The 72,089-nt window shown below is 43.1% G+C and overlaps 4 protein-coding genes across 4 annotated transcripts; 2 read left to right on the forward strand and 2 right to left on the reverse strand.

The window, feature by feature from the left end:
* Positions 1 to 15,621: 15,621 nt before the first annotated feature.
* On the reverse strand, positions 15,622 to 16,566 carry LOC143925216 (taste receptor type 2 member 9-like). Its single transcript, XM_077449812.1, has one exon. The coding sequence runs from the start codon at positions 16,564 to 16,566 to the stop codon at positions 15,622 to 15,624; it is 945 nt and encodes a 314-aa protein (XP_077305938.1).
* Positions 16,567 to 19,253: 2,687 nt separating this feature from the next.
* LOC143925218 (taste receptor type 2 member 143-like) lies at positions 19,254 to 20,231 on the reverse strand. Its single transcript, XM_077449813.1, has one exon. The coding sequence runs from the start codon at positions 20,229 to 20,231 to the stop codon at positions 19,254 to 19,256; it is 978 nt and encodes a 325-aa protein (XP_077305939.1).
* Positions 20,232 to 52,223: 31,992 nt separating this feature from the next.
* LOC143925219 (taste receptor type 2 member 7-like) lies at positions 52,224 to 53,030 on the forward strand. Its single transcript, XM_077449814.1, has one exon. It carries the CDS (start codon positions 52,224 to 52,226, stop codon positions 53,028 to 53,030), a length of 807 nt encoding a protein of 268 aa, XP_077305940.1.
* A 17,855-nt stretch (positions 53,031 to 70,885) lies between these two features.
* Positions 70,886 to 71,986, forward strand: LOC143925220 (taste receptor type 2 member 7-like). The gene has a single exon (XM_077449815.1). The coding sequence runs from the start codon at positions 70,886 to 70,888 to the stop codon at positions 71,984 to 71,986; it is 1,101 nt and encodes a 366-aa protein (XP_077305941.1).
* The last annotated feature ends 103 nt before the right edge of the window (positions 71,987 to 72,089 follow it).

Here is a 72,089-nt window from a genome sequence, read left to right on the forward strand (position 1 = left end):
CAGAGTTCAATTCATGTTGATTTTATTTCTTTCTTATTTTTTGAAAGTTAAAGAATCACATTCATGTTGACTTCCCTTCTTTCGTATTATTGGAAGTTACAGAATTATATTAATGTTGATTTTAAATCTTTCTTATTTTTGTAAGTTACAGAATTACATTCATGACGACTTTCTTTCTTATTATTTGAAGTTATAGAATTATATTTACATTGTTTTTCTTTCTTTCTTAGTATTGGTAGTTACAGAATAACATTCATGTTGATTGTATGTCTTTCTTATTATTAGAAGTTACAGTAATACCGTATATACTCGAGTATAAGCCGAGATTTTCAGCCTCTTTTTTGAGGCTGAAAGTGCCCCCCTCGGCTTATACTCGAGTCATCGCCGTCTGCCTGCCCGATCAGCGTGTCGAGCAGACAGACGGCGGACATTCTACTATTCAAAAGCCGCGCCTTCGTCTGTGATAGGCGGAACACTCAATTTCCCAGCAGTCAGTGGTCCGCCTATCACGGACATCCGCTCATCCTCATACTACGGACGAGGATGAGAGGATGTCCGTGATAGGTGGAACACTGATTGCTGGGAAATTGAGTGTTCCGCCTATCACAGAAGGAGGCGCGGCTTTTGAACAGAGGAATGGCCGCCGAGGCGCCGACGAAGAGCGGCGATCCTGGCATGGCTGAAGGACGGAGGCTCGGGACGGGACAGAGGCACGGGACGACGGAGGCACGGGACGGAGGCTTGGGACGGAGGCTCGGGACACAGGTAGGCTGGACACACAAGGCTGCACGGACACACACACAGGGATAGATGGACACACACACAGGGATGGATGGATGGACACACACACAGGGATGGATGGATGGACACACACACACAGGGATGGATGGATGGACACACACACACAGGGATGGATGGATGGACACACACACAGGGATGGATGGATGGACACACACACAGGGATGGATGGATGGACACACACACAGGGATGGATGGATGGACACACACACAGGGATGGATGGATGGACACACACACAGGGATGGATGGACACACACACAGGGATGGATGGATGGACACACACACAGGGATGGATGGATGGACACACACAGGGATGGACAGACACACACACAGGGATGGACGGACACACACACAGGGATGGACGGACACACAGGGATGGATGGATGGACACACACACAGGGATGGATGGACGGACACACACACAGGGATGGACGGACACACACACAGGGATGGACGGACACACACACACACAGGGATGGACGGACACACAGGGATGGACAGGCATGTCTCACCCTCGGCTTATACACGAGTCAATAAGTTCCCCAGTTTTTTTGGGGTAAATTGGGGGCCTCGGCTTATATTCGGGTCGGCCTATACTCGAGTATATACGGTACATTCATGTTGATGTTAATTCTTTCCTATTATTTGAAACGACAGAATTAAACTCATGTCGATTATCTTTTCTTATTTTTGGATGAACCCAATAAAATCACAAAAAGAATTTCCCTGTCCCTCCAAAGATAAAATGCATTAAAATGAGAATGTTTTATTAGCACAATATTCTACTTCACTGGAAGTGTAAAATCTGATGCTGAAATTCAAATAATCACATTTCTTAATGAAGAATATTTATTCATTTCCACTCTTGTTTTATTTTCTGACTCTCCAGATTATTTTCCTGCAGACGGTGTGTTTGTGGATGTTGTCCGGTTGCCTGGTTTGTGAAATTGTATCTATACAAATCCTCGGAGCGTGCATGAAGTGATGATATGGAAATGTGCGGGCGTTGTGTTACATTGTGTGACAGCGAGAATCTCAGCTGATTTTACAAACAAATTATTTTCCACGGTACAGAAAAAAAAAGTAGAAAACAGAACCAGGAATCTTTACACCTTAATTGAATATACAATTAAATATCATTTAGAAAATAAAATGTATATTATGTAGATAAAGTAAGTATAAGACAATTGTACATTATATCCAACAGAGTTATTATTATTATTATAGTAAATGTGTAAATTTGTTTCATTATTTTATTTGAAATAAAATTTGATTTTAAAAATGTTGTTAACTTAACTTTTTCTGTGACTCTCCGGGAGTCAAGATACAATTAAATATAATTTAGAATTTTGATTCTTTACATAGAATGGAATTGATGGACTTGTGTCTTTTTTCAGCCTCACCTACTATGTAACTATGTAGAAAATAAAATGTAGATTATGTAAGTAAAGTAGATGTAAGATAAAAATTGCACCCCCCCCCTCCCCCCATACTGGATATCTGAGACTGTGATGTGTACATTTCATGCACTACAATTTTTTTACACATTATATTCAACAGCTTTATCATTTATTATTAATATTTATTTATCATTTATTTTTCATAATAATATTTGAAATAAATGTTGATTTCCAAAATGTTAACTTAACCTTTTTCCATGACTCTCTGGGATTGTAAAAGAAAATATCAGAGGTTACAGAATTAAATTAATGTTGACTTTACTTCTTCCTTATTATTAGAAGTTACAGTAATCCCTTTAAGTTGACATTGGGGGGTTATTTATGAAAGGCAAATCCACGTTGCACTGAAAATGCACTTGGAAGTGCAGTCGCTCTAAATCTAAGGGGAAGATCTGAAATAAGGGGAAGCTCTGCTGATTTTATCATCCAACCATGTGCAAGCTAAAATGCTGTTTTTTATTTTCCTTGCATGCCCCCCCTCGGATCTACAGCGACTTTAGGTCCAAGTGCACTTGCAGTATAAAGTGGATTTTTCCTTTAGTAAATAACCCCCATTATTTCTTTCTTACTATTGGAAGTTGCAGAATTAATTTATTGTTGATTGTATTTCCTTCTTATTATTGTAAGGTACATAATTCAATTCATGTTGACTTTCTTTCTTTCTTATTATTTGAAGTTACAGAATTATATTCATGTTATTTTTCTTTATTTCTTATTATTGGAAGTTACAGTAACACATTCAAGTTGATGTTACTTCTTTATTATTAGTGAAGTTACAAAATGTATTTCATGTTGATTTTATTCTTATTATTGGAAGGTACAGAATTCAATTCATGTTGATTCTATTTATTTATTATTTTTGGAAGTTACAGAATTAAATTCATGTTGACTTCACTTCTTTATTATTGAAAGTTACAGAATTATATTTATCTCGATTTTATTTATTTCTTATTATTGGTAGTTACAGAATTATATTCATGTTAACTGCACTTCTTTTTTATTATTGTAAGTTAAAGAATTATAATCATGTTGACTTTATTTCTTTCTTATTATTTGAAGTTACAGAATTATATTCACTTTGCTTTTCTTTCTTTCTTATTATTGGACATTATATTTATGTTTTTTTTTTCTTTCTTACTATAGGAAGTTACAGAATTAAATTCATGTTGATTTTATGTCTTTCTTATTATTGGAAGTTACAGAATTCATTTCATGTTGATTTTCTTCTTATTATTGGAAGGTACAGAATTAAATTCATGTTGATTTTCTTTCTTTCTTATTATTGGAAGTTACAGAATTAAATTCATGTTGAGTTTATTTCTTATTTTTGGAAGTTACATAATTCAATTCATGTTGACTTTATTTCTTTCTGATTATTTGAAGTTACAGAATTAAATTCATGTTTAATTTTTTTCTTTCTTATTTTTGGAAGTTAAAGAAATAAATTCATGTTGACTTCCCTTCTTTCTTATTATTGGACATTACAGAATTATATTTATGTTGATTTTCTTTCTTTCTTATTATTGGACATTACAGAATTATATTTATGTTGATTTTTTTCTTTCTTACTATAGGAAGTTACAGAATTAAATTCATGTTGATTTTATGTCTTTCTTATTATTGGAAGTAACAGAATTACATTTATGTTGATTCAATTCTTATTATTGAAAGGTACAGAATTCAGTTCATGTTGATTTATTTATTTATTTCTTATTATTTGAAATTATATCATTTATTTCATGTTGATATTATTCTTATTATTGGAAGTTACAGAATGTTGATTTGTTTTGTTTTTTATTATTGGAAGTTACAGAATTCAATTCATGTTGATCTTATTTATTTAATATTGGATGAGCCTGACAAAAATTCATAAAGAGGATTTCCCTGTCCCCAAAACAACAAAACTCAATTAAATGGGAATGTTTCATTATCACCTCAAGAGAAGTCTTAAATCTCATTCAGAAATGTAAATAATAGAACACATTTCCTAATAAAGAATACTTGATCAGTTCCATTTCTTTATTTATATATAAATGACTCCCAAGATTATTTTCCTGCAGACCTATGTATATGGATGTCCTGTTGCCTACTTCGTGAAATTAGGCAACAGGACTCTTAGGCAACAGGTCTCTGAGCTTACGATGGAAATGACACGTGATGATATGTAAATGTCCGGGGGTTACATTGTGTGATTCTCAATTAATTTTACTGAACATTGATGATTGCTCACCTGCCACTTGCATGTTGCTCTGCCAAACTTCTTTATTTGTTAAAAAAATCGGAATACAGTTTTCTTTTCTTGCAGCTATAATTATTCATGGCTCAGTCTGCAGTGGAGATTTATTGGTAATTAAAAATGAGTACAACATTTAAAATCCCCCAAATTTACTTAAAACGTTTGTGAAAGATTAATTTAAGTTGATCTGTTTTTCTTTTTTTTTTAGGATGCAACAGTTTTTTTATTTTTTATTTTTTTAGATGACCCCTGATTTATTAAATTTTTTTCTTTATCGTGTTATTGTTTGACTTTTTGTTACATCCACAAAAAATTGTTTATTCATTTATTAATATTTTTATTATTTTTTTTGCAAATGTTTTATTTATTGAACACCAGGAACAGGCAGATCCAAAACATCACATTATCAGCATACTGTATAAATCCCATCATAAAACAGATAAAGCATATTGATCCTCCAACCACAGGGTGCAATATTGAAAAAGGAAAAGAAAACAGAAAAAAAAAAAATATATATATATATATATATATATATATATATATATATATATATATATATATATATATATATATATATATATATATATATATATATATATATATATATATGTCAAGGAATCATTGTGGAGCATTTCTTTTATGTTGATGGACTAAGAAGGAAGCTTTATTATGAAAGGGATGGAGCCGCCTACTCCCAGTTAATTTTTATTTTAGTAGCGAAAAAGAAATGAAGGAGGAAAAAGAGGAGCTGGAAAAAAAGAAGTAAAGAGAGAGAAAAAGGGAAAAAAAAAGGGGGGGGGAGTGGAGAAAAATGGGTGGGGTACAAAGGTGGTGCAAAGGTTCCATCGAGCTCAGAATTTCAGAAAGTCATCTTAACAAACGAATTAAGAGCTTATTTTTTATTTTATTTTTACATATGAATAAAATACACTAAAAATGCGGAAAATAAGTATTTCTTACTGTCTTTCTATGTTACTTTTTTTAAATCTTTTTTCTACTGTGAAAAAACAATAAGTAATAAGACAATCCTCAAATAGATACAGTAAGGAAAAAAAGATATGATTGCCATTATTTTTATTAAGGATTAAGTATTATGTATTTTTTTTTTTTATCATGTGAGCTTTTCATGAAATTGCATGTAATGACGTAGTCTTGTTTATAAATAAAGCCATGTCATATAATTAACACAAGAGATTGTCATATAATACGATTGTTCTGCATTAAATTGTATTGTAATTGCACTTTCTATCCTCGTGTTGTAAAGTGCTGCGTAAACTGTCGGCACTATATAAATCCTGTGTAATAATAATATAATAATAATAATTAACAAATTAATTTTAAAAATGGGCATACTCCATTGGACCACTTGGTCTTTTTTTCTGCCATCCCTTTTCTATGTTTCTATATAGCGATGGAGACTTAAAACTTAGAACAGCACAGTTTTAAGGACAACATTTTTGTTACAAATTTTTCCAAATTGTTAAAGTTAGCATTTTTTTATTTTATTTTTTTACAAAATGTTAATGAACGCATCATTCAACAAATTTTTTCAGTGAAATCAAGTTCACCAAAATCGCCATTCATCCCAGTGGTGTGAATAAATGTTGATCCACCACCAACCCAATCATGGACTATAGAATTATAATAAAATAAAAAATAAAAATTCTAAATTAATTGTAAAGTGCCACACCCCTGTATTGTAAATTTCTAGTAAAGTATTGTGAAAGATGGGATTTTTGAGGTACAACTAATAAAAATTGAATTAAGAATAAAAACGTACTAATATACCATACACTATTCCATAAAATAAAAGAATATGGTATGGTATATAAGTATGTTTTTATACTTAATTGAATAAAAAAAGTATATTTTTTAAACGTTGTGCCTCAAAAATCCTCAAAAATTCACAATATGTTAAAGTGCCACACCCCTGTATTGTAAATTTCTAGCAAAGTATGTGAAAGATGGTATTTTTGAGGTACAACTATTAAAAATTGAATTAAAAATAAAAAAATAAAAATATACCATACAATAGTCCATAAAAGAATGTGGTATGGTATATAAGTATGTTTTTTTTTCCGTAAAAGAGTTTTATTGAAAAATAGTATGCAAATATACAAGTAACAAAACAGATGAACTGACAATGCATGTACATTGTAAACAATGACAAGTTTAGTTAACATTGTATCTTGGTAATACAGTAATAGAACTTGTTTCCACCTAATGTTGTTAAACCTATCAACATAATGCATTTGATATATGCGTCTGTCTTAAAGTGTGATGTATAGAATCCGCATTACAACAATCAGGTTAGCAGACTTTGGGCGGATAAGAATGGTGTCATTTGTCTCAGTAGGTGGAGTATATATAGCGGTTGATATTCATCTGGGATCGGGTGATCAAAAGCAGAAAGAGGTCAGTCGTCAGTGTTAGAAAAAAGAAAATGAAAACAGGGAAGGAGAAAAGAAAAAGGGAGAGGAGGGGGGAGGGTGATCCAAGGGATTGTGACTAGGGAGGATGTTGGGAATGGGCAGGGGTAATTTCAAAGAGAGGGGGGGGACGGTTGACCAAGAGTGTCGCCCCCACATCCCCCACCATCCTTCCAGTTAGAGAGGAGCTCTCAGTGTGGGGGACCCCGTCCAGCGTGGGTCCCTCTTAGCTCTTTGTGGGAGGTGGGGCAAGGACAGTATGCAGGTTGGGGTGAGCCCTCTAAAGGGGGAGCGTTGGTGAGGATATGTTGAGGTCGTTATTGGGACCGTTCGAACGATTTGAGTTCATGATGGAGGCATATCTATCCGAAGTACAAAAGTGATTCCAACAAGCCCATGTCTGTGAGTATTTGGAAGGGGAATCTCGGGCAATGTGTATCAATTCCTCCAGCTCGGCTATTCTCCTCACTCTTACTAGCCATTCAGATGTCGTTGGAGAGTGGGGGGTGCCCCAATGAGTGGAAATACATAGTTTGGCGGCATTAATCATATGGACCCCAACAGATTTCCTGTAGGATTGGATTGATGTAGAAGAGTGGTGCAGAATCATCCGAGCTGGGGAGAATTCAATAGAATATGTGGTTACTTGAGCGGTTATATCGCGTACCTGTGACCAGAAATTCTGAAGCCGTGGGCAGGACCACCATATGTGTAGGAGTGTGCCCCTGTCTGTCGAGCATCGCCAGCATTTGTCTGTTGTGTCCGGATTGAATTTGTGGAGAAGGTCAGGGGTGCGGTACCATCTTGAGAGCGTTTTGTAGTTGTTTTCTTGGATTGTGGCGTTAAGTGAGCCTTTGTGTGCTAACGTAAAAAATTTTTCCCAGTCTGCTTCCGATAGATCTAGTTGTAAATCTTTTTCCCATGACCTGCAAGAGTTCCAGTCTTTAGGCGAAACTGATGTGAAGAGCATAGAATGTGTGGTGGAGATCATGTGTTGCTGCGTCGAGGTCTGGGAGCATAGGCTTTCAAATGGGGTCAAGGTTCGCGCTAGGCGCGAATCTTGATTAATAGTGGTGAGAAAGTGACGGATTTGCAGGTAGGACCAATAGGGGAATGGGGGGCTGTCTGGAAGACGTGGGATTGCGTTTTGTTCTAGGAGTTTGCCTCCACTGAAAAAGTGTCTAGCTAAGACTAACTCGTGCGGCCATATAGAGGCTAAAAAATTCCTCGTCATTCCTGGAGAGAAGGCAGGGTTAAGGCGTACAGGAGTAAGGGGGCCCGGAATGGATGAGATCTGGGGATCCTTACATACCTCTCTAAAACATCCTAAAGTTGCTCCTATAAGTGGATGTTCTTTCAGGGTTTTAGGAACATGAGAAAAGGGCACAGACTTGAGAGGCAAATCTGAAAACGACTCTTCTAACGATACCCAATCCTTACAGCTTTCGTGTAGTGACCAATCAGCTATCCTGCCCAGATGACACGCTCGGGAGTAATTCAGGATGTCTGGGAGGCCGATTCCTCCTTTGGTTTTGGGCTTGGATAGTTGTGAAAAACTTATTCTTGGTTTTTTTTGTTTCCATAAAAACTTTAAGGAAAGCCTTTTTACCGTCAGAAAGAAAAGTTTTGGGATTTTAATGGGTAGCGCTTGTAAGAGATATAAAATACGAGGCAGGATGTTCATCTTAAGGATGGCCGCTCTGCCAAACCAAGAAAAATTAGGTTTTTCCCATCTATGCAAGTCTGCGGATATAGATTGGGTCAGCGGGACAAAGTTTTTAAGATATAAGTCAGCTAAGCGTGGGGTCAGTTGAGTGCCAAGATAGGTGATAGAGTCTTTTTTCCATATGAAGGGGAAATTCTCGCTACTTTGGGTTACTATCTCTTCGGGCAGGGAGATATTGAGGGCATGAGATTTAGAGAAGTTACCGTATATACTCGAGTATAGGCCGACCCGAGTATAAGCCGAGGCCCCCAATTTACCCCCAAAAAACTGGGAAACCTATTGACTCGTGTATAAGCCGAGGGTGAGATATGCCTGTCCATCCCTGTGTGTGTGTCCATCCATCCATCCATCCCTGTGTGTGTGTGTGTCCATCCATCCCTGTGTGTGTGTGTGTGTCCATCCATCCATCCATCCATCCCTGTGTGTGTGTGTGTCCATCCATCCATCCATCCCTGTGTGTGTGTCCATCCATCCATCCATCCCTGTGTGTGTGTGTGTCCATCCATGTGTGTGTGTGTGTGTGTGTGTGTGTGTGTGTGTGTGTGTGTGTGTGTGGCCTTGTGTGTCCAGCCTACCTGTGTCCCGAGCCTCCGTCCGGTCCCGTCCCGTCCCGAGCCTCCGTCCGGTCCCGTCCCGAGCCTCCGTCCGGTCCCGTCCCGTCCCGAGACTCCGTCCGGTCCCGTCCCGTCCCGAGCCGAGCCTCCGTCCGGTCCCGTCCCAGGATCACCGCTCTTCGTCGGCGCCCATTCCCCTGTTCAAATGCCGCGCCTCCCTGTCTGTGATAGGCGGAACACAATTTCCCAGCAGCCTGTGTTCCGCCTATCACGGACATCGTCTCATCCTCGTCCGTAGTACGAGGATGAGACGATGTCCGTGATAGGCGGAACACAGGCTGCTGGGAAATTCAGTGTTCCGCCTATCACAGGCGAAGGCGGAGCCGGAGGCGCGGCTTTTGAATTATAGAATGGCCGCTGTCTGTCTGCTCGACACACTGATCGAGCAGGCAGACAGCGATGACTCGAGTATAAGCCGAGGGGGGCACTTTCAGCCTCAAAAAAGAGGCTGAAAATCTCGGCTTATACTCGAGTATATACGGTAATCTTTAAATTGGATACTTGGCGAAATAACTCAAAGTCTTTAAGCAAATTGGGGATCGTCGTTAAAGGTTCGGTTAGGAAGAGTAAAATATCGTCGGCAAAGGCCGCAAGTTTATATGTGCGGCCTGCAACTGGGATCCCTTTTATATTATCATTGGTGCGGAGGCATTGGAGGAAGGGTTCTAAGGTCAAAATGAAAAGGAGTGGGGAGAGGGGACATCCCTGTCTTGTTCCGTTGTGGATGGGAAAGGCGTCTGACAGGTGGCCGTTGACCCGGACTCTCGCCGTCGGCGCGGCATATAAGGCCATAATGAAGTTATACATACGATTCCGAAGGCCCAGGTGACGTAAGACCGCCCCTAGATAGTCCCAGGCCAACCTGTCAAACGCCTTTTCCGCATCCAGAGACAGAAAAAAGCCCTGCCGATGTTGGGTAGTCAATAAGTGGTGTAGGTTAATGGCTTTGATGGTGTTGTCCCTGGCCTCTCTGCCAGGGACGAATCCCACTTGATCATTTGAAATAATAGAGGGTATGAAGGGAAGTAAACGGTTTGCTAGCATTTTGGCGAATAATTTGAGATCTACGTTCAGTAGAGAAATCGGTCTATAATTGGCGGTTGATGTGGTATCCTTGTTTGCCTTCGGTATCACCGTGATATGCGCTTCTAGTAGTCTGTGGAAAGGTGTGGAAGTAGGGGAAAGGGAGTTAAATGCTTTAAGGAAGGGGGATACTAAAAGGTCCATAAAGGTTTTATAGTATGACGCTGAAAAACCGTCGGGACCAGGGCTCTTACCCGGCTTTAGTTGCTTTATTGCCTTCTTAAGTTCGTCTACCGATAAGGGGTTGTCTAATTCGCTTGCCTCCTCTCCAGGAATGGGTTTGAGGTTGTATTTAGTGAGAAAGTCCGAGATAAGCGATTGTCGTTTCGATTGGCCTAGGGGGGTTGTAGACTGTAATGGTAAGTTGTAAAGCTCTGAGAAGTACTTCTCAAACTGTTTGGCTATATCCACTGTGGCCGAGTATGAGTTACCTCTGGCATCTTTTATGGTATGTACGTTGGTACTAGCTTTCTGTGTTTGGATTGCTCTTGCTAGGAATTTCCCACATTTGTTGCCCTGTTCATAGAAAAGCTTTTGATATAGAGTAAATTTTCGGTGCGTTCGACGATTAAGGATATCTAGGAGTGATTTCCTAGTTTGTGTGAGTTCCAAGTAGGTGCTCTGGGCATGTGAGAGTTTGTGAATTCTCTCCAATTTCCCTATTTTGTCAATCAGTTCCGAGATCAGAGCTTGTTGCTCTTTTTTCTTGATGGCTTTAAGGTGTATGAATCTGCCTCTGAGGACACATTTATGCGCTTCCCAGATATTAATGGGTGTCGTCTCCGGGTTATCATTGTTCTGGAAGTATTCGTTCAGGCTCGCGCGGATGCTAGAAATATCGCTTTCTGTGGTGAGGAGCGAGGGGTCTAGTCTCCATATTTTAGTGGAAGGGTTGTGTTCTGGGAATGTTAAGGAGAGGGTGATAGGATGGTGATCCGAGATGAGCAATGGCTCTATTGTGGCTGATGTTAGGAGGGGGAGGTCTTTCTGTGAGAGGAACAGGTAATCAATTCTAGAATATCTGTTATGTGGTATAGAGAAGAAGGTATAGTCCCTCTCGGTTGGGTGTAAGGTCCTCCATGTGTCATGTACAAGAAGGTCCTGTAGTTGAGTTTTGATTTGCTTTAGCGCCCTATATGGTAGTGTCGTAGAACCTGTCGATGAGTGAAGGAGGGGTTGAAGGGGCACATTAAAATCGCCTCCCAGAATTAAGATTCCTGATTGGAAACTAGCTAGAGCAGATGCGATAGCTCGGATAAAACTAACCTGGGCCGAGTTCGGGCTGTATATGTTTGCCAGGGTGACTGTTCGGTTATGTAGGATTCCTTTTAGAAAGATGAAACGCCCTTCTGGGTCGATTCGGGTGTCAATCGTGTGCCAGTGAGTATTTTTTGAGAGCAGGATGGAGACTCCTTTCGTTTTAGCTAAACTGTTGGAAGCGTGAAAGGCCGTTGGGTATAAGCGATTTGAAAGTTTCGGAATGTGCTTCGTGCAAAAGTGGGTCTCTTGCAGGAAAATTACGTCAGCTTTTAGTTTGGCCATCCTGTCTAGAATTTGACTACGCTTTTCCGGGATATTGAGGCCCTTTACATTTTGTGAGACTACTTTAAGTTTACATTGGTTAGAACTATGCTGAGCTGTGTCCATGATGTGTGGGTTCATTCCCAACATTGGGAATATAATTCAGAGGTTCACCTCCCAAGGGAGTAGGTCTTGATATAGAGTGTCTGTATGAAAGTTAAAATTAAAATTAAAATTAAAAGAATGATTAAGATCTGGCCCTCTGATTATTCCTCAATCTGAAAGGATGTCAGGGTGGGGGCCGCGAGGGCGAGACTCAAGGACAAAGGTGGGGAGGGGGATGGTGAATACGGGGAATAGGGGTGTTACTCGAGGGTAGGGAAGGGAGGAGGGGAAAGGAGTGTCAAGTGTTATGAGGTTAGGTTGTGTAGGAGAAGGGTAACCGGGGGTATATATAGTCCAGCTATCTTACCCTATTAGAACTAGCTCTGTCCGGTGTTGGTCAACGGGGGTAGGTACTATCCCATTGTGTGGGGAAGTGAAAGGCGATCGGGTGTCAGTCAAGAATGCGTCCAGTCCCTAGGAGGTCAAAGAGAATCAATTAGGGTTATGAAGCAAGTTGCTAAACTTAAAGGGGAAAAAAAAGTAACATTAGGTCCAAATATACAAAAATTGTGAAGCCACATTTATAAGTCAGATAACAACCCGAACTAGGATATATAGAACCGTATGTATAAACATAAACATAAAAACAGGAGAACGTTGAAAGTAAGGCCTCTATGTTGGAGCAAGTGGAGCTTGCGGAATGAAAAACAACCTTTCCGCTTGGGGGGTATGGAGGTTATTCAACTTTAGTAAGCGGAAGTAACATTATGATCTTAGACGACCCGCAAGCAGAGTTGGTATGTTCCCCCTTGATACGGGGGGGATTACATTGCAGCTTATAGAGGGATAACATTATGTTAAACCTCATGCATCTAACCATCAACCCTGATCTTTGTCGGTGAACTTGGTAGCTGGTAGTGTCCCTGGGCATAATGTGAGAGAGTCTGGATTGTCTGATAATCCCCACCATTTCTTTTTTTCAATTTTTTTTTCCCCCCTTCTTCCTTCCCCCTTCCTTCCCTCCTTTTTTTTCTTTAAGGTTAGCTGGGGGGAAATCAAACACGCATTCCTCAGAGATTAGTCTCATCCCGTGTCAATGTTTATGGTTGGAATAGGGTGGCCTTTCTAGTCTAAAGATGGGAATATTCCCTGACTGACTGAATATAAGGTATGGGACGTGGTCCTGGCCACTAAGTAATGAATGCGGTCACGGCAACCCTGCTGGACTGTGGATTTGGGGAGTCACCCCATTGTGAGGTGGGAAGTAGGGCGATGGAATGCTCTGCATTAACTTACTGGGAAGATCTCTGCCATAAAAAAAAAAAAAGGTAGAGAGTTATGCATGCAACATATAAACATAAAAACATAGGCATATATATGAGACGTTTTTGTGTCCCCCTAGTATCTGAGTTAGATCCCCCCCTATTTCCCTTACCAAATCTTGCGCCGCAGGGTCGGAAAAGACCGTTTGGCATTGAGAACCTAGGGGGAGATGAGAGGGAGAAGAGCACTACAAATAACAGTATAAAAGGTATGATATTCATAATAGCTTATCTGTCGGGGTGAGGTAGGAACATCACAGTGCCAAGTTTGGTAAGGCGTGATTTAGAGCGCCTATGTCCAGGTGAGAGCCTTAGATCAGTGGTCTTAGAACCAGCCGGAGATCTTAAAGGAAAAGTCTATTTCTCTCGTCGGGCGGGTTGTAGAGATGAGCATGGGTGGCCATGTTCCGTCATATACATCCCATCCTGGGAATGCTGCAAAATGGGAACTTGTTTGCGAGAAAATCTCTAGTAGTTTGAAGAAAGAGGAAAATCAGGGTATGTCCAAAGGAAACCAAAGTTCTGGGCTAAGGCGATGGAAAGAGCGGGTGAGTGTTTCAGTCGGGATCTTTAGGGCCGATCCGGCCGTGCCCTTCTGTGGGCTGGTGATGCTGTGGGGCTCTGGCGGTCTCGATCCCTCTGATCTCTCTGAGTCGGTGGTCTGGGTGACATCGACCTACGTCTCCGAATGTTGAATTCATCCCTCACCGGTATGGCATCCATGGAGCTGGTTCTCTGAAGGTGAGGGGAACGGTAGGATTTGTACCACTCTGGAAGCTCTACAGGTGGGATTTGTAGTGTGCTGCAAAAACTCCTGAGGTCCTCCGGGACCCTCAGGTTGGCCGTGCGACCATCTGATGAGGCCGATAGGCAAAAGGGGAACCTCCAATGGTACTGAATTCCCTTCTGGCGTAGGACATCCAGGAGCGGGCGGAGATCCCTTCTGTGTTGGAGTGTTATAGGGGACAGATCCTGGAATATTTTGATCTCTGCCCCTTGGTAGTTCAAGTTGCGGCGGTCTCTGGCCCTTCTGAGTATATCCTCTTTCAGCCTGAAACTCACCAAGTAGCAGATTACATCTCTGGGGGGGTCAGATTCTCTGCCCCTGGGTTTGAGCGCCCTGTGAAGTCGTTCCCATTCAATGGGGGCTTCATATGGTCTCCCCAATAGATCATTAAAGATTTGGACAGTCACTTGTGCTAGGTGGGCCTGATCTACGGACTCAGGAATGCCTCTTACCCTCAGGTTATGGCGTCGTCCGCGATTGTCCAAATCCTCCAAGTGCCTGCTTAGATCCCTGAGTTGGCCGTGGTGAGCATTGGACATCTGTTGCATGTGGTGAATGGCGGTGTCATGGCGTGTTGTCTCTTCCTCCAGATCGCCTATTCTTACATGCATAGACTGTATATCCCTCCGGAGGTCGGATATGGCTGCTGTGAGGGATCCTTTGATGTCCTCTGCCAGTGCTCTGAGGTCTTGTACGTTCAGTGGACGTGTAGGAGCAGTGCTTTCTGAAAGCTGAGTATCCCTCCTGCTGTGTGGGCTAGGGCTGGGGGAGCGATGCTCCGTGTAGGCCTGAGGTGAGGCCGCGGCCTCGCGTGAGCGGGCCCTGAATATCTCCGGGATATTTCTTTCGGGCGGCGGGTCCGTCCCTCTCGGGGATCGGGACCTGGATTGCGGTGATTTCCCCTTCTGTTTCACCATGGTTGCGGGTGAGTGTTGCTCCGCTAGGCTTATTGCAGGACCTCCGATGGACGGAGCGGTGGAATCAGGCAGCCATCTCCCGTCCGTGCCAAGCCACGCCTCCTATAAGTATGTTTTTATACTTAATTGAATAAAAAATGTATATTTTTTAAAAATTGTGCCTCAAAAATCCTCAAAAATTCACAATATGTTACTAAAAAAACTAAAAAATAAAAAATTATATATATATATATATATATATATATATATATATATATATATATATATATATACACACACACACACATATATATATATATATATATATATATACATAGATAGATATAGAGATATAGCTATATATATATATAGAGAGAGATATAGCTATATATATATATATATATATATATATATATATATATATATATATATATGTATATATATATGTATATATATATGTATATATATATGTGTGTATATATATATATATATATATATATATATATATATATATATATATATATATATATATATATATATATATATATATATATATATATATATATATAGCTATATCTCTATATATATATAGCTATATCTCTATATCTATCTATGTATATATATATAACAAATTAAATAAGATCTAATTATTTTCCTCAGTCTTATTGTCACTTTCTTTTTCGCAACAGAACTTCCCTTGAATCTTCTTCCTCAGCTTAGGAACAGCCTGGATAATGATGATGGCCTCAGTCAATGGGAAGGACATGATTATAAGGGAACTAAGGACGGACATGACCTCTACAGAGGTGTTGGTGGTTGTGGCAGAGAATAAGAGTGCAAAAACATAAAATATTACAGAAAGTAGGAGGAAGAGGACCATTGTTTTTGCCGCGTGGATGAGGGACTGGAGGCTGGAGCGAGTATATCCAGAGACATTGTTCTTCATTTTGTTGATGTGTCTTATAAGAGAGGAAATTGTGATGCCGGTGGAGATCAATGCCAGCAAAAATGGTAGAAAGCAGCCTAGCAAAATTGTTATCACTCTGTAAGCTGCCTTGAGTTTGAACGTTTCTCCACCAATACAGGAGCTTCCTGTATGGTTTGATGAAGGCTTCACCTCATATACAACATTAGCCATCCAGATTGAGAGAACACCTAATAGGATTGGCCCAAGGATGGACATCACCAGAACATGTGGCAGGAAAGACGAGAGGAGTCTTTGTAATCTAGCAATCAGGTGGTGGCCAACGTTGACTATGCTTACACAATAATGAGCGCACAACCAGCCAGTCAGCCAGAAGCTACAGTAAGCCGTACTTTGGGTCAGCGCGGATAAACCTAAACTTAACTCCTTCATGAAGAACAAGCAGGGCAAAAATAAATAAATGATATTCTGGGCTGTGAGGACGCACTGAAAGAAGATGTTGACCAGCCCCATTACGGAGAAGATCAGATTGGTGGGATGAAAACTGGAACCATTGTTTTGGTTTCTGAAGCTGAAGGCCGTAATGAAAGAGTTGAAAGTTATTCCAATTACGGTTTGCAGGGCAATGGTGATGGTCAGTAGGGTTGTCCCAGCAGAAGTCATGGCGTTAATCCTTTCTAAAAAGACAATTGTGTGATCTGTGAAGGCTGACAAGTGAACCTCTGAGTATGATGCAAGTTGTTTGGGAGGCTCATCTACATATTTGCATGGCTGCTGCCTTGGTGGCCTTGGTTTCCAGGATACTAATCGATGTTAGATTTGCATCAAAGAAAAACATAAGCAAATGTCTACCATCCAATGTCTTTTTTTTTTAAAATAAAATGTAATACAATCATCATTTTTGTTTTGATTTATGCCTTGTAGATGTATATCTTTGTGAAATTGTTTAAACAGTGGACATCAAGTAGGTGGAGACATATTTATTTATTTTTTATTGTAATTTTTAAATTTGTACCAAATCTAGTCACCATTATATTGTGCCAATTGACAATTCAGTTAATTTACGATAGTACAGACCCTCGACAAAATTAGCATTCTTTGAAAAAAATTGGAGAAAACCCCATTATATGTTTGTGTTCCCATTCTAATGCCACGTACAAACGATCAGAATTCTCGTCGGAAAAACCTTGTATGGTTTTTCCGACAGAATTCCTCTCAAGCTTGTGTTGCCTACACATGGTCACACCAAATTCCAACCACCAAGAATGCATTGACGTACAATACTACGATAAGCTAAGAAAATGAAGTTCAATGCTTCCGAGCATGCCCCAAATTGTTTCCGAACATGCATAGGAAATTTGCGCATCGGAATTGCTACAGACGATCGGAATTTCCAATCGAAACTTTTTCCGTCTGAAAAATTGAGAACATGCTCTCAATCTTTTGCTGGCCGAAATTCGGCCAGCAAAATTGCCATGGAGCCTTCACATGGTCGCATGAAAAGCTCTCATCGGTCTTCTGCTGGCTGAATTTCCGATCGTGTGTATGTGGCATAACATTACAGCTATAAAAATGAAAAATAATAAAACAATAAATTTAAAAAAAACGTGCTAAAAAAAATTATGTTATGGTATTAGAGACATGTAACAAATGTACAGTAGATATTATCCTGATGTGGTTGCAAAAGTGCAAATATCCTTTAGCATAAAGTACACAATAACTGTACATCTCTGTAATTTAATGTTAACCTGTGTTTAATTTAATTATATTTAATTTGTGTAATTTATTGATTCATCCATAAATTAAAAAAAAAAATTGTTGCCCTTTTTCTATGAAGTTAATCAAAAAAATAATTGTGAAGATACTTTTCTTTACAACAAAATAATTTTATTTTTTATCATTTTTAAGTGTTTTTAAATTTCATTGTATTTTACTTATACAGATCATATTTTTTATATTTTCTTTTCATTACCTCTATCATTTTACATATCATCTTTATTTGTCTACAAGCTCCCATGCAAATAAGAAAAAATGATATATATAATATCTTATAGCTATTACAAGCCATATGACAAACAACCAGGATATCTTCATCGAAACGCAAGTCAACTTGACCGAAAGTACTGGTCAATATTGAAAATTAGGAAAAAGATAAGTGATAAGTTGCCACAATTTACTATAATTCTCTTTACCACATGCAACCTTTGTCTGGAAAGTGAGAGAAAAATTAGGCATTTTGATTAATAATCAAATGAAAATTCTAAAATATATGAAAACATTAAAAAATTGTAGAATAGTTGGCTCAACCTCAATTGAGTTATTATGGTATGACACAATCCTCATAGTTTCATAGTTAGTTAAGTTGAATAAAGACACCAGTCCATCCAGTTCAACCTGAGTGAGTGTCTACAATTGTCCCTATCCCTGTACATTGCACACTCACATGGGTCCCTACCCTCAAGGAGCCTACAATCCAAGGTCCCCATTCATATACTAGGGGCCAATTTTGGACAGAAGCCAATTAACCTACCTGCATGTCTTTGGATTGTGGGAGGAAACTGGAGTACCCGGAGGAAACCCACGCAGGCACAGGGAGAACATGCAAACTCCAGGCAGGTAGTGTCGTGGTTGGGATTTGAACCAGTGACAGTTACTGCTAGGTGAGAGTGCTAACCACTACACCACTGTGCTGCCCACACCACTGTGCCGCCCACACCACTGTGCTGCCCTCATGTGTTCTGATGTTACAATATGAATACTAATTTGAGCTAGAGAACCCGCTGGACTGATTTATGGTCACTAGTCATAAATACATGGTTCCGCAGGGGAGTGGTGGTGCTGATCTCTCTTTTGAGGTTTGGGCTGCTACCTTACTGGTACGATGGACCCATCTCTTTGGTAGACACAATAATTGAGTAAGAAGGAGTCGCTGGTGTCTGAAATATTGCAACTCCTTTTGCCTCTGCATAATGCAAGTTGGCATTTGCCATCACAAAAATTATGGTACTACCCATCTCCGGTAGCGTGTACCGACAGCCCTGGAAAAGGAGGAGGCAATACCCCTGAAATGTGTTGGCTCGGTCTTTACATTATTACACTTTCAATAAACTATTGTATTCTTTCCCCCAAGAGTTGCATTATTCCAGACACCGGGCACTCCTTCCTTCTTACTCATCTGTATGATATAACACTCAATGATTTATTACTCTACGCAACAAATGTTACACTTTTTTTGACTAGATATTACCCTGGAATGCTTACGATTCCCTTGTTGGCATCTCTGTTGGCTATGATATGCCAAAATAATTGTTGATAGCTCTTATTAATAAATAACCAACACCAATCCAGCTCTAAGAATCGTTTTGCTGAGATCTCACCCTGCAGAACCATTCTGAGATGATTTTACGGAGCTGGGGGTTAGCCTGGATAATGATGGTGGCCTCCATCGTAGGAAAAATTGTGACTATCAACAACTTTATGTAAATGGTGGGATCATCAAATGAATGTTCTACGTAGAGAAGGGTCTCGGATACATAAAACACCAGCGACAGTGTAAGAAAGAGGAGCATGGTCCTTATAGCACTGGTGTGTGCGTGGAGCTTAGGACGGGCAAATCCAGACTGGTTATGTTTCATTTTCCGGATGTGTCTTACGAGTGAGAAAACCGTGGTGATCATTGAGAGAAAAATAAAGAAAAAAGGCAAAAAAATGCCAAAAATACTTGTTATGACTAGCCAAAAAGGATTATAGGACAGCGCATATACTATGAAGGTGCTATTGCCTGAATATATCTGTTGAGGGTTGATTTGGAACTCGAAGGCCAATGGAAAAGTTAGAAGCAGTGACCCCAATCCTGAGAGGAAGAGCAGATAAGGCAGGCGGGATGAGAGGGTCCTCTTTATCCAAAGGAAGCGCCGGTGGTTGGAGTTGGTGATGGCGGTGCAGTAGAAGGCACAGAGACAGGCGGTGAGCCAAAAGCTGAAGCACATGTGGAATTGCTGTAGAAAGGCGAGTGTGGAGCAAAGTTTTTTAACGAAGAAACAACATGAGGGCCAATAAATGCTGACTAATATCTGAGACGCCGTAGAACAACGCATAGTGATGTTCACTATTGCCATGACCAGCTGGGTGAGCTCAGACAGGTTCCACTTCAAACCAGTTTTCACTCTTTTACCATTGATTGCAACAATAACTGAATTTAAAATAATTGCCATGGCCCCTTCTGTGAAGGTGAAGATCGACACAAGTGCTTCTAGTGATGACATTTCCCTGGCTGTGTCTTCCTCTCGCTCTACAGCAATTATCCCTCTACAAAATGTTTTATGCATGGTCTGACCAATGCAAATACTGTCTCCTGGCTACCGGTATACACAGGATTTACATAAGCAAAGTGAAAAAGATACTTTTCCATGGAGTTCAACCAATAAGAAAAAAAATAAATATACCATCAGATAATCTAGAGAGAGATAATCTAGAGAGAACAGCAAAGAAAACCCTTTCTATTGGACACCCCCCTGGATCAATGATCTGGGGTGGCATTACTCATAAATATCCATAAGCAATAAGAATTCCGATCTCCTGCTACCATGGATTGGTGACAAATCCTGCAAATAAAAAATTTGCAGTCGTGGCGAATGGAAGTTTACTTCTAGTTGACTCTTCGGGGAACCAGTACTCATGCAGCCAATGCTCATGTGGGTGCACCAGCTCACAGATGGATTCTGACCAGTAACCAGCGTGCCCTCATACATGTTTGTGAGCACCAGCACACACGTTAGCAGGCATTGTTGTGCGTCTGCCAACGTCCAGCCCCAAGAAGGGCACCGAGCTGACAATTTTTTTTATGTTATACGATATTACCTGAAAGCTGTCAAGAGACTAGCCGGAGGAGAATTGTCTGTAGGCCTGGCACACTGGGTATTTTCCAAAATGACCATGCTCTTTATGCAGATATGCATATGCATGTATTGGAAGAGAACAGGCACATGTAGGTGTGTGCGAACTAGAACACGCAATGTACAACAGATTCTGGTGCCCTCTGGCCTTTAAAAGAGTGACTAACATGCACATAGACATGAAAAAAAGCTCTTCAGCTTCCTGCTTCCTGTTACAATGTTTTGCTTATGCTTTTGGATTAACCATTGCCAACCTGGCTCGCACTTGAATACCTCTTGTCTCTCTCCCAGCTTTGACAGATATTTTCTTGTCTCCTGTCCTGTGTATGACCCCGGCTTGTCTGACCACATCTCTGATCTTCTGCCTGCTGACCACCATTTCTCTGACCTTTTCTACCGCCCTTGACTATGACCCCTGTTTTTCCCTATCTGCTGTGATCCGCCTAGGTGCCTACCTGACACACTCAGGCTGCTGTACCTGCCTGCAGTACTTACCCATTGTTCCAACATGTGGTACATATCTGCTGTGTCCAGCCTGCTGCACTTACCATTGCAACCTGCTTCCTGCTGTATTCAGTCTGCACCACCATCATCTCTTCTGGGTCCTATTGCTCTTCTCATCTGGTATCCACTTGAAGGGAGACATCTGCGGCACATCTGGCAATCCCTGCTTCTTTGGGCTTCATGTTTCCTGTTTCCACCTTTAGGGACACTGAGCACTATTTTGGTAAAATATAAAAGATGAGGTTGCAGTGAGTAAATAGAAACAGATTTGATCCAAAGTGGTCATCATGGTGTCTTGCCAGACCCTCGACATTATAATCTGTGTGCCCAGAGCTGGCCCTGGTCTGTAAGGACCCTAGAAATGTCCATGGCTGTGGATGAAGATAAGCAAGCATAGGCGTGCGCAAAGGGTGGGCCAGGTGTGCCTGGGCACACCCTAATCCTGGGGTTGGCAACTCGTCAATCGTGATCTACCCATCAAATGCGGACAGGTGACAGGTAAACCGCGATCCTTCCTTGCCAAGCCCCAGAACCTGGACAGGAGGGACGACCGGGTGGAATTTAGTGGAACCAATCTGTATTTTCTTCCTGCAGCAACTGAAAGTAGGCTTCTCCTCCTCTCCCTCTCGCCAACTTTTTAGCTGGGAGGAAAATACAATCCAATATATGCCACCTCTCCTATCTCTGTTCCTCTTTTCCTGCTGCCCTCTGTGCTCTCTTGTCCCCCCCCCCCATTTTTTCAGGATACAGAGCATGGAAAAGGTCATTAAATATGTCACGTGTGTATATGTGTTGGAGCTTTGAAGTGCACACCCTAATGCAAAAAGGCTGCGCACACCTATGCATTAATCAAGACAAGGAGTTGAAAATCAAATAAGCGATGCTGCATGTTGGTAAGCACTGAAGTAAAGCCACAGAAACATGAACTCAAAACAACAAAATAAATAGGAAGACACAGTTAGCAATGAAGAAGACTTTATTACAAAAATAAAAAAAGTAGGCAATATCTATTGTTGGATTAACTTTATATATATATATTTTGAGGCGCAAGATGTCTAAAACACCTTTTTTCTGTAGCTAAACAATTTTGGACTACATATACAGTGGTGTGAAAAAGTGTTTGCCCCCTTCCTCATTTCCTGTTCCTTTGCATGTTTGTCACACTTAAGTGTTTCGGAACATCAAACCAATTTAAACAATAGTCAAGGACAACACAAGTAAACACAAAATGCAATTTGTAAATGAAGGTGTTTATTATTAAAGGTGAAAAAAAATCCAAACCATCATGGCCCTGTGTGAAAAAGTGATTGCCCCCCTTGTTAAAACATACTATAACTGTGGTTGTCCACACCTGAGTTCAATTTCTCTAGCCACACCCAGGCCTGATTATTGCCACACCTGTTCACAATCAAGGCATCACTTAAATAGGAGCTACTTGACACAGTAAGGTCCACCAGAAGATCCTTAAAAGCTACACATCATGCCGAGACCCAAAGAAATTCAGGAACAATTGAGAAAGAAAGTAATTGAGATCTATCAGTCTGGAAAGGGTTATAAAGCCATTTCCAAAGCTTTGGGAATCCAGCGAACCACATGGAGAGCCATTATCCACAAATGGCGAAGACATGGAACAGTGGTGAACCTTCCCAGGAGTGGCCGGCCGCCCAAAATTACCCCAAGAGCGCAGCGACGACTCATCCAAGAGGTCACAAAAGACCCCACAACAACGTCCAAGGAACTGCAGGCCTCACTTGCCTCAGTTAAGGTCAGCGTTCATGCCTCCACCATCAGGAAAAGACTGGGCAAAAATGGCCTGCATGGCAGAGTTCCAAGGAGAAAACCACTGTTGAGCAAAAAGAACATCAAAGCTCGTCTCAATTTCTCCACAACACATCTTGATGATCCCCAAGACTTTTGGGACAACATTCTGTGGACCGATGAGACAAAAGTGGAACTCTTTGGAAGGTGTGTGTCCAAGTATATCTGGCGTAGAAGGAACACTGCATTTCATAAAAAGAACATTATACCAACAGTAAAATATGGTGGTGGTAGTGTGATGGTCTGGGGCTGTTTTGCTGCTTCAGGACCTGGAAGACTTGCCGTGATAAAAGGAACTATGAATTCTGCTGTCTACCAAGAGATCCTGAAGGAGAATGTCCGACCATCTGTTCGTGTACTCAAGCTGAAACCAACTTGGGTTCTGCAGCAGGACAATGATCCTAAACACACCAGCAAGTCCACCACCGAATGGCTGAAGAAAAACAAAATGAAGACTTTGGAGTGGCCTAGCCAAAGTCCTGACCTGAATCCTATTGAGATGTTGTGGTATGACCTTAAAAAGGCCGTTCATGCTCGAAAACCCTCTAATGTAACTGAATTAGGACAATTCTGCAAAGATGAGTGGGCCAAAATTCCTCCAGGACGCTGTAAAAGCCTCATTGCACGTTATCGCAAACGCTTGGTTGCAGTTGTTGCTGCTAAGGGTGGCCCAACCAGTTATTAGGTTTAGGGGGCAATCACTTTTTCACACAGGGCCATGATGGTTTGGATTTTTTTTCACCTTCAATAATAAACACCTTCATTTACAAATTGCATTTTGTGTTTACTTGTGTTGTCCTTGACTATTGTTTAAATTGGTTTGATGTTCCGAAACACTTAAGTGTGACAAACATGCAAAGGAACAGGAAATGAGGAAGGGGGCAAACACTTTTTCACACCACTGTAGACAACGTCCAATTACATAGCCAAGTAGGACATACCTTATGGATTTTGGCTCAGTCTGTCCGGACCCAGATCTGGACCTTTAGCCTCTGAGTGTCTGGCAGTATCTCTTCTTTCTGACCCACCTGAGGTGCTGGACAGTTCCCTAGACAATTCCTTGGATAATCTTGCCTTTGCACTACCTGTTTCCAAGATTATTGTGCTCTCTCCAGGCCAATACCTTGCTCTTGTCACTCCTGCTGCCATCCATTCCTTTGCTATCACTTGTTACCAACCTTTGGCTTGTTCCCTGACTATGCTTCTGCTTGATCCCCTACCTGCTATATTTGTGCCCCAGCTTGCTCTCCTCCTGGTGGGATGATCCCAAAGACCAGGCCCTGGTACTAACATGCAGCAAAACCCATATCAACCATCTGGAGTTCTGGTGAACACCGGTTAGTGTTTAGACCCTACACTTTGGGCGAGCGCATGTCACCCACTAGGGCAGTGATGGCGAACCTTGGCACCCCAGATGTTTTGGAACTACATTTCCCATGATCCTCATGCACTCTGCAGTGTAGATGAGTATCCTGGGAATTGTAGTTCCAAAACATCTGGAGTGCCAAGGTTCGCCATCACTGCACTAGGGTGATCTGCTTGGGGACTTATCCAGCTGGTCAGCGGGAGCTTCTCATAGTTTCATAGTTAGTAAGGTTGAATAAAGACACCAGTACATCCAGTTCAACCTGAGTGAGTGTCTACAATTGTCCCTATCCCTGTACATTGCACACCCACATGGGTCCCTACTCTCTAGGAGCCCACAATCCAAGGTCCCCATTCATATACTAGGGCCGATTTTGGACAGAAGCCAATTAACCTACCTGCATGTCTTTGGATGGTGGGAGGAAACCGGAGTACCCAGAGGAAACCCACACAGGCACAGGGAGAACATGCAAACTCCAGGCAGGTAGAGTCGTGGTTGGGATTTGAAGCGACCCTTCTTACTGCTAAGTGAGAGTGCTAACCACTACACCACTGTGCCTCTACTGCTATAACTACTGGTCTCTTAGCCTGATTCCTGACCATGACCAGTGGTGTAGCATGGGGGGGGCAGTCAGGGGAGGGGGGGGTTGTTCCCCCCAGGCACAACATTTACAGAATCTAAGAAATTAGTCCCGCACCACTGTTGCCAACTGTTCATTGGCTACTATGTGGCATCTCTGCTCGCTGTGATTCACTGATGACTATCTGCTGCTTGATCGGGAGATCCTGTCCAGCCCTGTGGCTAGCAAGGCCATCAGGTTATATCACCACCACTCTGCACTCCTGTGCTACTTGTCTGCTCTATCGGGGGCCCCGAGTCAGGGGTGTAAGAGAGGCCTTCCTCATCATATAAGGCACATGACAGTACTTTTAGAAAAGGGGGTCAGCAATTGCAGCCTATAAACTGTGGATAATTTATCCAGAAGAAAAAAAAAACTAAAAAAATTTCCAGTGAAATAAACTAAAGAAACACACACATTGTAATAAAGACAATTTTCTCCACTACATGCAATTTTCCCTCTCCATTCTCCACCTTGTACAAGAGCAGACCTTTCCCACTATCATCTTCCTCAGTTTAGGAACAGCCTGGATGATGATAATAGCTTCAATTAAAGGAAAAGGCATGATTAAGAAAAGGCTGATGATCATCATATTATCTAAAGAGATTACTGAGAGAAAGAAGAGCCCAATAATATAAGAGACGACAGAGAGAGTGAGAAACAGGATCATTGTTCTAGTTGTGTTGATGAGGACTTGAAGGTTAGGACCGTTATTTCCAGGGAAATTCTGTTTCATTTTCTTCATATGTCTTATAAGGGATGAGGCTGTGACTCCAGTGGAGACCATAGCGAGGTTGAAGGGCAGACAGCAGCCCAGGACCTTGGCCACCACTGTGCATACTTTGGAGATAAGATAGTCCGCAAAAACGGATGGGGCATCCTGGGTATTGTTTGTTGAAGGATGGTCCTGAGATAAAGTGTGAATTTCCCAGGTAGACAGGACACTCGTGACAAATGAGACGATTGTTGATAGTAGAAGAATCCGAGGCAGGAAAACTGAGAAAACTCTTTTAAGACCAACCAAAAGCTCATGAGTGAAGTTGGAGATGCTGAGACAATAGTGAGCACAGAGCCAGCCGGTGAGCCAATAGCTATTATAAATTGGGCTCAGAATCAGAAAGGTCAACGTGAAATGTAATTCCCTGATGAACAACAAAGTAGGCCAAAGTATATAAATGACATTTTCTGTAGTCAGGACCAACAGCAAGATGATGTTCACTAGCCCCTTGACAGAGTAGATCAGATTGGCTGGATGGAGACTGAGCCCGTTCTTCAGGTTTTTGAAGCTAAATACTAGAATGCAACTGTTCAAGGAAATTCCCATCCCGAGTTGTAGGACGCTGACAGCGATCAGGAGGATCTGCACTGCAGAAGACATTCTGTTGACTCGTTCACCTAGGCAGCGTTTATGGCTTTGTGTTCTGTGAGCACTGAGTTAGTAATTATTAGAGGATGACATATGCAAATCTTCTACTAGCTTTAGTTGCCTGTTTTCCTTATATCGCGGGGATATCAGATGGATGTTTTGACTCATTACATGGCAGAGATATTCAAACAAAGGGAATTTTTTTCAAACCCTTTTTTCACAGAAAAGTTGTTTGGGACATTCAGTGTTGCGCCAAGACCCAGGCAGTTGTGGCACAAGCCAGAGAGCCCAAGACAGGTTTCTCAGCCCTGTGATGTCCCTTTTTTGTGACATAGAGTTTATGATGTCAAAGTATTTTACAGATCTTAAGGCTTCTTTACACTTCTGGTAGGGGGGGGGGGGGGTCAGTAGGACTCCAAGTTTGAACCACATTATAACTTCCCCTCAACTGCTTCCCTTTTAGCTGCAGAGGCAGGGGCTGGGTGTGTTCACATGCCATGATCATGATGCTTTGCTTCTGCAAGAATTATACCCCCTGTCTTACTTGGTGGGCAGTACCACTGGCTGAGCATGACCCATTCAAGTTGTCTTCTGAAAACAGTTGGTGTGATTTATTTTAACCCTTTCATGACTAAGGCCGCGTACACACGGGCGGACTGTCTGACGGACTTGGTCCGCTGAATTGTGTTTCAGCGGACAGTCCGCTCGTGTGTGGGCTTCAGCGGACTTTTTCAGCGGACAGTCTGGCGGACTAAGTATGGCGCATGCTCAGAAAGGATTTACACGGCCGAAGGTTGCATTGCAGTGTATTGGACGTCGTATTTCTAGTCCCGTCGTACGTGCTGTACACGTCATCGCGCAAGCTTTCAGCGGACTGTCTGTTCATCGTGTGTGGTCAAGTCCGTTCATTCAAAAGTAGGACGGACTGTCTGACGGATTGTCTGACGGACTTAGTTGGACAGACAGTCCGCCCGTGTGTACACGGCCTAAGCCTATTTTTGGCATTTGGTGTTTACAAGTTAAAATCCATATTTTTTGCTAGAAAATTACTTGGAACCCCCAAACATTATATATATTTTTTTAGCAAAGACTCTAGAGAATAAAACGGAGATTGTTGCAATATTTTATGTCACACGGTATTTGAGCAGCGGTGTTTTAAACGCAACTTTTTGGGAAAAGGGACACTTTCATGAATTAAAAAAAAACAAAACAGTAAAATTAGCCCAATTTTTTTGCATAATGTGAAAGATAATGTTACGCCGAGTAAATAGATACCAAACATGTCACACTTTATAATTGCACGCACTCGTGGATTGACGACAAAGTAGGGTACCTAAAAATCTCAATAGGTGACGCTTAAATTTTTTTTACGGTTACCAGGTTAGTGTTACAGAGGAGGTCTAGTGCTAGAATTATTGCTCTCGCTCTGACGATCGTGGCGATACCTCACATGTGTGATTTGAACACCGTTTACATATGCGGGCACGACTTCCGTATGTGTTTTCGCCGGCTGAAAAAAACGGTACCGGGATGATGCCTGCAGGTGCGGGAGCACCGGTAACAGCGGCGGGAGGCGGTGGGAACATCCCCTCCAGCTCCTCCGGCATAACAGCCGAGCGGCTTTTAGCCGCATCGGTTGTTATATGGCTGGATAGCCAATCGCCCGCTGAAAAAAACGGTACTGGGATGATGCCTGCAGGTGCGGGCATCATCCCGGTATACCCCACGAAAGCCGAGTACGCACATCTGCGTACGCTCAGCGGGAAGGGGTTAAAGACAGAAAGATATCAGAAGGATCATTATTGAAATATATTTACTGTCACCCATGTTATCATTATCATTATTTTTTATAGCATTAACAATTTGCGCAGTGCTTTACAATATAAAGAGGGACAGTACAGTTACCATACAAAATGGTCCTGCTCATAAGAGCTTACAATCTAATAGGGTAGGGCAAGTGGTAAAAAAGGTAATAACTGTGAGGAATGAGCTGATGGATTTATTAAAAGTTCAGTTGACATATAATCACACACATAGGTTGAGCTTGATGGACTGGTGTCTTTTTTTAACCTCACCTACTATGTAACTCTATAAGTTGTTAGGTGGAGGTGTGATCGGCTTCCCTGAAGATATGAGTTTTCAAGGATCGCCTAAAGGCAACCAAAATACGAGATAGCCGGACAACTTGAGAGGGAGTGTTCTGGAGGATGGGAGAGGCTCTAGAGAAATCCTGGAGGCAAGCTTTGGAGGAGAAAACAAGGGGGCTTGAGAGTAGGAAGTCTATGGACTAGCGGAGATGATTGCTTGGGTGATATTTGGAGACAAATTTGGTGATTTAACTTAGGGTACTGTTGTGGATGGCTTTGTATGTTGTAGTTACTATTTTAAATGGGATTCTTTGGGCAATTGGCAACCAGTGGAGGGATTGGCAGAGAGGAGTGGAGGACACTGAGCAGAGGCCAGTGGAGGAACTGGCAGAGAGGGGTGGAGGACACTGAAGAAGGCCAATGTTTACAGCCAATGGAGGAATTGGCAGAGAGAGGTGGAGGGCAATAAATGGAAGCCAGTGGATGGATTGGCAGAGAGGGGTGGAGGACACTGAATGGATACCAGTGGAGGGATCGGTAGAGAAGGGTGGAGGACACTGAATGGATGCAAGTGGAGGAATTGGCAGAGAGGGGTGGAGAACACTAAATATAAGCCAGTGGTGGGATTGGCAAGGAGGGGTGAAGGACACTGAACGGAGGCAAGTGGAGGGATTTGCAGAGAGGGGAGGAGAACACTAAATAGAAGCCAGTGGATGGATTGGCAGGAGTGTGGAAGACACTGACTGGAGACCAGTGGAGGGATTGGCAGAGAGGGGTGGAGGACACTAAATAGAAGCCAGTGGATGGATTGTCAGGAAGGTGTGGAGGACACTGATTGGAGAGCAGTGCAGGAATTGGCAGAGAGGGGTGGATGACACTGATTGGAGACCAGTGGGGGAATTGGCAGAGAGTGGTGGAGGACACTGAACAGTTGGTAAGATGTATGAGTCTGGCAGCAGAATCCATGATAGACTGAAGAGGTTATAGCCTGTGGAGAGTTAGGCCTATGAGAAGGGAGTATCAATAGTCAAGGTGAGAGATAACAAAGGAATGAATGAGCAGCTTGGTGGTTTCATTAGTTTAAAAAGTTCAAATTTAAGAGATGTTATGGAGGTGAAGTCTACAATCTTTATCAATGACTGGATTTGAGGCTGAAGGAACAGGTCAAAGTCTAGGATTACACCTAGCACCCTGAGATGAGAGTAAGGCCTGATAGTTGTATTATTGATGTAGCACTCACTCCCGAAGGAGCTGCTGGTTTCATTTGGGCCTACACTCTAGTAACAACACCCAAAACTTGCCTCAGTCCCCTTGACACAGCTGTGGTGCAATACAATACAGTAAAATATAATATATCACAATATACCTGTATTGTCCTCTCAGGATCCACTGGCTCCACCTGCTGGAAGAAAACAATACTCCACACAACGAGGTACTTAACCAAAGTATATTTTACTATATATAATTGTAAATAGGTGATGACAGCAATTGTACTGTCATCCAACATAGATTGACATGACAATGAACTTTGATAGAACAGTTACAAACAATATATATATATATATATATATATATATATATATATATATATATATATATATATATATATATATATATATATATATATATATATATATATATATATATATATAATATGTATATATATATATATATATATATATATATATATATATATATATATATATATATATATATATATATATATAGGAGCTCATCCTACTCGTATAGCTATGCGTGAGATCTCACTTAAAGTACTCAGTCTTTATCTTTGGATCTTCATTAGCAAGGATAACTCCATATAAATGTGTAATCCAGGGTTAAAGCAGATAAAGTTGAATTAGGAATGATTCTAGTGTTGTTTCCACAGATATAATACAGTGCTTGAAGTGTGATAGTAAGTAGGCCTTATGCCTGTCTAGCGTCAGTTGCTATACTCCTCCACCGTGGGACTAAGTATCCCAGCGAGGCCTGTATATACGTCTGAATAGGTGCAATGGTTTAGAAAATGGTGGGTAACAACCCGCTCACCAACTGAATTGGAAACTTGGTATGGTGACTTTGGTCCGGTGGTTGCAGCTTGCTTCTGCATCAGCCAGCTCCGTCACTCCGTCCCGTTCCAACAAGTGGACCTTGTCTTCTGATGCTCAAACGAGTGTCTCTGGATCCTCTCAATCCAATCCCTGTGTCGCTGGCACTTCAGGTCACTCACACAACCAAGCAGGGTTGCGCTCCGCACAGGCAATAGGTTGCTTCCTCCGGGAGGCATCTGCACAAGTCCTCACAGGCAGGCCATGTGTTCCCAAGAGACCTAAAATGGCCGCTCAGGGCCCTTTTATCTCCTGCATGCAATGCAGGAGAGGGTGTCCATGGGTAGGTCACTCAGCAAGTCTCCAATGTAAATAACAGTCACTTCCTGTAAATAGTTCAATGCTTGAAAGCCAAATATAATTTAATTTCACTTTCAGTATTTGGCTGCTAGATGGCGCCCAACGATAAGCTATAGAACCGTCCATAGACTGTCATTATCATGCTGATACACATCAGAAGACAAGGATATAAGCGTTACATTGATCTTGATCAAAAAGTCAGGAAGGAGGACATGGGAGGAGGGGAGGGGGGGGATTTTTTAGGTCAGGTCAGTTTTAGAAAGATTTAGTTTGAGGAAGTGGTGTGACATCCATGCTGATATGTCAGTTAATATGTTAGTTGTCAGAACTCGGAACACCTACTAGTAAAACTGTGCTTTCCAGAGCAGAAGGCTGTAGTTCCCATGTTCACCGGCAGGTGTCTGCCAGCAGCAATCTTTCTTTAAATATATATATATTTTTGTCCCAGGTTCCTGAGTGTAGTTACGCAGATCTGGGGATTCCTGCTGCTGATTCCCGACAGTACACTGGAGCCCACTAAGGACCAGATCAGCTGCCCTTGGGAACTGGGATGTATTTGCTGTCCTCAATGTTAAGATGCATCTAGGGGAGGTTATTTGTTGTGTGAAATTGGCATTAGAGAGTAAAGATCTTTGCCACCAGATTTGGCAGGATTGCACGAGTGAAAGACTGCTGGAGGACATTCAGATAGTGCATACCTAAGATGATCAGGGCAGATTTTCATTTGGAGAAATCCAGCTTTTAGTTAAATATTGTTCTGAATTAGCTTCACCTGCTACATCTCATGGCCATGATGATTTCACTCCCCCCTTTAATATGCCTCAGGTGGAGACTTTGGTATGGTTGATGGAAAATGACACAGCTTCCCCTAATCACTTCTCAAGCTTGTTCAAAAAGGCTTCTATTTGATTGTGTAATGCCGCGTACACACGATCGGACTATCCAGCAGACTTAGCCCGGCGGACAAACCGCCGGACTTTGAAGCGGAAGTTCGCCGGACTTTCCGAACAAGCGGACCTGCCCACACACGACCGGATTTTTCCGGCGGACTAAGTGCGGCTGACAAACCGCCGGACTATGGCGGGACTTTTGAAATGAACGCACTTGCCCACACACGGAGGAAAGTCCATTCATTTTGAACGTGGCTCCAGGTAGACGGGACTAGTGAAGGAATTCAATTCAATGACACCTCGCTAGCCCCGTCACCTGGTATGGACTTAAAAGGGAAGCCCTACGCTGAAAAAACGGCGTGAGGTCCTCCCCAAAGCCCATATCAGATCCTTGTCTGAGCACGCAGAGCGGCCGGTCAGGAAAGGGGGTGGGGATGAGCGAGCGCGCAACCCTCCTGAGCTGTACCAGGCCACGTGCCCTCAACATGGGGGGGTGCTTTGGGGTGCCACCCCAAAGCACCTTGTCCCCATGTTGATGAGGACAAGGGCCTCTTCCCGACGACCCTAGCCGCTGGTTGTCGGGGTCTGCGGGTGGGGGGCTTATAGTAATCTGGGAGCCCCCTTTAATAAGGGGGGCCCCCAGATACCGGCCCCTCACCCTATGTGAATGAGTATGGGGTACAATGTACCCCTACCCATTCACCTGCTGAAAAAAATGTAAATAAGACACAACACAAGGTTTAAAAATAATTTATTGCACAGCTCCGGGGGTCTTCTTCCGTTTTGGGGGGTCTTCTCGCCGGACTCCGCTATATTCTGCTAGCTCTTTTACTAGCGGAGGAGCCCGGCTTTCTTCTTCATCGCTGCCGCCGACCGGGGGTCTTCTTCTGACTTCGGGGTCTTGTCCCCCTCTTCGGTTCTTCTTGCTGGGCCTCCACTTTCTTCCTATAGCTCTTTTACTAGCAGTGTCCCGGTCTTGTCGCTGTCACTGTCGCCGCCGCCTCTTCTTCGGACTTCTTCGGACTTCGGGGGTCTTGTCTCCCTCTTCGGTTCTTCTTGACGGGCTCTCTGCTCCTTCTTCCAGCTCTTTTACTAGCGGTGGCCCGGTCTTCTGTCCGCGCCGTCACCGTCGCCGCCTTCTCTTCTCTTCTTCTTGTCTTCTTCTTCCTTGAGATATTGACTCGACGCTGTCTCTGGCTGTAATGACAGGGACGCGTTGTGCAGCGACTTATATAGGGACAATGGGCGGGGTCACTGCGTGATGTCCCCGCCCCTTATCATGTCACAGTCCCACCATCTTTTGGGATTTGGGAATTGTGACTAACAAAAAAAACTCGCCATACTTTTTACTAAACACTTAGGACTGTTTACTTTCCTTAGTTAGTTTACTTTCCTCTACTGAGTTTTGTACTGTCCTGGTCTGATGGATTTATGGACTTTTCTTTTTATTTACTTAAAGCAGAACTCCGGGCAAAGACTTTTTTCTATTTTCTTGTTGCTGATCTCTTACCTTCATCAGCTATGCCATCCATCTTCTTCTGAGCTCTGTAGTTCCTCTGTAGTAGCCTGCTGACTTTACAGAAAAAACGTTACTGCCCTGTGGTTTCCTGTTTGTAAGACCGCTGGCTGCTATTCCTGCTGTACTCTCAGCCAGCGGCCTTGTCACTCCCCACTTGTAGTTCTATCTACGGCAAGCAGGGATGTACTTCCGTCGGCCACCTGCTCGCCAACCATCCACCCACCTGCCATACTACATGGGATTGTTAGGAGAGCTGCCCAATGACACAGAGCGGTGATCTCCCGGTGTGACAGATCATGTATGTGAAACTCCAGCTGTTGTAAAGACCCGCCTCCTTGACAGGCATTGGACCTGTGTGCTGTCTATCACAATGCTGGTCAAGGAGGCGGGACCTTACATCACCCAGAGTTTCACATACACGATCTGTCAAACCAGGAGATTGCTGCTCTGTATCATTGGGTGGCTCTCCTAACAATCCCTGCAGCAGAGATGGGCACAAATAGGTGGCACTTATGGGCACAGAGGCAGCACTTAGGGGTGCTTGTGGGCACGGAGGCAGCACTTATGGGCACTGATAAACTGCACTGGTGAGGTAGCACTAATGGCAATGATAAACTGTACTGATGAGCATTAAGGCGTCACTTATGGGCACAGAGCTGGCACTTATAGGCACAGAGGCAGCACTAATGGGCACAGAGGTGGCACTTATGGGCACTGATAAACTGCACTGGTGAGGTAGCACTGATGGGCAATGATAAACTGTACTGATGGGCACTGAGGTGGCACTTATGGGCACTGACAAGACAGCACTGATGGGTACTAATAAACTGCACTGATGGGCACTGATAAGACAGCACCAATAGGCACTGATAAGACAGCACCGATAAACTGCACTGATGGGCACTGAAGTGGCACTTATGGGCACTGATAAGCTGCACTGATGAGGTAGCACTGATAGGCAATGATAAACTGCACTGATGGGCACTGAGGCGGCACTGAGTTGGCACTGATAAAATAGCGCTGATGGGCATAAATAAACTGCACTAATGGGCACTGAGGCAGGACTTATGGGCACTGATAAGACAGCACTGATGGGCACTGATAAACTGCACTGATGGGCACTGAGGTGGCACTTATAAGCACTGATAAAACAGCACTGATGGGCACTGGGGTGGCACTTATGGGCACTGATAAGACAGCACTGATGGGCACTGGGGTGGAGCTGATGAGGCTGCATTTATGGGCTCTGATAAGCTGCACTGATGAGGCAGCACTGATGGGCAATGATAAACTGCAATGGGCACTGAGGCGGCACTTATGGACACTGATAAGACAGCACTGATGGGCACTGATAAACTGCACTGATGGGCACTGAGGTGGCACTTATAAGCACTGATAAGACAGCACTGATGGGCACTGGGGTGGCACTTATGGGCACTGATAAGACAGCACCGATGGGCATCCCAAGAATTGCCTGGTTGCTGGATTGTCAAGGACACTAACAAATCCACGCTTTTCCAGTACTGCCAAGGAGACAGAGAACGTTCCAGGTACTGAGGAAAGGTTCCTGTTCACATTTTCGGTTGCAAATTTATTCAAGGTCAGAGACTTTCCAAGTTCCGGATCCAAGTGCTGACTGCCATAATCTCTGGCTAGAGATATGTACAGCCCTGAAGCGCTCAGCTGTGAGTGGCTACTCTCTGGGTTGTATTGGAGACTTTCTAATGATTAGCAGTTCAAGGTGCCTGAGTTTCTTCACTCTTGCCCTCTGTTCCCATACGAGACGGTGTTTGTTGGATGTTACCCCTGCAAATAAAAACCTTTCTAAAGGACTATAATGGTGTCAGCGTCCAAATTCGTTGGGTACTAACCCTGGGAACCCCTAGACCTGAAAGAACAAGCCAAGCGAGGGTGACCGATAAGCCCAAAAGTCAAGGCTGCCCCATTGAGGGTTATGACCGCTACATGAGAATTATATGTGGCGTTACATATCACAGAGATCGGTATTGTGCTAATATAGAAGATTATGTAGATTTCCATACATTAGAGGATTCCACCATTATTGTGTTATTGATTAGTAAGTTAGTGCTGCACTTTTTAGTGTTTTTTTTCCCTCATGCCCGGCATTTACTTGTGCCACACGCTGATGTAAAGCAGCATGCCCCGGCTCTTTCTTTCTGTGGGGATGTGCTCACATACACCATACACGCACTGAATGATGTTAGAAAGATCTCAGTCAGGACGAGAGGAGGAGAGAGCCGGCCGGTCACGTGAGCGGCGCTCTACAATCATATATACACAGCAATTTATTTTATATAAATCACAGAGACAGGAGCACACAGCATTAGCAAACACACAGGATTCTATAAGATTTTATAGAAACATTTGAAAAAACAAAGTGTGGGGTCTCCCTCCCCCCCCCTAATCCATACCCGGCCCCTTAGGTTTGGCAAGGATTTTAAGAGGAACCCCCCACGCCAAAATAAAAAAAATAAACAGCATAGGGTCCTCCCCCCCAAAATCCATACCAGACCCTTATCTCAGCACGCAGCCTGGCAGGCCAGGAAAGGGAGGGGACTAGCGAGCGCCCCCCTCTCCTGAACCATACCAGGCCACATGCTCTCAACGTGGAGGAGTGCTTTGTGCCAGGGAGGGCTCTGCCCCCCCACCCAAAAATCACCTTGTCCCTATCTTGATCGGGACAAGGGCCTCTTCCTCACAACCCTGGGAGGTGGTTGTGGGGGTCTAGGGGAAGGGGGCTTATCGGAATCTGGAAGCCCCCTGCCCCCAGACCCCCACCCTATGTGAATGAATAGGGGTACATTGTACCCCTACTCATTTGCCCCAAAAAAGTGTAAAATTCCTTTATTAAAAATAAAAAAAAAACAATGTCACCCGATGTAGATCCATCGTCAATCATGACGCCCGCCAAACCTGAAAAAAAAAAAAGCTCCACCTGCAATGAGGGCTTATCACCAGCTGCCTGCTCTACCACCTGACAGTCCTTAAATCGGTAAAGGGGCAGAGCCACATGGCAACATCACCTGGTGGCACTGGCCCAATAAAGACACCTACCCAGCTTGCTTGCTCCTCCCCCTTTCCTGGGCTTCCAGGCTGCGTGCTCTGATAAGGGTCTGGCATGGATTTTTTTTGGGGGGGGGGGGCCCACGGTGTTTTCTTTTATAAATATTGGTGTGGGGTTCCATGTCAGACCCAAAGGTGTGAATGGGGGGTGGGCAACACCATTTTTTTAACATTTTTGTATTGCCGGCAAAGGCTTGCAGCTGGGAATATCAATTTAAATGTCTTTTTTTTTCTTTATATACAGTATGTTAGTTTTGCTGCAGCAGGTTCTATACACAGTACAGATGCGCCTCTTTACAGGCAGACTGAGCCCCCCCCCTCTAGGTACTATAGGTAACCATTTCAGCCCCGGAAAAATTTCACCACCATCATGACCAGGCCATTTTTTGGGATACGGCACTGCGTTATTTTAACTGACATTTACGTGGTCGTGCAACGCTGTACCCAAATAAAATGTATGTCCTTTTTTTTCCCCACAAATAGAGATTTCCTTTGGTGGTATTTGATCACCTCTGCGGTTTTTATTTTTTGCGCTATAAACAAAAAAAGAGTGAAAATTTGAAAAAAAAAAAGCTATTTTGTTTACTTTTTGCTCTAAAACACATCCAATAAAAAAAATGAGGAAAAAAAAATCAAATTTTTCATCCGTTTAGGCCAGTTTGTATTGTGCTACACATTTTTGGTAAAAAAAAATCCCCAATGAGCGTATATTGATTGGTTTGCGCAAACGTTATCGCGTCGCATCTACGAACTATGGGACATTTTTATGGCATTTTTATTAGTAATGGTGGTGATCAGCGATTTTTAGTGGGGCTGTGATGTTGGGGGGGGGGCAAATATGACACTGAGTGACACTTTTTTGGGGACCTAAATATAGTGATCAGTGCTTACAAAATGGCACTGGCAGAGAATGGGGTTAACATCAGGGGCAAGCAAATGGATAAGTGTGCCCCTAGGTGGTGCTTTCGTCAGTGATGGTGAACCTTGGCACCCCAGATGTTTTGGAACTACATTTCCCATGAAGCTCAACTACACTGCAGAGTGCATGGGCATCATGGGAAATGTAGTTCCAAAACATCTGGGGTGCCAAGGTTCACCATCACTGCCCTAGGTGGTGCTTTCTAACTGTATGGGGGATGGCTTAACTGGAGGAAAACAGAGGTCCGTTTTTCTGCTTAGCAGAAACACAAGATCTCCAATTCCCTTTCTGACAGAACGGCCGTCTGGCTTGTTTCTGTCTCTCCTGTCAACGATGAGCAAGTCCTGGAGTATACCACGTCCTCCTGAACCGCTGATTGGCTCCCGCTGTGTCCTATCACAGTGGGAGTGGGGCACTGGGCGTGCGCCCCGGACCTGGTAGATAGGAACAATGCACAGGTACATTGTTTTTCACAACCGGGTCACCCTGCCGCAGTAAATGTGCAGTGGGCGGTCCGGAAGTGGTTAAAGGAATTTTTTATTTGATTGTTTCACTTTAAGCATCATTAAAATCACTTCTCCTTTAACCACTTCCCACCCGGCCAATGCATATATACGGCCGGGTGGGAGCCGTCTACTCCTGATAGGACGTTCAGGAACGTCCTTCAGGAGTAGCGGGATCGCGCGCGCGCGCGCGCCCGCGCAGCGGCGCGATCCCGATGTGCTCGTGTCACCCAGACACGGCACATCTCAGATCGGCAGGAGGGCTCTGTGATTGGCCCTCCTGATCACATGACGGCCGTGTCCAATCACGGCCGTCATGTGATGTAAACAGACAGCCGGTTGCTAGGCAATCGGCTCTCCTCTCCTCACACGGAAGTCACCGCTGAGGAGAGGAGAGCAGAACGCTGCAGCCGGCTGATGATCAGTGAGTATGGGCTGCTTTTTGCAGCTTTTTACTCACTGATCATCAGTGTAGTGTAAACACACAACACACCACACAGTACAAACGCAGTCCCCACATATGTCCCCAAAACACACATGTCCCCAAAACATACATGTCCCCAAATAATAAAAACACATGTCCCTAATAATAAAAACATGTCCCCCACATATGTCCCACTACAATCACATGTCCCAATGATTATCTGCACACATATGTACGTGATCACCTGCACACATATGTACATGATCATTTGCGTACATATGTCCGTGATCACACAAACCAATTATTATACACTTAACAGAATTTTTTTTACCAAAAACATGTAGCAGAATACATTTTGCCTTAAATTTATGACAACATTTGATTTTATTGGATTTCTTTTCAAATAGAAAAAAGAAAATATTGTTTTTTTTCCAAATTTCCGCTATTTTTGCGCTTATATCGCAAAAAAAAAAAAAACGGAGTCGTGAATAAATAACACCAAAATAAAGCTCTATTTGTGCGAACAAAATGATTACAATTTCATTTGGGTACAGTGTAGCACGACCGCGCAATTGTCATTGAAAGCGCTAGAGCGCTGAAAGCTGAAAATTGGGCTGGGAAGGAAGGGGGTGAAAGTGCCCTGTATTGTAGTGGTTAAAAATGATATTTAAAAAAAAATGTTTTGCATTGATACATGTCCCCCTGGGGCAGTACCCGGGCCCCCATACACTTTTTATGGCCAATAACTTGAATATAAGCCTTCAAAAATTGAGACTTTTGATTTTTCAAGTTCGGGCCCCATAGGCTTTAATATGGTTCACGGTTCGGGTCCGAACACTTTCCATGCTCAGGAATTCTGGTGCGAACTGAACTAGGGGAAGGCCCAAATCTAGCAATTGCTAGTACATTACTGGCTACTTGTAGAAGAATACTGCCTGGAGGCAGCAGCAGGGATGGCCGTATCTGAGTGGCTACATTCAGGAAACTGAGATCAGGCTATATATATATTTAAAATTAGATTTATTTACAGTGAAACCAAAATCCATCCAAACATCAGAAAACAGCAAACATAAAGATGTAAGTGCACCACCAAAAATCCAGCGACAAAATACCCAACTAAAAGAGAGCAACAGAAAGCCTGACTAGTAAAATAATTATATACAAATGGGGAACACAGAAAACCAGGAGCAAACTGCAGGTGCAGAAAGCAGATCGGAATGGAGGACCAGAACTGGGATCAGGAACAAGGGGGAGTAGGATCAAGGAGCAGTCCTCCAAGCAGAGGCCACACTTGAGAAAGGAGCGCGCATGTGCCTCATGGACTTCACGCATGCTCTGAAACGCGTTGTGTTTCCCGGCCAGCACTGACGCCACGAGCCGTCGTCCACGAGCAGCTTGTTATGCCTTGTACACACTGTCAGACATTCCGACCACAAAATCCATCGGATTTTTTCCAACGGATTTTGTCCTAAACTGGTGTTGCATACACACGGTCGGACAAAGTTGTCGGAAAATCCGATCGTTCGGAACGTGATGATGTTCGTTCGTTACGACAGGACTACGTTCAGGCTAGTAGCCAATAGCTTTGGTCTCATAATTTGTTCTGAGCATGCGTGGCACTTTGTCCGATTGAAAATTCTCTACAAACGATTGGAAAAAGTCAGATCGGATTTTTTTTGTCGGAAATTTTTTTAGATCCAGCTCTCAAATTTTTTTTCCGTCGGAATTTCAGATGGAAAAAGTCCGATAGAGCCCACACACGATTTTCCAACAACATAATCTTTTCAATCGGAATTTTCCGACCGCGTGTACAGGGCAATGCTCTCCTCTATAGGACATAGCCGGCTTCCTCCTCGGCTCCCGGTTGGCTTGCGCAGCATGGACTTGTAACACTCCTGGAAATATGGCTTTGACGTTGGCAACATCCCTTTGTGAATCTGTGTAGAGCATCTTTATAATTTGACATGTAAGTGCTTATTGATTCTTTTATATTACTATTCAATACTTTAACTAAGAGGTCAACACATGACAAGCCAATGTTTTTTGAGGTTTCCTTCATCAGGTCTTAAAGAGGAAGTAAACCCTGATGGGCGTTACTTCCTCTTTGATTCCCTGCAAAGGTAAAGCATAATGGGCTACTATGCATCGCATCACATCGCATCACATCGCATCGCATAGTAGTCCATTATGTGTCACTTACCTGACACAGGAACCAGCGAAGTCACTACTGTTCCCTTGTGTACGGAGCCTCCATCTTCTTGGTGGGTCTCGCTGCTCCGGCGCTGTCATTCGGAGCAGCGATGACGTCACGCATGCGCACAGGAGCCACCACTCGCGGCATATCGTCCATTAACACGGGCACGTTCAGTGCGTATGCGCCGTAGACAGCGGTGCCTGTCTTTTGGCAAATATCTCCTAAACAGTGTAGGTTTAGGAGATATTTCTTGGACCTACAGGTAAGCCTTAACCCCTTCCCGCCGAGCGTACGCAGATGTGCGTACTCGGCTTCCAGGGGGTATACCGGGATGATGCCCGCAAGTGTAGGCATCATCCCGGTACCGTTTTTTTCAGCGAGCGATTGGCTTTCCAGCCATAACAACCGAAGCGGATAAAAGCCGCTCGGCTGTTATGCGGGAGGAGCGGGAGGGGACGTCCCCCCCCCCGCCGCCTCCCGCCGCTTTTGCCGGTGCTCCCGCTCGATCGGGAGCACCGATTCCACATCCGACGCCTCCGGCTGCTGGGGAGGAACTGGAACGAAGCCGTAAGCAGCTTCGTTTCAGTCTCCTCATAGTAAACACGGAAGCAACGTCATGACGTCACTTCCCGTTTACTCGGCTGCCAATGGCGCCGGTTTTAAAAATATATACGGTATTCAGAATCGCCGTTTTCAATGATCTGAATACATTGAAGTGTAAAGGAGGGCTGGGGGGTCTTTTAGACCCCTGATCCCTCCATAAAGAGTACCTGTCACCACCTATTACTGTCACAAGGGATGTTTACATTCCTTGTGACAGCAATAAAAGTGATACATTTTTTATTTTTATTTTTAAAATGATTTATTCATTTTCAAATAAATTAAATAAATTAAAAAATATTTTTTTTTTTTAAAACGCCCGCTGTCCCCGCGAGCTCACGAAGCAAAGAAAACGCATACGGAAGTCGCGCCCGCGTATGTAAACGGTGTTCAAATCACACATGTGAGGTATCGCCACGATTGGCAGAGCGAGAGCAATAATTCTAATACTAGACCTCCTCTGCAACGCTAACCTGGTAAACGTAAAAAAAATAAAATTAAAGCGTCGCCTATTGAGATTTTTAGGTACTTTGTCATCAATCCACGAGTGCGTGCAATTATAAAGTGTGACATGTTTGGTATCTATTTACTCGGCGTAATATTATCTTTCACATTACGCAAAAAAAATTGGGCTAATTTTACTGTTTCGTTTTTTTTTTTAATTCATGAAAGTGTCCCTTTTCCCAAAAAGTTGCGTTTAAAACACCGCTGCGCAAATACCGTGTGACATAAAATATTGCAACAATCGCCGTTTTATTCTCTAGAGTCTCTGCTAAAATATATATATATATATATATATATATATATATATATATATATAATGTTTGGGGGTTCCAAGTAATTTTCTAGAAAAAAAAAAAATATGGATTTTAACTTGTAAACACCAAATGCCAAAAATAGGCTTAGTCATGAAAGGGTTAATCTAGGCTTACCTGTAGGTCAAAGTGGTTTGTAAGGGTTTACAACCACTTTAATGTACTTGTTCACATGCATGGGTGCTGAACAGACTATCCGAAACAACCTCAGGATCATAGAAAATGCCACTATTATTTGATATTTTATAACTCTAGATGTTTAGAGCCAATTGGAACCCTGAAATGCATTGGTTTTTTAACTATTTGAGAATTTTTTTGTGGCTCTATACAGTTTTGATGTTGTGCTCCTTCTATTCAACATTTATTTTTAGAAAGGGAAGTCGGCAGTTGTAGCCTGTATAGATAATTTATTCAGGAGACAAAACATTCCAGTGACAATAGTAATTATTGGTTATCCTCTCGCGCTACAATGGCTAAACAAGAGAGCTAATATGGTTGCAGCAAAACACCGACAGAGGTGCAAACCCTCCCCTCAGATTATGATAGTGGTAAAGAAGTGGTGTTGCGCTCCACAAAGAAACTAAATTAATTCAATAAATACCTAGATAGTGATAACAAATAGTGAATAAATAATCGCATACAGGATCTAAAATACACTCTATGCGATTTATTTCAGATCAATTATTTCAAATGTGCAACCTATTTAAAGTATATCAATGCCATTTAAGCATTATAGAAACCATTATAATGTGACCAGTATAAATATTCCAAATCCAGGTAGTACAAATATTCCTAGTAAAGTGCAAGTGAAAATAGGCAGTGAAATCACAAATAGTGATAATGAAGATACAAGAAGTATAAAATCCAAAATGTGTCTCAATCCATAAAGTGCATTCAGTAAAACAAATATAAAAAATTAAAAGAATATAATAAATGAATAAATAATAAAGATAAAAATAAAAATAAAAAAGCACAATCCAAAAAAAGGAATTCTAAGGCCGCGTACACACGGGCGGATTGTCTGCCCAACTAAGTTCGTCAGACAATCCGACAGACAGTCCGTTCAACTTTTGAATGAACGGACTTGACCACACACGATGAACAGACAGTCCGCTGAAAGCTTGCGCAATGACGTGTACAGCACTTACGACGGGACTAGAAATACGACGTCCAGTACACTGCAATGCAACGGCCGTGTAAATCCTTTCTGAGCATGCGCCATACTTAGTCCGTCCAACTTGCCTACACACGAGCGGACTGTCCGCTGAAACCAAGTTTGGACGGACAAAACCAAGTTTGGACGGACAAAATTACGGAAATTCCGAAAGACTTAGTCCGCCAGACTGTCCGCTGAAAAAGTCCGCTGAAGCCCACACACGAGCGGATTGTCCGCTGAAACACGGTTCAGCGGACTAAGTTGGGCAGACAATCCGCCCGTGTGTACGCGGCCTTAGAGTGTCTTTATTTATAGAAAAAAAGGCAATCCATATCAAGCCATGCAATAGTTGAGTCCAAGACAGGTGCTCACACACTGAGTGCAGTGGGTACCTTACCTCACTGCTGTCAGTTAAACAGCAATACGTTCCAATGGTTAGAATGTATGTTCTCAGCTGGTCCCTGATGAAGTCACGTGATCAATGACGATACGCGTAGGATTGGCTTAGGAGGATACCGGAAGCGACGTCCGGGGTACGAACAAGGAGTTTGTTTGTTTTTTAGCTGTAGCTTTCGCTTATAATTGTGCTACTAAATGTGAGTACCCAGGACTATGTCCTTTTTATAATAAAGTCTCTCTAGCATTACTTCACTATTGGAGCCCCTTCTCTTTTTTTGGTTGCGATTTATGGTCCATGGCTGAGTACCTAGAGGGGATTGCCTGGGGTGTCTGCACCAGCTGAGAACGTCATTGATCACGTGACTTCATCAGGGACCAGCTGAGAACATACATTCTAACCATTGGAACGTATTGCTGTTTAACTGACAGCGGTGAGGTAAGGTACCCACTGCACTCAGTGTGTGAGCACCTGTCTTGAGGATCTGGGAGATCACCGGTGGAATTATCCCCTGCTTTCATCCACGGAACTAGTCTATTATATAGCACAGTGTGGACTCACCTATTGCATGGCTTGATATGGATTGCCTTTTTTTCTATAAATAGAGACACTCTAAGAATTCAGTTTTTTGGATTGTGCTTTTTTATTTTTATCTTTATTATTTATTAATTTATTCATTTATTATATTCTTTTAATTTTTAATATTTGTTTTACTGGATGCACTTTATGGATTGAGACACATTTTGGATTTTGTACTTCTTCTACGTGACTTCATCAGGGACCAGCTGAGAACATACATTCTAACCATTGGAACGTATTGCTGTTTAACTGACAGCAGTGAGGTAAGGTACCCACTGCACTCAGTGTGTGAGCACCTGTCTTGGACTCACCTATTGCATGGCTTGATATGGATTGCCTTTTTTTCTATAAATAGAGACACTCTAATGCCCCGTACACACGAGCGGACTTTTCAACATCCAAAGTCCGACGGAATGATTCCGGCAGACTATTCGATCGTGTGTGGGCTGCAACGGACTTTTGCTTCGCAAAAGTCTGACAGACTTTAGAAATGGAACATGCTTCAAATTTTTCTGCCAGAACTCTGCCGGACCCAGTTCCTACCGAGAAATCCGCTCGTGTGTATGCTAGTCCGACGGACAAAAACCGACGCTAGGGCAGCTATTGGCTACTGGCTATGAACTTCCTTATTCTAGTCCAGTCGTACGTCTTCACGTTCGAATCCGTCGGAGTTTGGTGTGATTGTGTGTGGCCAAGTCCGCTCATTCGGAAAAGTCCGTCAGAACTCCGTCGAAAGTCTGTCGGACTTAAGTCCTGTCGTGTGTACGCGGCATAAGAATTATGTTTTTTGGATTGTGCTTTTTTATTTTTATCTTTATTATTTATTCATTTATTATATTCTTTTAATTTTTAATATTTGTTTTACTGGATGCACTTTATGGATTGAGACACATTTTGGATTTTATACTTCTTGTATCTTCATTATCACTATTTGTGATTTCACTACCTATTTTCACTTGCACTTTATTAGGAATATTTGTACTACCTGGATTTGGAATATTTATACTGGTCACATTATAATGGTTTCTATAATGCTTAAATGGCATTGATATACTTTAAATAGGTTGCACATTTGAAATAATTGATCTGAAATAAATCGCATAGAGTGTATTTTAGATCGTGTATGCAATTATTTATTCACTATTTGTTATCACTATCTAGGTATTTATTGAATTAATTTAGTTTCTTTGTGGAGCGCAACACCACTTCTTTACCACATTCCAGTGACAATAACTAGAGAAAGTCGAGCGTTTTAATACAGATGTCTTTATCCAAAAGGTGCGATTTTAAGTCTCCACGCTCCACCGCGTCCCAGCGTAGACCTTCTCCACTATCATCTTCCTCAGTTTAGGAACGGCCTGGATGATGATAGCAGCTTCACATAAAGGAAAAGTCATGATTGAGAGAAGACTGACGACCATCATGTCGTATGAAGAAATAGTTGTTGTGATAAAAAGGAGGTCGATAATATAAGAGATGACGGAGAGAGTAAGAAACAGGATCATCGATCTTGTTGTGTTGATGAGGACTTGGAGGTTGGGACATTTATTTCCAGAGAAATTCTGTTTCATTTTCTTCATATGTCTTATAAGGGATGACATTGTGACTACAATGGAGACCAGAGAAAGAACGAAGGGCAGGCAACAGCCCAGAAGTGTGGCCACCAACCTGCATGCTGTGGGCATAAGGAAGACGACAGAGATGACGGGATTGTCCTGGGAACTGTTGGTGGAAGGATGGTCCTGAGATAAAGTGTGAATTTCCCAGAAGGACAGGGCGCTCGAGACACATGAGATGCTTGCTGATATTATAAGAACCTGAGGCAGGAACAATAAGAGGACTTTTTTAAACCCAACCAAGAGCTCATGAGTGAAGTTGGAGATGCTGAGACAATAGTGAGCGCAGAGCCAGCCGGTGAGCCAATAGCTGTAATAAATCGGGCTCAGCATCAGAAAAGTAATCGTTAAATGTAGTTCCCTGATGAAAAACAAATTGGTCCAAAGTATAGTTGTTAAATTTTCTGTCATCAGAACCAAGAGCAGGAAGATGTTCACCAGCCCCTTGACAGAGTAGATCAGATTGGCTGGATTGAGACTGAGCCCGTTCTTCAGGTTTTGTAAGCTAAATACCAGAACACAACTGTTCAAAGAAATCCCCATCCCGAGTTGTAGGACACTGACAGCGATCAGGAGGATCTGCACTGCAGAAGACATTCTGTTGACTCGTTCACCTAGGCAGCGTTGATGGCTTTGTGTTCTGTGAAGACCGAGGTATTCATTATTGGAGGATGACAGATGCAAATCGTCTTCCATCTTTGGTTACCTGTTTCCCTAATAACACAGGGATATCAGATGGGTGTTTTGACTCGTTGCATGGCAGAGATATTCAAACCAAGGGCTTTCTTTCAAACCCCTTTTCACAGAAAAGTTGTTAGGGACATTCAGTGTTGTGTCTAGACCCAGGCAGTTGGGACTCATGTCAGAGAGCCCAAGACAGGTTTCTCAGCCCTGTGATATCCCTTGTCCCATTTGTGACATAGAGTTCACAATGTCAATGTATTTTTACAGAGCTCAATTCAGATCCACAATCACGAGCCTTAGGGCTTGTTTATATTTGTGGTAGGGGAGAGTAGAATCCCAGGGTTGAGTCGCGTTTTTACTGCCCCTCAACTACTCTGCCTTTGGCTGCAGTGGTAGGGGCTGGGTGTGTTCACATGCCTTGACCCCCCCTATCCATGCGTCTGGCCCCTTGCAGGACCTCGGATGCATGAATCACAATGCAAGGGGGGGTGTTTTTTTTTTAAACACCGGATTAGAGCTAGAGGCTCCAATAGGCTTCAAAATAGGATGGGCTCCGGGTGCTCAGAATGCAAACAGAGCCGACACAGGTGTGTTACAACACCGAATGAATATTCACTATTGTATCACTGACGCTTCTCCTGGCCAATCAGGAAGCAGGTCTTGAGACCCGTCACTCAATTGGCTGAAAGAACAGCCAATTGAATTGGACACCTAGGAGGAGGGGAGGAGCCGCATGCTGGAAGCCGACATGATGGAGGAGAGGACAGTTGACGCTGCCCGCCACCCGCTACCCACCCCCTAGATGGGGTAAGTGCCAGACTGACCGGCAGACAGGGAGCGAGCGGGGGGGGGGTGGAGAGGTGCCGTCAGCCTCTTGGGGAGGTGGTTGTTTGCCGCCCCGCCAAAAAAAAATCACCAGCCGCCACTGCTCAGTCCTTCCTATGTGGATACAACACATTGGATAGTTGCAGGACAGAAGCATGTAGTGAAAGACAACTATCAGAACCCATAACTGATGTGTGCTCCGTATGGTCGCTGCTTTCCCTGGTTTACCAATGATTTTTGGTCAAGGAGATGCCAGTAACTTGATCTCTGAAAGGTCTCTTTCTACACGTGCAATACCCTGGTGGTCCGTGGAGGTGCCATTGTTTGGGTTTATATTTGGATAAATATGCAAATGCTGGCTGGCAAACACAGGAGCCTGTCCTCCTCTAAAGCAACGTGGTGACATCAATACGTGCCCTCCCAGATGTGTTTCGTCACAGGTGACGTTTTCAATGGGGACAGGTAACATTTTCAATCTACTAACATGTAAGTGCAACACCATTTTTTAATACATTTTCAAGACGGTATCACACTATGGTCAGTTTTTCTTTCCTCTGAGCCCATACTGAGCATATCACTGAAGTACGGCTATGGACTCAATGACACACCTAGGGTGATTTTCAGCTATACAGTCTGGTCCCTGTATGTTCCCAGTTGTCAACGGTGCAAGCTAAAAGCCTTGGCTGGGTTACAGCCAAACGCCCTTTGTGCTTGCCATCTGGTAAGCAGGCCTATGATACGGTGGTCGGGCACTCTTTTCTGTGTGTGCAGTCACTGTGGGGTCATTAGAGTTGAATGTTATACTTACCTGTTGTGGGAAGTTTTATTAATATATGTTGTCAGATGTCCACCAGGGTTGGTTATTCTGTAATACGCAAGGGTATTCACACATACAGACGTTGGTGGAAGACCATTGGCTGTGGAAACCTTCCCATGGACACAGCAGATCTGTTTGCACTTTTAGGGATGTTCGTTTATGCCTCACCAAGAGACTGGCCATCTCATGGCGACTGCATTAACGCTCCTAGCAAACAGATCTGCATACATGGGAACTATAGCATAACCACACAAAAGTCATGGCTCACTGAGTGCCGGTTCACACTTGTGCGAGTTGATAACGAATGCGATGCGTTAAGCAAAAACTAGATTTGCATACAAAAAGTAATTGGTTTTCATTACGGTCGTTCACATATATGCGTTGAGATTCCTCTCTGAATGCGATGCGTTAAAAAAAGGGTCTTGTGCGAGTTTACAACGTTGCGTTGCGAAATTAGTTTCCATAGACATCAATGTAAAATTGTTCTAGGTGACAACCAAATCCGTTGGATTTTGTCTGACGGATTTTGTCCGAAACTGTTGCATACACACGGTCAGACAAAGTTGTCGGAAAATCCGATTGTACATAACGTGATGACGTTATTTCGTTATGAAGGGACTACGTTCAGGCTAGTAGCCAATAGCTTTGGTCTAGGAATTTGATCTGAGCATGCGTGGCACTTTGTCCGTCGGAGTAGGCTACACATGATCGGAGTATGTCTGATAGGAGCAAGTTGGAAAAGTTGGTCCGTCGGATATTCCGACAGAAACAGTCCGATGGAGACCACACACAGTCGGAATTTCTGCCAAAATCTCTGACCGTGTGTACAAGGGCTTATAGGTATTTTTAGTGTATTAACTCTACCAAACCATGTTAGGGAGCAGCTTCTCCATCTCTGCGGGTCCATCATTATCTTTACCTATAAATCACCATAATTATGTTCATACAGTAATTTCTTATTGGATGTAACGTGTACTCCTAAATAATATAGAGAATCTGCCTTCCATACAAAAGGATATGTGTGTTGCAGAGATGTAGCTACTGCAGACGAAACATGGCTGGGTAATGTCACTGATTCCAGGGGTTTTGATAGATAAAATAATAAGTCATCAGCACATGCTGAAACTTTGTGTTCCTCTGTACCAACTCCTACCCTGACTATTTCCTTATTTCCCCTGACCCTACAGAGGAGGGGCTCCAGAGTCAAGACAAACAATAATGGGGAAAGGGGGCACCCCTGCCTTGTACCGTTATGTATATCAAAATCATCTGAAAAGGTTTTTGTTCACTTTTACTCTGGCCCTTGGAATTCGAATAAGTGGACCACACCAAGTGAACCTAAGAAGAAAGATAACAATACTCAGAGTAATCACATTTTATCTATAAGGCCAGCACTATGGTACATGCCAAATAGGAAATGCTTGTTTTGAGGTTGTAACATTGCCTCAAAGTACATTTTGTGTCGATACGTCTGTACACATCTTGTTCTTACTCCCTTCCCTTCCTCTTCTTCTTCTATTTCCCTTCCTCTTAAATCTTCCTTCCTCTTCTATTTCCCTTCCTCTTCAATCTTCCTTCCTCCTTTCTTCCTGCCTTTGCAGAGGGAGCAGAGAATGAAACATCTTCAGGAAGCCATGAAGAAAGGTTTGTGCAATGCGTTTCCAGACCCTGGGAGGTTACAATTTCCTGGTGCTGGTCAATGTGTTGCTGAGGTTCGTTCAGTCAGAGGAAGAGCGGTGGAGAAGGTGGCCGGCTGACCGATGCCTTTAGACAATTTTTCAGTCCTCAGCGTCAAGGTCTGATTGGTTCAAGCGACCATCGCCAGCGTCTCCATTACATGGTGCAGAAATATCTAGGGGCAAGAGCAGACATGGAGACCTTTCCAACAGACCATCCACTGGGTTACTGGGTCTTGAGGATGGACCACTGGCCAGAACTTTCTCAATATCCAATTGAGCTACTGGCCTGTTCTGCATCCATCATTTTTTCTGAGCACACATTCAGTGCTGTTGGAGGGTTTGTAAAGGATAATAGAGTGTGCCTGTCCACAGACTCTGTTGATATACTCACATTCATAAAAATGAATCAGTCTTGGATCAGCAGCAGTTATCAAGCACCTGATGCTGATGTAACTGTTTGATTCTTCTATGGATGTGGGATCTCTTGAAGACTGACTATCCTATTCCTCCTCAATCTTGATGATGCTAGCTTCCAACAATATTTTTGGTTTAGGTCACCACCACCACTGCCTAAGCCCTTATACACATGGTCGGAGATTCCGACGGAATGTGTCCGATCGGACCGTTTTGTCGGATATTCCAACTGTGTGTGGTCTACATCGGACGGAATCCGACGGACCAAGTTTTCCAACTTGTTGGTAAAATTTTACGACAAAATGCTCCGATCGGACATACTCCGATCATGTGTAGAGAATTCTGATCGGACAAAGTGCCACGCATGCTCAGATCAAATTCCTACACCAAAGCTATTGTCTACTAGCGTGAACGTAGTGCCGTCATAACGAAATAACGTCATCACGTCGGATTTTTCAACAACTTTGTCCGACCGTGTGTATGCAACAGTTTCGGACAAAATCCGTCAGGGGTTATAGTGTTGTGGTACTACCACCCAAGGCCACATTTTTATGCCCCTGTTTAACAGGGGCATGTAATTACATTTTTTTAAATATAATATTTAACAACAGGGCCCGTTCCTGCACCCACCAAGTGTAACTGTGAAGGCTTACAGTGTTGTGGCACCACCACCACCACCACCAAATGCCCAATTTTTCTGCCCCAGTTTAACAAGGGCATGTAATTACAATTCTTGATATAATAGATCAGAGCAGGGCCTGTTCCTGCACCCACCAAGAGTAACTGTGAGGGATTACAGTGTTGTGGCAACACCAAAACCTTAGGCCCAAATTTCTGCAGAGCATATAGGGCAGGCCCCTACTTTCAAGCATCCAACTTACAAACATCTCCTACTTGCAAAAGGAAGGCGACAACAGGAAGTGAGATGAAATCTACCCCTAGGAAGGGAAATTCTCTCCTGTAAGAGTTGGTATGCTTTATCCCAATCCTTGTTTCACTAAAAACCCCACATTTTCAAAAAACATTTGTGATTGGGACAGAAAGTCAGGTGAAATCTTCTGGTACTGTGGTACTCTTCTGGTGTTCTGGCACCACCAGCACCTAAGGCCCATTTTTCTGCAGAGTATATAGGGCAGGCCATATAGTATATATACTTCTGTTCAAAGTATATAGTGCCTGGGAGCCCCTATATACTATATATTTCTTTCTAAATTTGGGTGCAGGGTTCCCCTTAATATCCATACCTGACCCAAAGAGCCTGGTAATAGGCTGGGGGGGGGGCGGGACGGGACTAATGCTGTTTTTCTCAATGATGTTCATCTATATTGCCGAGACCCGACTATACATTACAGCCGCAAGCAGTTTTAAATGACTTTTTTTTCCTTGACAAATGCCATTTTGTGCAGGGACTGTTCTAAACACTGGAACAATGTGCCACTTTACAGGCATACTATAGACACCCCCAGGCACGATATTTAAAGGAATATGTCATTTTTATTGTTTCAGCATTCTTAAAATCACTCCTCCTGAAAAAACTGGAGTTTTTACAACTTTTTTTGCATTGATACATGTCCACAAAGGACCCGGGTCCCCAAACACTTTTTATGGCAAAAACTTGCATGTAAGCCTTTAAAATTAGCACTTTTGATTTCTCCCAAAGACTTTTAAAGGGTGTTCCGCAGCTTTCAAATTGACACCCCAAATTGTTGGCTATTCGGCAAACATCCAATATTCGAGTTAAACTTAGGTTCGACTCAAACATCGGGCTCATCCCTAGTGCTGAGTGTATATAATAGTCAATAAGAGACATAAAGCTGTCAGTTCTGAATTGGTTAATTATTTCATTATAATGGAAATGAGTCAGAGATGGTATTACACGGGTTGCTCCGTGCTTTAGATGTCAGCATTGAAATGAAATCCATCACATGTATGCAAAGTCAATCATGAGACGGATCTCTGAAGACTATTTCCATAATTCCAACTCTAATTCTATCATTCTGTCTGCTATCACTGGACGTGTCCCGTCATCTCTGTCCGGAGATCACACCAAACCTCAGCATGTGGCCTTCACACTTCATCTCTTTTTTAGTCTGTTCAGTCTTGGGACTCGGCTTGGCAATCCCTTCTTACACTTGTATTGTGATGGGTAACCTGGACATCATCAGAAAGAAAGGGAAGTTGAGTCCAACCGATGTGATCTTCCTGGCTAAGGGGATTGTGAATCTTCTCCTCCAGTGTGTGCTGAGCCTACAGGCAATGCTCTCTGTCTTGGCTCGGGAAATCTTTTTTATGAGACAAGTATTTGGATTTATAAACACATCAGCTTACTTCCTAATCTATTACAACTTCTGGTTGACCTTCTGGCTCTCGGCTCATTACTGTACCACCATCACCAATCTCAGCTATGGGTTCTTCATCTGGTTAAAGAGAATTGTGTCCAATTTCCTGAGTCACCTTCTATTCCTGACAGCTCTTGGGGTGTTCATTGTGAGTGTCCCGGGCTTCTGGGCTGTCAATGAAGAAAGAATTATGCAATCTTCTGTGAACAGTACAAAAGCCTCTGTTATCATGTTAGCTAAAGTTTTTTCCTATCATGTGTCTGCAAACGTCCTAGGTGTCATTCTTCCATTCTGCCTTAGTCTTCTGTGCCTGGTCCTCACTTCCTCCTTTCTGCTCAGACACGTCTGGAGGGTGAAGAATAACGACTCTGGATCAACACGTCCAAATCTTCAGGCTCATGTCACTGCACTGAGGACAATCTTCTTCTTACTTCTCATCTTCACATTCTTCTGCGTGTCTCAAGTGATTTTTTATCTTCCACGTTCCTCACTGTCAATAGTTTTGGGGAATTTACAATTATTATCTCAATCGGTGGAGGCCGCCGTCATCATCCAGGCCAGCAACAGGCTGAGAAGGATCATTCTGAGAAGATTCTGGACCAGAAGCTGAAGGAACACAGAGACTTAAAATGTGGAGAACGCTTAGCTTGAGACTCTAAATATATTCTATAGACATTTAGTGTGATAGAGATCAATGTAAAATGTTTCCTAAGTCATAGCATTTTGTTTTGTATGGAGTGTGGAAGGGTTATATCTCCTCTCATATTTTAATAGCTTAGTCTGTGTTCCGTACTTGGGTCTTTCACCTTCTCGCTTTGTCCCGGTTAGAGATGGGCTGCACACTCCTCTGTTCGGTTCACAGCAGAACTCCCGAACAGGGGAAAAGTTTGACCCCGAACCGCAAACTCCATTGAACTCTATGGGGCAGTGGTGTAACTAGAACCTTCAGGGCCCCGATGCAAGAAACCATGAAGGGTCTAAAAAGATCTCGGGCTAGAGCCCATAGCAGCGAAGTAAAGAAGATCATACACATGTATATATGTATATATATATATATATATATATGTATATATATATATATATATATATATATAAGAAGAAGAGATGAGATTGCACTATGGAGTAATACTAAAATAATATAATATAGGGTAAGAGCTGCCTCTACTTAATATGCCCCCCCCCCCAATCGTATGGGGCCTATTGGAAATGTGAAAAGAAAATTGGGTAGAATTGGCGCTATACCTTTAAATCAGTTATATATTTCCATTCACAAAACCCTTTACTCGCTAGTGCTGTGAGATTACTACTTTGTGATGTGTATATATATATATTTTTTTTTTGAAATTTATAGCAGCACGAGGCCCTTGTTAATGGGCATAATATTCTAATTTGTTAAACACATCACAAAGTAGTAATCTCACAGCACTAGCGAGCAAAGGGTTTTGTGAATGGAAATATATAACTGATATATGTTTATATATATATATATATATATATATATATATATATATATATATATATATATATATATATATATATATATATATATATCTATATATAATAAATATAATACACATGTGTGTGTGTGTGCCATGCACTTTCCTGGCTGAGGTACATCGACGATGTCCTGATGGTGTGGGCGGGACCCGTGCTGAAGTGGATATGTTCATGGTTGAACTTGAGAACAATACTCGTAACATACATTTAACGTACATCGTTGATCCTCATCGACTGTCCTTCCTGGATCTCTCCATCCAACTTGAGGGTGGGAAATTGACTACTAGCACCTTCAGAAAGGAAACAGCAGCTAATATGCCAGCAGATAGTCATCACCTCAAGTCATTGATATGGGGTATAGCGCTTGGACCGTTTATGAGAATCCGGCAAAATTGTTCAAAAGATGAGGATTATCAATCCGGATCAAAACAACTTTATCAGTGATTCAGGGAGAGGGGATATCCCCATCGCACTCTGAAGCAAGCCAATAGCATCACAGGTCAGAAGAAGCGATCAGACTTACTCCTCTCCCAGAAAAAGATACAACGGGAGACTTTGGGGCCAGTGAGATTCATTACCCCATATGGAGCTCAATGGCATCATGTACATTCAATCCTTAGTAAACATTGGCCAGTCCTGATGCAAGCCGTTGGTTCTGGGCAGGTCATAGGAGAAAAAAACATCTATGGTGGCCAAACGAGCTCAAAATCTCCATGATATACTGGTGCAGTCTGAAGTTGGCTTCACCGATCAGCCCAGGGTCAGCGGCATGTTTCCATGTGGCCACTGTGGCACATGCAAATATGTGGATTGGTTAAAGACCTTTAGAAACTGGGATAACAGCCAAGAGTTTGAGATTAAGTCCTTTATTACCTGTTCCACAACAAACATTTTGTATGTTTTGCAATGCCCATGCCATAAATTGTATGTAGGCAAAATGAAAAGACAGCTACGTGTGAGATTTGGGGAACATTTAAAATGTATTAGGTTGAAGGAAAAGACACCCGTGGCCAGTGTTGGTCATCTTACTTTAAAAAAGTAATTAGTTAAGTTACAAATTACTTCTCCCAAAAAGTAATTGCGTTAGTAACTCAGTTACTACATTGAAACACAATTAGTTACTCAGCAAAGTAACTGTGAATTTTTTTTAATATTCTAAGAGGCGGGTCTAGTATTACTGTAAGCAAGGGACGCGTTCCCCCCTGCACGTCTATTTCCCCTCTGTACCCCCCTGCACGTCTATTTCCCCTCTGTACCCCCCTGCACGTCTATTTCCCCTCTGTACCCCCCTGCACGTCTGTTCCCCCCACACATATATCTGTTCCCCCTCTGTACCCCACTACATGTCTGTCATCCCCCCACAAACATATATCTGTTTCCCCTCTGTACATCTGTCCCCCCCCAAACTCATGGATCGGATCAATCCTCGGATCAGAGTCATGGATTGGATAATTTTTTGGTTCAGCAGATAATAATTTATTTGCAAAAACCTGTGAAAATTCCACCACCATATAGTCCTCATTGTAATATCAACAATCTCCCCACTGTAATATTGGCTGAGTATGGCTGGGTACGGCTGAGCATGGCTGGGTACGGCTGGGTATCGTTGAGTATGGCTGGGTATTACCAAGTATGGCAGAGTATGGCTGGATATTACCAAGTATAGCAGAGTATGGCTGGGTATGGCTGGGTATGGCAGAGTATTGGCTGGGTATGGCAGAGTATTGTCAGGGTATGGCAGAGCATTGACAGGGTATTGCAGAGTATTGGCAGGGTATTGCAGAGCATTGACAGGGTATTGCAGAGTATTGGCAGGGTATTGCAGAGCATTGACAGGGTATTGGCAGGGTATTGGCAGGGTACTGCAGAGTATTGCATGGTATTGCAGAGTATTGGCTGGGTATTGCAGAGTATTGGCAGGGTATTGCAGAGCATTAGCAGGGTATTGGCAGGGTATTGGCAGGGTACTGCAGAGTATTGCAGGGTATTGCAGAGTATTGGCAGGGTATTGCAGAGTATTGGCAGGGTATTGGCAGGGTATGGAGGCCGTCCGATTTCTCCCCTCCACTGTACTGATGCCGGTTTGTTTACAATGATCCCCCCGTCATTTGACGGAGCAATCACATTGTAAGCGGCCGACAGGTGCACCAAGATGGCCGCCGCTCCGGAGCTAGACCGAAGCCATGGCCTTTCCTAAGGCCAAGGCCGCTGAGCGCTCCGGATCGCAGTGTGTGACGATCCGTTGTGCCCCTAGTGGCAGTAGATGTAATTGCGGAGTTACAGCAATTACTTCTACCGCTACCGTGGCGGTAGATATAATTGTGGTAACGCCGCCCAAGTAATGGGAATAGCGTTACCATGAGGGTTAGAGTAATCAGTTCAATTACTCGTTACCCTCTATAGTAACGGCGTTAAGTAACACCGTTTAATTTAACTCAGTTACTTACATCACTGCCCGTGGCCCAACATTTTTTTGAAATTCCATCAGGGCAAGACTTCAGGTCTCATGGCGAAGGGCTTTTTTGCCCTTTCGCTATCAGACCGAAGGGGTGATTTTGATAATGTACTTTTGCGTAAAGAAAAAAGTTGGATTTTCAAGCTTGGTACCCTTCAGCCAAAAGGCCTCAACCACGAACTTGAACCCTAGAAATACTAGGAGTGTTTGATTTGACGCCTTCATTATGTTTTGTCTCATATTCTATCATAAGTACGGGTTCACCTCTTCACCTCTTCCTGTTCAGGCCTCTACATTATTCTGCATATCTCTATTTTTGATCTATTTTTGATAAGTTGTTTTCCCTCTTCCCTCCTCGCCCCTTCTCCCCCTCCCCCTCTTTCCATTGTTTCTTTTCCTCCCCCTTCCCTTGTCCTCCCCCCAAAAAAAAATCCCTCCTTTTCTTTCCCTCCCACTTCCCTTTCCCATTCCTCCTCTCCCCCTCCCCCTTTCCCTTTCCCCATTCCTATTCCCCCCTCCTTTCTCCTTCCCTAATTTTCCCCTCTTCCCTTCCTCCTTTCTTCCTTCCCCCCTTACCAAATGTTGTTTCCCTTCCCCCCTTCCTTTCCCCTTGTATCTGGGAGTTACTTTTTGGATATGGGATGAAATTTCCAGATGGACCCCAATAGGACCATTCCATGCTATGAAGAGATGTCAATAGTTATGTGTACATTATCCTCATTTTGGGGTGAAGGTGGTGGGTATTAGGGCTTCTCTATCTTCTCCCTTCCCCGTCCTCTATTACCTGTGAGGGGACTTTATTGATATATAACTTGGTCCTTGTTTCCTCCATTTTTTTAAATGTTGGCATTATTAACCTGACCACTAGATGGCAGAAGACTAACTTTTGGCATGGATAAATTTGGTTGGACGTTGTCCGTTATTTAAGGAAAGACGGTTTCCATGCAAACTTGTTCTGAGGAAGTGCACGGAGGTGCACGAAACGTTAACGCAGGTTATGCGGGGTTATTCTGCAGGCACTTAGCGCACCTTTCAACCCAGTAATGGAAGGGGATAATTCCTTTATGATCGGCATTTGATCCCAATCCACTCCATTGGAAGCAAAGTGATCCAGTTTCCTTGGCTTTTTGCTCAGCAGACCTGACCGGTCATGTGATTGTTGATCACGTGGAAGGACCGGAGACGCTCTCCACCGAGTACGGCGGCTCGTTCACACGGCAGTTATGGGAGCTATGCTGGAATCACCCGGGAACGGCGCCGATAAGCGAAATCAGCAGTGAGACGGCAAACCCGAGGATCTTCATCGATCGGGACGGTGAGAGCCCGGCGGGGCAGCCCTTTTGCCTACTAAATACTCGGCGTATTCAAGCCCTGATGTTTTTCTTCTGCTGTTTGACTGATATAAGCGCTGGAATTACTAAGAGCCCGGTCTGGTTTGATCTGCGCTCTCGGTATGAGATGTGTGTCTGAAAGAATCTGATACTGTGATAAGCCGCTCTATGTATTTGGATACATTCTCTATAATAGAAACACAACTGTTTCAAAATGTATCTATTTAATGATTAGATGCTTTACACAGGACTTTCAGACTTTTTTGACAACAACATTGCTGTTTTGGCTTAAAAACATATATATATATTTTTTTTTTATTTATTTATTTTTTTTTTCTCTGGAAGAGTACTGTCTATGGAGGTCATTTTTGGATGTGGTCTTTAATCATAAAATGAGTCCATAGGTACTTATGTAACTATTCGTGTTTGTGAATACATGCGAATCCGCATCACAAATCAGTTAATTATGGACTGGATTCTGCCGTCGCCTTCCTCTGGTGTAAAATGGATATACGGAATGCTTTTTTCCTGTAGAAATACCCTGCATTTTTAATTTTATAATGCTGCAGCATATTTTTATGGATTGTTATATTTAGTGAGATATAATCTGTTAAATATTATTGTGTATATATATATATATATATTGTGTATGTGGCCCCTCCCCCTACATTTCAATAAAGCCAATTTTTTTTTTACTTTGTATCAAAAGCCGTGGTTGATTCTTCGCCTTTTTGCTTTCCTGGGACTCCCTTGTCCCTAATTTTTTGGTTTATTATATAGTGTCTTTTGCTTAAGTGGTAGGTATCCCGTCTTTAATTGACGAATCGGCTGATACTTTATCTAGATGAGAGTGGATTCTAGGACAATTTTTATTTAATTTTTTTGTATCCCCAGAGAGCCTCCCCTTACACCAGGGTCCCCAGAGCGCCTCCCTGCTTACATTAGGGTCCCCAGAGCCCCCTCCTTACATTAGTGTCCCCAGAGAGTTCCCCCTTACATGATTGTCCCCAGAGAGCCCCCCTAACATTAGTGTCCCCAGAGAGCCCCCCTAACATTAGTGTCCCCAGAGAGTCCCCCTTACATTAGTGTCCCCAGAGAGTCCCCCTTACATTAGTGTCCCCAGAGAGTCCCCCTTACATTAGTGTCCCCAGAGAGTCCCCCTTACATTAGTGTCCCCAGAGACCCCCCTTACATTAGTGTCCCCAGAGAGTCCCCCTTACATTAGTGTCCCCAGAGAGTCCCCCTTACATTAGTGTCCCCAGAGAGTCCCCCTTACATTAGTGTCCCCAGAGACCCCCCTTACATTAGTGTCCCCAGAGAGTCCCCCTTACATTAGTGTCCCCAGAGCCCCCTTACATTAGTGTCATTGGCTGACAGCTGATCACGTGATAAGGGGTCGGGATCGGCCCCTTGCACGGATCGGTGATCAGGCGAGTCTCGTAGACTCGCCGATCACAGAGCGTGCCGCGTGCCCCTCAGGGGGCGGACAGGGCGCTCGTGCACGGGACTACGTCTATTGACGTCATCCCGGAAAAGGAGATCTGCGCTGTAGCCGTCATTTGCCTATAGCGCGGGTCTCAAGTGGTTAATGATTAGATGCTTTACACAGGACTTTGAGACTTTTTTGACAACAACATTGCTGTTTTGGCTTAAAAAAACATATATATATATTTTTTTTTTTTATTTATTTATTTATTTTTTCTCTGGAAGAGTACTTTCTATGGAGGTCATTTTTGGATGTGGTCTTTAATCATAAAATGAGTCCATAGGTACTTATGTAACTATTCGTGTTTGTGAATACATGCGAATCCGCATCACAAATCAGTTAATTATGGACTGGATTCTGCCGTCGCCTTCCTCTGGTGTAAAATGGATATACGGAATGCTTTTTTCCTGTAGAAATACCCTGCATTTTTAATTTTATAATGCTGCAGCATATTTTTATGGATTGTTATATTTAGTGAGATATAATCTGTTAAATATTATTGTGTATATATATATATATATATATATATATATATATATATATATATATATTGTGTATGTGGCCCCTCCCCCTACATTTCAATAAAGCCAATTTGTTTTTACATTGTATCAAAAGCTGTGGTTGATTCTTCCCCTTTTTGCTTTCCTGGGACTCCCTTGTCCCAAATTTTTTGGTTTATTATATGGTGTCTTTTGCTTAAGTGGTAGGTATCCCGTCTTTTATTGACAAATCAGCTGATACTTTATCTAGATGAGAGTGGATTCTAGGACAATTTTTTATTTATTTTTTTGTATCCCCAGAGAGCCTCCCCTTACACCAGCGTCCCCAGAGCGCCTCCCTGCTTACATTAGGGTCCCCAGAGCCCCCTCCTTACATTAGTGTCCCCAGAGAGTTCCCCCTTACATGATTGTCCCCAGAGAGCCCCCCTAACATTAGTGTCCCCAGAGAGCCCCCCTAACATTAGTGTCCCCAGAGAGCCCCCCTAACATTAGTGTCCCCAGAGAGCCTCCCTAACATTAGTGTCCCCAACGGCCCCCCTTACACTAGTGTCCCCAGAGCCCCCCCTTACATTAGTGTCCCCAGAGAGTCCCCCTTACATTAGTGTCTCCAGAGCCCCCCTTATATTAGTGTCTCCAGAGCCCCCCTTACATTAGTGTCCCCAGAAGACCCCCCTTACATTAGTGTCCCCAGAGGCCCCCCTTATATTAGTGTCCCCAGAGGCCCCCCTTATATTAGTGTCCCCAGAGGCCCCCCTTATATTAGTGTCCCCAGAGGCCCCCCTTATATTAGTGTCCCCAGAGGCCCCCCTTATATTAGTGTCCCCAGAGATCCCCCTAACATTAGTGTCCCCAGAGGACCCCTTACATTAGTGTCCCCAGAGGACCCCCTTTACATTAGTGTCCCCAGAAGACCCCCCCTTACATTAGTGTCCCCAGAGGCCCCCCTTATATTAGTGTCCCCAGAGGCCCCCCTTATATTAGTGTCCCCAGAGAGCCCCCTAACATTAGTGTCCCCAGAGGCCCCCTTACATTAGTGTCCCCAGAGAGCCCCCCTTACATTAGTGTCCCCAGAGAGCCCCCCTTACATTAGTGTCCCCAGAGAGCCTCCTCACATTAGTGTCTGAGTGTATATAATAGTCATAGTACTGAGTGTATATAATAGTCATAGCACTGAGTGTATATAATAGTCATAGTACTGAGTGTGTATATAATAGTCATAGTGCTGAGTGTATATAATAGTCATAGTGCTGAGTGTATATAATAGTCATAGTACTGAGTGTATATAATAATCATAGTGCTGAGTGTATATAATAGTCATAGTACTGAGTGTATATAACAGTCATAGTACTGAGTGTATATAATAGTCATAGTACTGAGTGTATATAATAGTCATAGTGCTGAGTGTATATAATAATCATAGTGCTGAGTGTATATAATAGTCATAGTACTGAGTGTATATAACAGTCATAGTACTGAGTGTATATAATAGTCATAGTACTGAGTGTATATAATAGTCATAGTGCTGAGTGTATATAATAATCATAGTGCTGAGTGTATATAATAGTCATAGTACTGAGTGTATATAATAGTCATAGTACTGAGTGTATATAATAGTCATAGTACTGAGTGTATATAATAGTCATAGTGCTGAGTGTATATAATAGTCATAGTACTGAGTGTATATTATTATATTATTATTATACACGATTTATATAGCGCCAACAGTTTACGCAGCGCTTTACAATGTATGCGGGGGGACAACACAATTACAGTACAGTTCAATACAAAAGGTACAGGAAGGCCCTACTCATAGAGCTTACATTCTAAAGGGAGGGGGTGGTGGTACAAAAGGTAATAGCTGCAGATGATTTGATGGGGGGTGGGATATATAATAGTCATAATGTTGAGTGTATATAACAGTGATAGTGCTGAGTGTATATAATAGTCATAGTGCTGAGTCTATATAATAGTCATAGTGCTGAGTGTATATAATAGTCATAGTACTGAGTGTATATAATAGTCATACTACTGAGTGTATATAATAGTCATACTACTGAGTGTATATAATAGTCATACTACTGAGTGTATATAATAGTCATAGTACTGAGTGTATATAACAGTTATAGTGCTGAGTGTATATAATAATCATAGTGCTGAGTGTATATAATAGTCATACTACTGAGTGTATATAATAGTCATAGTACTGAGTGTATATAATAGTCATACTACTGAGTGTATATAATAGTCATAGTGCTGAGTGTATATAATAGTCATAGTACTGAGTGTATATAATAGTCATACTACTGAGTGTATATAATAGTCATAGTGCTGAGTGTATATAATAGTCATAGTACTGAGTGTATATAATAGTCATACTACTGAGTGTATATAATAGTCATAGTACTGAGTGTATATAATAGTCATAGTGCTGAGTGTATATAATAGTCATAGTACTGAGTGTATATAATAGTCATAGTACTGAGTGTATATAATAATCATAGTGCCATTTCCCTTCCTCTTCCTCTTAAATTTTCCTTCCTCTTCCATTTCCCTTCCTCTTCTCTTCCTCTTCCATTTCCCTTCCTCTTCTCTTCCTTTTCCATTTCCCTTCCTCTTCTCTTCCTCTTCAATTTCCCTTCCTCTTCTCTTCCTTTTCCATTTCCCTTCCTCTTCTCTTCCTCTTCAATTTCCCTTCCTCTTTTCTTCCTTTTCCATTTCCCTTCCTCTTCTCTTCCTCTTCAATTTCCCTTCCTCTTCTCTTTCTTTTCCATTTCCCTTCCTCTTCCTCTTCAATTTTCCTTCCTCTTCTCTTCCTCTTCAAATTCCCTTCCTCTTCTCTTCCTCTTCCATTTCCCTTCCTCTTCACTTCCTCTTCCATTCCCCTTCCTCTTCAGTTCCTTTTCCTCTTCCATTTCCCTTCCTTTTCCTTTTTTTTATAATTCAAATTTTATTACATTTTTCTTGCATCTAGGACAAACCAGGCAATACTGTACAAAAAGACATAAAGACATAAAAACAAAGAAAAAAAAAATCAAAGAGTAGACTGTATATATACACTTTTATCTCTGCTCTTCAACCTTAAATCACTTTTCTCAATTATATCGTTTATCTAATAAACCCTTCTATATAATATTTACAACCCACCATCCCCACCTCATCCAAGCAAAAAAACAAACAAAAAAAAACAGACAAGACCCAACCTAAAACTACATTTTAAGACCCCCTGTAAAAGGGAACGTAATCCCTTCTTAAGTTATGTGCAATCGTGTTATAAGTGCATTACATACCAAAAATGTGTGTGAAGCCTAAAGCCGCATACACACGGGCGGATTGTATGGCCTACTTAGTTCGCCGTTTCACACATTTCAGCGGACAGTCCGCTCGTGTGTGGGCTTCAGCAGACTTTTTCAGCGTGCAGTCTGGCGGACTAAGTATTTCGGAATTTCCGTAATACTGTCCGTCGTACTCGCATTTCGGCGGACAATCGGCGGACAATCCGCCCGTGTGTGTGCCAGTCGTACTTTTGAAATGAGCGGACTTTTCCTGCCCGGAGAAAAGTCCGCTCATTTCGAGCGGGTATCCAGGTAGGCGGGGCCCGCGAAGGAGACGTCGCTGGCCCCGCTGCCTGGTATGGACTTAAAGGGGACCCCCAACGCCGAAAAAAATCGGCATGGGGGTCCCCCCCAAGTCCACAACAGACCCTTGTCCGAGCACGCTACCCGGCCGGCCAGGAAAGGGGGGCGAGCGAGCGCCCCCCCTCCTGAGCCGTACCAGGCCGCGTGCCCTCAACATGGGGGGGTGCCTTGGGGAAGGGGGGGCCGCGCGGCCCCCCCACCCCAAAGCACCTTGTCCCCATGTTGATGAGGACAAGGGCCTCTTCCCGACAACCCTGGCCGTTGGTTGTCGGGGTCTGCGGGCGGGGGGCTTATCGGAATCCGGGAGCCCCCTTTAATAAGGGGGCCCCCGGATACCGCCCCCCACCCTATGTGAATGAGTATGGGGTACAATGTACCCATTCACCTGTAAAATAAAAGTACAAAAAAAACACAACACACGAGATAAAATACTTTATTGCACAGCTCCGGGGGTCTTCCGTCTTCGGGGGTCTTCTCGCCGGACTCCTCCGCTATCTTCTTGTAGCTCTTTTGCTAGCGGAGGAGTCCGGCTTTCTTCCTTGCCGCCGGCCTCTTCTCCCGACTTCGGGGGTCTTGTCCCCCTCTTCGGTTCTTCTGCCGGGCCACCGCGCCTTCTTATAGCTCTTTTACAGGCGGTGGCCCGGTCTTCTGTCGCCGCCGCCGCCGCCTTCCGTTCTTCTTCTTCTTCTTCTTCTTATTCTCCAGGAGATGTTGCCTCGACGATCTCTCCGGCCGGAATGCCAGGGACGCACTGCGCGGCCACTTATATAGGGACAAGGGGCGGTGTCACATGGCTTTATGTCACATGGGTTGGTGTCACATGGTGACCCCGCCCCCTTACGATGTCATAGTCCCCATGTGACATCAACCCATGTGACCAACCCATGTGACATAAAGCCATGTGACACCGCCCCTTGTCCCTATATAAGTGGCCGCGCAGTGCATCCCTGGCATTCCGGCCGGAGAGATCGTCGAGGCAACATCTCCTGGAGAAGAAGAAGAACGGAAGGCGGCGGCGGTGACAGAAGACCGGGCCACCGCCTGTAAAAGAGCTATAAGAAGGCGCGGTGGCCCGGCAGAAGAACCGAAGAGGGGGACAAGACCCCCGAAGTCGGGAGAAGAGGCTGGCGGCGAGGAAGAAAGCCGGACTCCTCCGCTAGCAAAAGAGCTACAAGAAGATAGCGGAGGAGTCCTGCGAGAAGACCCCCGAAGACGGAAGACCCCCGGAGCTGTGCAATAAAGTATTTTATCTCGTGTGTTGTGTTTTTTTTTGTACTTTTATTTTACAGGTGAATGGGTAGGGGTACATTGTACCCCATACTCATTCACATAGGGTGGGGGGCCGGTATCCGGGGGCCCCCTTATTAAAGGGGGCTCCCGGATTCCGATAAGCCCCCCGCCCGCAGACCCCGACAACCAACGGCCAGGGTTGTCGGGAAGAGGCCCTTGTCCTCATCAACATGGGGACAAGGTGCTTTCCCAAGGCACCCCCCATGTTGAGGGCACGCGGCCTGGTACGGCTCAGGGGGGGGGGGGCAATCGCTCGCCCCCCTTTCCTGGCCGGCCGGGTAGCATGCTCGGACAAGGGTCTGTTGTGGACTTGGGGGGGACCCCCACGCCGATTTTTTTTTCGGCGTTGGGGTTCCCCTTTAAGTCCATTCCAGGCGGTGGGGTCAGCGTCGTCTCCTTCGCGGGCCCCGCCTACCTGGAGACGCGCTCGAAATGAGCGGACTTTCCTCAGCGTGTGTGGGCGAGTCCGTTCATTTCAAAAGTAGGGCGGATAGTATGGCGGACTTAGTACGCCGTATTAGTCCGCTCAAAAAGTGGTGTGTGTGGTCAAGTCCGTTCATTCGAAAGTATGACGGACTGTGTACGCGGCTTAACATCAATGATGGGGGAAGAAAAACAAAACAAGGAAAAAAACAAACCTTTTAAGACCCCTGTAAAAGAGTACATAACCCCTAACTTATGTGCAATCGTGTATCTATTATAAGTGTATTACTTTATGTTTGTGCCTTATATATATATATATATATGTCCATATATATTCCATATAATGGAGAAAAAAATTAAAAAATGCCCCTCCACGTTCCTGATCCGTCCCCTCCCCTTCCCCCCCAAAGAAAAAAAAAAAAAAACCCTACTCACCAAATGAAATACTCTACATTTATTTCCATATACATTATCTTAATATCTGGTACACCTATACAAGGGCTGAGGCTTCACGGCAATGTTACCTCCTATTATTACAATGCCTCCTATATCCACCTTTATAATGTAGTTTACTCTTTCCCAATCTCCGGAGAATCTTGTTTCCAATCTGCCCATATATTCTCAAATTTATCCTGTTGATTTCTGATTTGATGCACCCATCTTTCCGCCTCCATTATTACTTCTACCTCTCTTTCCCATTCCAGGAGTGTAGGACATGCAATTTGTTTCTAGTGCCTAAGTATCAGCGTTTTTGCTGCGTTCAGCAAATGTGGGATAATGCCCCATACACACGGCCTGACTTTGCGAATCAGATCGTGGTTGGGAAAATCCGATCATGTGTGTTTTCCATCGGAATTGCCCACACACAAAGTTTGAGAGCAGGATCTAAAATTTTTCAACAACAAAATCAGTTTAAATTCCGATCGCGTGTAGACAATTCCGACGGACATAGTGCCACGCATGTTCGGAATAAATTACCAGGCGAAAGCTATTGTCTGCTGCCCTATTTATAGTCCAGTTGTACGTGTTGGACGTCACCTCGTTCTGAACGATATGATTTTCCGACAACTTTGTGCGACCGTGTGTATGCAAGACAAGTTTGGGCCAAAATCCTTCGCAAAAAAATCCAACTGATTTTTTCGTTGGAATGTCTGACTGTGTGTACAAGGCATAACACGTTTTTTTATATGATTTAATAGAAGCCGGCATTCCATGGAGTAGAAAATGTAGAGGCTACACTTCAAGAGGTTTGTTAGATAACTTTTCTATCCACGGGGCCACCTCTTCCCAGAAAGATCTAATTCTTGGGCAATCCCACCATTTATGAAGATATACGTGCCCCTGTGACCACAGCCCCTCCAGCAGTTACCATTTGATGTCCGATATATTTGTGCCAATCGTGTTGGTGTTCTATGCCACCCGGCCATAAACCTATATGACATTTCTTGTGTCGAAGAGTTTATGTCGGTATAATGTGTTGCCTCCTATAACTTCTTCACCTGTGACGAGGTAAACATATCATTTAGTTATTTTCCCCTAAAATAGGCAATTGGGCTATTTTCGCCATTAAGTACAATCTTATACATTCTCAACAACAAATGTTTAGTCTCTAAAGTTTTCACACACATCTTCTCAAATATAGTAAGAGAACTCAAAGGCCTTAATTGGCTCTTTAATTTCCCAAAGAAATTAGATATTTGATAATATCTCAACCTTGCCATAGGTATGTTCCCCAGGGATGCCACCACCTCCTCAAAGGGAGATAGGGTTCCCTGTGGGGCATAACGGCACAGATTGTATTCCCCTCCGATCCCCATCAGCCCCATGCCCCCACCTCTTCTCCTGGGCGGAACCAAGGATACCCTCCTAATGGTGCCAGTGGAGATACCCAAGAGGCATATTTGCCGGTTTTATTCATTATGTCCCACACACCGATAAACAGCCCTGTGTTATTGGGGAAGTCCACCTTGCATGACCTCTTGATGCCGTTGTTATCCAAGGTGTCCCTTCTAAGTTTCTACCTGCTATTGTTTTTTCTGATGGGACCCAAGCCTTACTTTTGTTATCATGGCTCCAATTTACAATACGTACTAGTGACTTCGCTCTATAATACATGGCCATATCTGGGAGCCCAATTTCTCCTTCTCCTTTACTTCTGCGTAATTTATCATATGCTATTCTGGGGCTATTATCCTTACATAAAAAGGATACAAAAGCTTTGCGTATCTGTTTGAAAAAGTTCTGAGGGAGTATAATAGGAATAGTGTATAAAACATAAATTATCAGCCCTTGTACACACGGGTCGGACATTCTGACAAACAAATCCGTTGGATTTTGTCCGACGGATTTTGTCCGAAACTGTTGCATACACACGGTCGGACAAAGTTGTCGGAAAATCCGATTGTACATAAAGTGATGACGTTATTTTGTTATGACGGGACTACGTTCAGGCTAGTAGCCAATAGCTTTGGTCTAGGAATTTGATCTGAGCATGCGTGGCACTTTGTCCATTGGAGTAGGCTACACATGATCGGAGTATGTCCGATGGGAGCATTTTGTTGGAAAATTTTACCGGCAAGTTGGAAAGGTTGGTCCGTCGGATACTCAGACGGAAACAGTCTGATGGACACCACACACAGTCGGAATATCCGACAAAACGGTCCAATAGGACACATTCCGTCGGAATCTCCGACCGTGTGTACAAGGGCTTATAGGTATTTTTAGTGTATTAACTCTACCAAACCATTTTAGGGAGCAGCTTCTCCATCTCTGCGGGTCCATCATTATCTTTACCTATAAATCACCATAATTATGTTCATACAGTAATTTCTTATTTGATGTAACGTGTACTCCTACATAATATAGAGAATCTGCCTTCCATACAAAAGGATATGTGTGTTGCAGAGATGTAGCTACTGCTGACGAAACATGGCTTGGTAGTGTCACTGACTTCTCAAAATTTATTTTAAGCTGGATAATTTACTGTATGTACTTCCATCCATCGGGGCAGGTAGTGATTCCAGGGGTTTTGATAGATAAAATAATAAGTCATCAGCATATTCTGAAACTTTGTGTTCCTCTGTACCCAACTCCTACCCTGACTATTTCCTTATTTCCCCTGACCCTACAGAGGAGGGGCTCCAGAGTCAAGGCAAACAATAATGGGGAAAGGGGGCACCCCTGCCTTGTACCGTTATGTATATTAAAATAATCTGAAAGGTTTTTGTTCACTTTTACTCTGGCCCTTGGAATTCGAATAAGTGGATCACACCAAGTGAACCTAAGAAGAAAGATAACAATACTCAGAGTAATCACGTTTTATCTGTAAGGCCAGCACTATGGTACATGCCAAATAGGAAATGCTTGTTTTGAGGTTGTAACATTGCCTCAAAGTACATTTTGTGTTGATACGTTTGTACACATCTTGTTCTTACTCCCTTCCCTTCCTCTTCTTCTTCTATTTCCCTTCCTCTTCAATCTTCCTTCCTCTTCCATTTCCCTTCCTCTTCTCTTCCTGCCTTTGCAGAGGGAGCAGAGAATGAAACATCTTCAGGAAGCCATGAAGAAAGGTTTGTGCAATGCGTTTCCAGACCCTGGGAGGTTACAATTTCCTGGTGCTGGTCAATGTGTTGCTGAGGTTCGTTCAGTCAGAGGAAGAATGGTGGAGAAGGTGGCCCAGCTGACCGATGCCTTTAGACAATTTTTCAGTCCTCAGCGTCAAGGTCTGATTGGTTCAAGCGACCATCGCCAGCGTCTCCATTACATGGTGCAGAAATATCTAGGAGCAAGAGCAGACATGGAGACCTTTCCAACAGACCATCCACTGGGTTACTGGGTCTTGAGGATGGACCACTGGCCAGAACTTGCGCAATATGCAATTGAGCTACTGGCTGGTTCTGCATCCATATTTTTTTCTGAACACACATTTAGTGCTGTTGGAGGGTTTGTAAAGGATAATAGAGTGTGCCTGTCCACAGACTCTGTTGATATACTCACATTCATAAAAAATGAATCAGTCTTGGATCAGCAGCAGTTATCAAGCACCTGATGCTGATGTAACTGATTGATTCTTCTATGGATGTGGGATCCCTTGAAGACTGACTATCCTATTCCTCCTCAATCTTGATGATGCTAGCTTCCAACAATATTTTTGGTTTAGGTCACCACCACCACTGCCTAAGCCCTTGTACACATGGTCGGAGATTCCGACGGAATGTGTCCGATCGGACCGTTTTGTCGGATATTCCAACTGTGTGTGGTCTACATCGGACTGTTTCCGTCGGAGAATCCGACGGACCAAGTTTTCCAACTTGTTCGTAAAATTTTACGACAAAATGCTTCGATCGGACATACTCCGATCATGTGTAGAGAATTCTGATCGGACAAAGTGCCACGCATGCTCAGATCAAATTCCTACACCAAAGCTATTGGCTACTAGCGTGAACGTAGTGCCGTCGTAACGAAATAACGTCATCACGTCGGATTTTCCAACAACTTTGTCCGACCGTGTGTATGCAACAGTTTCGGACAAAATCCGCCAGGGGTTACAGTATTGTGGTACCACCACCCAAGGCCACATTTTTATGCACCTGTTTAACAGGGGCATGTAATTACATTTTTTTAAATATAATATTTAACAACAGGGCCCGTTCCTGCACCCACCAAGTGTAACTGTGAAGGCTTACAGTGTTGTGGCACCACCACCACCACCACCAAATGCCCAATTTTTCTGCCCCAGTTTAACAAGGGCATGTAATTACAATTCTTGATATAACAGTTCACAGCAGGGCCTGTTCCTGCACCCACCAAGAGTAACTGTGAGGGGTTACAGTGTTGTGGCAACACCAACACCTTGTTCCGCCATTTCTGCAGAGCATATAGGGCAGACCCCTACTTTCAAACATCCAACTTACAAACGTCTCCTACTTGCAAACGGAAGGAGACAACAGGAAGTGAGATTAAATCTACCCCTAGGAAGGCAAATTCTGTCCTGTAAGAATTGATATGGGAAAAACGTGTCTCCTCTCCATTGATGCTTTATCCCAATCCTTGTTTCAGTAAAAACCCCAAAATTTTCAAAAAACATTTGTGATTGGGACAGAAAGTGAGGTGAAATCTTCTGGTACTGTGGTACTCTTCTGGTGTTCTGGCACCACCAACACCTAAGGCCCATTTTTCTGCAGAGTATATAGGGCAGGCCATATAGTATATATACTTCTGTTCAAAGTATATAGTGCCTGGGAGCCCCTATATACTATATATTGTTTTCTAAATTTGGGTGCAGGGTTCCCCTTAATATCCATACCTGACCCAAAGAGCCTGGTAATATTGCCGAGACCCGACTATACATTACAGCCGCAAGCAGTGTTAAATGACTTTTTTTTCCTTGACAAATGTCATTTTGTGCAGGGACTGTTCTAAACACTGGAAAAATGGGCCACTTTACAGGCATACTATAGACACCCCCAGGCACAATATTTAAAGAAATATGTAATTTTTTATTGTTTCAGCATTCTTAAAACCACTCCACACTTTTGTTTGCATTGATACATGTCCACAAAGGACCCAGGTCCCCAAACACTTTTTATGCCAAAAACTTGCATGTAAGCCTTTAAAATTAGCACTTTTGATTTCTCCCAAAGACTTTTAAAGTGTTTTCTGCAGATTTCGAATTGACACCCCAAATTGTTCGCTATTCGGCAAACACTCGATGTTCGAGTCAAACTTATGTTCGATTCGAACATCGGGCCCATCCCTAGTGCTGAGTGTATATAATAGTCAATAAGAGACATAAAGCTGCCAGTTCTGAATTGGTTAATTATTTCATTATAATGGAAATGAGTCAGAGATGGTATTACACGGGTTGCTCCGTGCTTTACATGTTGGCATTGAAATGAAATCCATCACATTTATGCAAAGTCACTCACGAGACGGATCTCTGAAGACTATTTCCACAATTCCAACTCTAAATATCTCATTCTGTCTGCTATCACTGGACGTGTCCCGTCATCTCTGTCCGGAGATCACACCAAACCTCAACATGTGGCCTTCACACTTGATCTCTTTTTTAGTCTGTTCAGTCTTGGGACTCGGCTTGGCAATCCCTTCTTACACTTGTATTGTGATGGGTAACCTGGACATCATCAGAAAGAAAGGGAAGTTGAATCCCACCGATGTGATTTTTCTGGCTAAGGGGATTGTGAATCTTCTCCTCCAGTGTGTGCTGAGCCTACAGGCAATGCTCTCTGTCTTGGCTCGGGAAATCTTTTTTATGAGACAAGTATTTGGATTTATGAACACATCATCTTACTTCCTGGCATATTACAACTTCTGGTTGACTTTCTGGCTCTCGGCTCATTACTGTACCACCATCACCAATCTCAGCTATGGGTTCTTCATCTGGTTAAAGAGAATTGTGTCCAATTTCCTGAGTCAACTTCTATTCCTGACAGCTCTTGGGATGTTCATTGTGAGTGTCCCGGGCTTCTGGGCTGTCAATGAAGAAAGAATTATCCAATCTTCTGTGAACAGTACAAATGTCTCTGTTATCATGTTAGCTAAAGTTTTTTCCTATCATGTGCCTGCAAACGTCCTAGGTGCCGTTTTGCCATTCTGCCTTAGTCTTCTGTGCCTGGTCCTCACTTTCTCCTTTCTGCTCAGACACATCTGGAGGGTGAAGAATAACGACTCTGGATCAACACGTCCAAATCTTCAGGCTCATGTCACTGCACTGAGGACAATCTTCTTCTTACTTCTCATCTTCACATTCTTCTGCGTGTCTCAAGTGATTTTTTATCTTCCACGTTCCTCACTGTCAATAGTTTTGGGGAATTTACAATTATTATCTCAATCGGTGGAGGCCGCCGTCATCTTCCAGGCCAGCAACAAGCTGAGAAGGACCATTGTGAGAAGATTCTGGACCAGAAGCTGGAGGAACACAGAGACTTAACATGTGGAGAACGCTTAGCTTGAGACTCTAAATATATATTATAGACATTTAGTGTGATAGAGATCAATGTAAAATGTTTCCTAAGTCATAGCATTTCGTTTTG

Source organism: Lithobates pipiens, unplaced genomic scaffold (assembly GCF_037356315.1).
Source record: "Lithobates pipiens isolate NorthernLeopardFrog02 unplaced genomic scaffold, aLitPip1_a1.2 Scaffold_22, whole genome shotgun sequence".
In the NCBI taxonomy this organism is placed as follows: domain Eukaryota; kingdom Metazoa; phylum Chordata; class Amphibia; order Anura; family Ranidae; genus Lithobates; species Lithobates pipiens.

Excerpts from the sequence above, each read along its gene's own strand:
- LOC143925216 (XM_077449812.1), bottom strand. The coding sequence starts at position 16,566 with ATGACTTCTGCTGGGACAACCCTACTGACCATCACCATTGCCCTGCAA.
- LOC143925218 (XM_077449813.1), bottom strand. The coding sequence starts at position 20,231 with ATGCATAAAACATTTTGTAGAGGGATAATTGCTGTAGAGCGAGAGGAA.
- LOC143925219 (XM_077449814.1), top strand. The coding sequence starts at position 52,224 with ATGGGTAACCTGGACATCATCAGAAAGAAAGGGAAGTTGAGTCCAACC.
- LOC143925220 (XM_077449815.1), top strand. The coding sequence starts at position 70,886 with ATGGTATTACACGGGTTGCTCCGTGCTTTACATGTTGGCATTGAAATG.